At 32.0% G+C, this 72,089-nt stretch overlaps 1 protein-coding gene and 4 long non-coding RNA genes across 5 annotated transcripts; 2 read left to right on the forward strand and 3 right to left on the reverse strand.

The window, feature by feature from the left end:
- Positions 1–4,329: 4,329 nt before the first annotated feature.
- LOC139429663 (uncharacterized) lies at positions 4,330–9,933 on the reverse strand. Its single transcript, XR_011640217.1, has 3 exons — positions 9,853–9,933; positions 8,216–8,257; positions 4,330–5,703 (listed from the first exon to the last, which is right to left on the reverse strand). It is a non-coding gene; the product is annotated as an uncharacterized lncRNA (long non-coding RNA).
- Positions 9,934–29,904: 19,971 nt separating this feature from the next.
- Positions 29,905–35,422, reverse strand: LOC139429666 (uncharacterized). The gene is made up of 3 exons (XR_011640220.1): positions 35,342–35,422; positions 33,696–33,737; positions 29,905–31,278 (listed from the first exon to the last, which is right to left on the reverse strand). It is a non-coding gene; the product is annotated as an uncharacterized lncRNA (long non-coding RNA).
- Positions 35,423–51,268: 15,846 nt separating this feature from the next.
- LOC139429653 (uncharacterized) lies at positions 51,269–52,570 on the forward strand. Its single transcript, XR_011640208.1, has 2 exons — positions 51,269–52,209; positions 52,265–52,570. It is a non-coding gene; the product is annotated as an uncharacterized lncRNA (long non-coding RNA).
- A 2,459-nt stretch (positions 52,571–55,029) lies between these two features.
- Positions 55,030–66,869, reverse strand: LOC139429650 (3'-5' RNA helicase YTHDC2-like). The gene is made up of 10 exons (XM_071195604.1): positions 66,789–66,869; positions 64,280–65,591; positions 63,688–64,178; positions 63,456–63,629; positions 62,736–63,388; positions 56,936–57,083; positions 56,078–56,869; positions 55,865–56,016; positions 55,287–55,811; positions 55,030–55,164 (listed from the first exon to the last, which is right to left on the reverse strand). Exons 2-9 carry the CDS (start codon positions 65,397–65,399, stop codon positions 55,661–55,663), a joined length of 3,681 nt encoding a protein of 1,226 aa, XP_071051705.1. The 5' UTR covers positions 65,400–65,591; positions 66,789–66,869; the 3' UTR covers positions 55,030–55,164; positions 55,287–55,660.
- Positions 59,451–59,903, forward strand: LOC139429677 (uncharacterized). The gene is made up of 2 exons (XR_011640238.1): positions 59,451–59,611; positions 59,829–59,903. It is a non-coding gene; the product is annotated as an uncharacterized lncRNA (long non-coding RNA).
- Positions 66,870–72,089: the final 5,220 nt, after the last annotated feature.

Consider the following 72,089-nt stretch of genomic DNA (forward strand, 5'->3'; position numbering starts at 1 on the left):
ATCATAGACAAGGCACGACTCAGAAAAATTTTAAACGTGTAAGACTTAGGGAGCCTCTTATTAGGATTAGGTGTGCATTTAAACACAATTTCTTCGAATGTACGTTTAATTAACTTTTCATACGCCTAATGTAAAACTTACAACTACCATAAAACATAACATAATGTCGACTCTAACGGACACGGACACAAGGCATGCCGCGTAATAATTAATATACAAACTAAAAAAAATCAGCGTTTTAAAATCAAATTAAATTAATGCTACAACTCGGCCATCCTGACAATAGTTCGTCCTCGAACTACACACAAAAGTTTTTTTTTTTATGTTTATCCACGGAAGCAAATTATTTCCCACCGGTACACCCTCATATGGTCTATTCGAATTTTGAAATCCATCAATATCTACTATGACAAATCGAGTTTCAAAAGAAATTTTCTGGGAAAATTTCTTCGTTAGTAAAGGGAGGTATTATTACAGCTCAATTTTTTTTTTTACTTTAGGTAACTTGAGTTTTGTTCGGAATTTATGTTATTTGTTATCTTTTCTTTATGTTGGTGGGAAATTTGTATTGCATATAGGCGGTTATTGAAATATTTGTGTTTATTTGGAATTAATTTTATTAATTTTTGTTTAATTTGATTTTTTTAGCAACGATCTCGATTCAGCAACTCCCTAAATCCCTTTTATCCTTTCAGATGATTTTTCTTTTCCTTTTCTTGATTTTTCTTCGTTTTTCGTTCTTTTGTGCATGTGTATATTGAGCGAGCAGGTGTATTTTTTGGGCCCTTTAAATTTAATTTAAAAGCATTGTGGCTTACCTCTCGAGTCTCTTCTTGAGTAACCAGTTACGATACACTGTGGTGTAAGGTGATTGAGGCATTTTTGGGTTCATCACCACTGCATATCTTTTGAAATCGTGTTTTCACGTTTCAAGTCATCGGATTTTTAGTGTATTTACATTAAAATTCATCTCTCTGGTTTTAAACTTCGAACATCAGAGGTAAGCGTGTATTTTTCTAACTTTTGCTATTTCTTTTAACCTTTCATATAATCATTCTTTCTCTCTTTTCCAAACTTCTTTAAATAACTTACTCTTTAAAAAATATATATATACATACTAAACTAATTTCCCATTTAATCTAATTTAAATACTAAAACTGTTTTATCTTCTTTTCCTAATTTCTTTTTATTATTTTCATGCAGGTTTTAGTAAGAGCCAATTTTATTTGGTAATTTTTCTAAGAGCGAAATTTCGTTCAACCAAACGTTTCGTTCTGCCATCTTGGAAACATCCACTTCGGTGTGTTGCTTTCCTACAAGAAACATTAAGCATCAAATTCTAAAATAACATCATCCATACTTACCTTTCCCTCGCACCAGAGGTCGTTGCTGCGGAAAGTTAAGATACAAAATCATCGATACTAGAACCTAGAACATTACATCGGGGAAAAAGGTCAGGAATATTTTAAAAAAATATAATTATGTATGAAATGGGTGCCCATTATGTATGAAATATAGTATATATCTTTGTAGGTATCAACTTTATAAAAAAACATTTTATGCAAAACTTGTTTAATATTTTATTTGCCTTAATTAGACTCCATTCAATTGTTTTAAATTCAGAAAACAAATGAGTAACGAATAATACTTAAATTTTTTAAATGTCAATGTATTCTTTCTTTATGATGGCGTAAAATTGTAATAAAAATTAATCAATAACATTAATCTAAATATCCGAGATCGTCAAATAACTCGAATTATTACTGTAAATTAAATTTACATACAAAATAAAACAAATAAACGAAAAACTATTGTACATCTCCAATAATTCGAGGTACTGCGAGATACTTGACGATCTCGGATATCTAGATTAATGTTACTAGTTAAATTTTCTTAATAAACTAAAATTAATTAAATTTTTCGCGGGTTCTAATAATTTTGATGATTGTTTTTTTTTGGTTATTTCTTTTTTCGCTAACATTAATAGTTTAGAGTTCATTATTTGTTATTGTTTGTACGTTATTTTGAATTTTTGGAAATAAACAAAACTTTTCTATTTTGCCTGTATAGACATTGTTGGAAATAATTCACGAGCACACCCTGTATAATCTGAACGCGTGAAGATAAGTCCATAATATTTGCGGAGCACAAAGGATTACTGTAGACGAGTTTATTCAGGGAGTTTCGAGTTTTTCCGTCGCGGCATTGTTGTCTGAGCCACCCTTCCAAGTGGAACATTCCGTCGCTATGGAAACCGAAGTGGATGGAAAATTCCGGTCGTTTTTAGTGTGGTGTGAGGAACCACATTGTTATCGTACTCTGTGCGCAATGGATGGGCGATCGCGTTACTTAAGCGAGTTTGAGCGAGGAATGTTTGTGCTTATGCACATTGAGGGTGTATCGTTCTGTGAAATTGCGCGTCGTCTCGAGTGATCTCGAGTGATATTTTAATAATGTGAAATTGACAGTAACAACAATTCTTTGTTTAATGATATTACAGAATTTAATAACCATCGACTTTTCCCAAAATACGTGTAGCTCCCTGAATCTGATCTACTTTATCGCTTAGCCTACAGTTTTTAACAAAATTTACTTTTCACATCTTTTAAACCTTTTAAATTTTTAAATCTGGATCGTTTCGTACTGTGATATGATTCACAGTTTCAACACCGCACAGATAGCCTACATAACCTTAAATAAAACTCACGTTAGTCGTCTTTCTGCGCTTCACGCTATAACGCGTTTTTACTTTTTGAATTTTTTTAATTTGCGTTCTTTTTGTTGATGGTAATATTTTAAGTTTTATTGCGACATTTTGTTGTTTACAATCTTTTTATAATGAAAAATAGGTAATTGAAAGCCGCTTTACTGAATTCTAAATATAATTTTAAACTTTCCTTTCTTTTACAGTTCTCTTTAATTTTTCAACTCGCCCTTCTGGCTTTTAATCTTTTGTAACTTATTAAAACATTACGTTCTTACTCCCGAAGTCGCTTGGTGTTCTGATTATGTATTCTCCTTCTAGTTTGATTCTTCGTTATTGACGGTATCTAGTTTCAACATTGTCATTTGCAAAATGGTTTTTTCTATTATTGATTTTTCAGTCATGCCTGAGGAAGGTTTCATAGAAACCGAAACAGCTTGTGCACCGATTAGCTAAGTTTTTCAAATACACTATTTTTTATCATAAGACCTTTGGTATTTTTTAAACTTATCTCTCTACAATGAACGTGAAATCACAATTATCTAAACTAAAATGTCACTTTTATATTTACGCTTGTAAAACTAGCAAAAATTTATATTTATCTTGCATAATTCTTGTATTAATTCCTCAAAGTATATATTTACAGTATGTCCCAGGACAGATGTTACAAGAGGTAAATGACCTACATATTTTTGAATTTTACTTTAAGGATGTGGAATTAAGACCTGCTTGATGTGAACAGAATTTTAAGAATATTATCATTTTTTGAAAATCAAGTTGGCCTTGGCAGTGAAAAGAACTATTTTTAGTTCAGGTAAAGTAACTTTTTTGTTCATGATCATTCGAAATTTTATTAAGAAAAGTTGTTCAAAATGACAAATTATGGTTCTATGCAAAATTTCTCGACGTAAATTTTGTGTTCTAAAATTAACATAATGCAAGAGGAATTCAACTTTTAACTAGAACTGAGGGATAATACAATTTAAAGGAAAAATATAAAAAGGTTTCTTCGTAGTTTGAACTGGTCTGCAATTTAAAAAAATACAATAGTCTGACTAGTTTCGGCTTTTTGACAACTTCAGAAATTATTTTGAATTCAGAAAGAAGTTAAGATATATACATATTTTCTCATTTGACATTGTTGAGATCGTGAAGGTTGTTAATTACAATAAAATAATATTAAATAAATTACAATACAATTAATTTTCCAATATTTGCGACTACTTAAGTACATTTTTTCTAGGCGTACTAATGTTTGTGTTCCTTCACTCTGATCTAATCTAAAAGTATGGAGGTAGATCAGAGTGAAGATTAGATTTCTGAAATTTTTCATAGTGCCATTATTTCACATTCCAAACAACTTTTCATGATGAAATTTTGCCCTATCATGAACAGAAAGGATACTCTAACTGAACTAAAAATAGTTTCACTGTCAACGCCGACTTGATTTTCAAAATATGAAAATATTCTTGAAGTTCTCTTCACACCAAGCAGAGTTTAATCCCCAATCTTTCTAAATTTTTAGGTCATACCTCTTGTAACATCTATACTGGGACACACTTCATATTTAATAGGTATATTAAATTGTTAAAAATATAAAATGAAATCAATGAAATTCTGAAACATCAATGAAAAATATAGATATTTATTCTAGCCACATAATGTAATGCTCATTATTATTAATTACATCCGAAAAAATAACAAATTAAACCTATTCAAAAAACGAGTAAATAACGAGTAAATGCTGTTACTGAAGCATCAGTTGGAATGTTTGGAGTATTCACTTTATTCAAAAAACAAATAAGTAATTGTTTATTCAAACACATGAACTTAAAATTTGACAGAAAATTATTAAGAAGTACAATAAATATAAACATATTACGAAACGACGTAATTAATCAACAATAGCAAATAAAATAAGTACTCTAATAAAGTATATATTGCACTTACAATCTAATATATAAGTGAAACTAAATTATGTAAATCGCCAAGAATTGTAATAATACTGCAAATAATCGAAACATATTCATAAACAACTCATTCCAAACAACAATTATTAAATCTCTAAAAATTAAATCAAAATTAACCTTGACAAAACTATACGAACTACATTCATGCATTTACTAGAAATATTCAGTAAGAAATGTTGAATCACTTCGGAAATTCAAGAATATTGTTCTTCAGAACAATAATTAAGTTCATTACTTGTGATTGCTAGCTGATGCCAACGTGCCATTAGCCAACCTTCTAGGTTCTGGTAGTGTTTCATTGACGGATTTATACAGTGGACAATACTTTCTAGTATGAGCATTATAACCATCTGCATAACAATACGGATACTTCAACGCTCTCAAAACCGGACATGAAACTTTACCTGTGGAATCTTTCAACGAATGACTTTCATAAAATTCTCGCCCCTCTGAATTTCTTCGACAAAACGTACAAGTTCTTGTTGATATGGCTTTTGACCACCCGTTTACGGTAGAATTGTTTCCATTGAGAAAATTATCCCACTTATGATTATCTTCCTGTTTGGCGATAGGTTGTCTTAAAAATACCTCTTTCATTTTTGTCACGTAATAATCCATTGGTTGATTATTGCTAACTATGATCTCTTCTGATGAATATTTAAAAGGAATGTTATAGATGCTGGTGGTCTGGTGACAGAGCGAACAGGAAAATATATCAGGGTTTTTGTTGTTAATTAACAAATGACAACGTGATGGACATTTATCAGGAATTCCTTTGTAGCTATCAATCTTTTCAGTAGTTTGATGATTGGCAGAGAGTGGCTTTGAAGCTGTTACTGAAGCATCAGTTGGAATGTTTGGAGTATTCACTGTATAAAATACGGAAAATGTGTTAGTCATTTCTGTTTACATGAATACAAAAATAACGTAAAATAAATATAAATTCGATCTAAATAATCATAAAAGTATCTCACCTCCATCCCGTAGATTTTTCTTCAATATGCAGCCGGTGACATTCCCACCATTTATCTGTACAAAAAGGGAAAGATAAAAAATTATTTAAACTAAGATTAGAACTAAATCTAGAACTAACACTAGAAACTTTCGGGTTTTGCCGTGCGTCTTTTAATAAAAGGTTTGACGTTTCGGATGCCATGTCAAAAGCTCACTTCGAACCAGTTTCTGAAGAAGGTTGCAACATGGCATCCGAAACGTCAAACCTTTTATTAAAAGACGCACGGCAAAACCCGAAAGTTTCTAGTGTTAGTTCTAGTTTTAGTTCTAATCTTAGTTTAATTCACACCGGCCGTGAAAGCCTTCGTACTTATAAAAAATTATTATAATGCATATACCGTTTGAGGCATTTAAATTGACACTACCTGTAGCTCATAAATCGTCAATTTTATCGAATAAGGTTTCAGATAAAACTTTCATCATATGAAGGGGAAAATATTCTGTATGGTATTCAGTTTACATTTTAGAAGCGCTATATATGTCTTTCAATTGTTAAGTTGTAACGCCTAAATATCTAACTTTAACAAAATAAAATCTAGACAAAGAGAAAAGAAATATGTTTACACCTAAGGACACACGCGAGTCCTCGACCGGCCGGAATTCTGAGTTGCAATAATTTTATTGAAATAAAATAATACTCGCATAAAATATAATCAAAAAATAATACAGGTAAGGTATTGTAATAGATAATGTAATTCAAAGGATAATATACTAAAAACAGAATTTGTTGTCAATGGTTCGCAAAATAAAACAAGCAAAAAAATAAAATGTGGCAAAAAAATTGAAACTCGCCAACAAAAATGTACGAAGGATATAAAATGAATTTAATTTAATCAATGAATTGCTTTTAATCAAAAAAATAATTGAATGAAACACTACATGAAAATTCCTCAGTGAGAACAAGATTAGTGCACGATTCTCCGGCAGAAATAAAATGTTGATGTTATCTGACCTTATGTTCGTTGACTATTCCGATCTGATCTGAAGGAACTTATCTACACCAGCAACTTTTGGTGTTCTATAGGAAAATTTATTTTTATTGAACAATTTTTCTTAATTGATGCAGTTGTTTCCAGTCAGTAACGAAATAGTAATTCCTCTCGGACCAAAGTTGTCTCCAAAATATTGGTAACCGAAGAAGTAATGAAATGAGATTATTCCACAAAAGTAAATCGAGAATAATATAGCTCCTCACAATAAAACCTGGTTAAAAGAAAATTAAAGAAGAATAGTAAAGAAAATTAAGAAGCATTACTAAAGATTAAATTTTAGGACGGTTTTTTAATTTTTCTTTGTAGAATAGTTTTAGGATAGTAGTTTTGTAGTACTAGAAAGGATGTGTGAATAGATGAATGGGTTGAATGAATAGTAATTAAGCAAATGCTTTCCTCAGGTGGTCTAGGTTTTAAGCAAAGAAAAATTTGGGAATAAGAAAATACGTTGAAATCCGGATGTACCGATAAATTCGAGAAAAGAAAATCACTTTTCTCACAATTAATCACGAATAATGAATCCCAAAAATTTGGATTGAAAAAACTCACAAAACTGTGACTTCGCTTTTCTATACTTGAAAGAGAACGAGAAGGCTGTTGAACATACTTTTATACGAATGAGAAAAAATTACACCTGCGCAAAAATAAAGTCACAACACGGTCTCGAAATGAAAGGAAGAAATTCAAAGAATTAGGAATCTTTTAAGGGAAAAGAGAAGAAAGGAATATTGAGGATTACCAGGAGTATGCTGCTGTAAAAAAATCTTAATTAAAAAAAAACAATGTAAAATATATGCATCCCAAAATTATGCAACTCATAATTCACAACAAAGACAAGTCAACAACATAAAACAAAAAGAAACAAAGTCTTTCCGTAGCTACCTAATTCATTCGTCACGTTTCACTAATTAAGCTTGGAACGACATATGATTACTGAAACGATTTAAATAATTTTAGTTTATGAGAAACATCAGAGTTATCAATGATGCTCGAAATTTATGCGAAGATTTCCTACAGAAACATTCCGTCCCGTGCTTCATTTTATCGTATTGTGAAATAATTTAAAAAAAAATTTGTGAAAAATTTTTAATTTTTGCCTTGAAAAATTTTGCTCAAGATAAACGACGATGAGTGATAATAGTACAATCAACGTTTAAGCTGCTGTTCGTAATAATCCACATTTATTCTCTCGCTATTTCTCGAGGCTGTACGGTATCCCAACGTAGTGTCCTTTACATTTTATTTTTAATTGAAGCTTATTTGTTTTATTGTGTTTGTTATGGAGAATACCATAATGATTAAAAAAGGGTAAGTATCTATTTAAAAAATCTTACTTGACAAATGAAAGACAGATCGAGACGCTTCTGAAATGTAATGGGACAAATGGGAACTATGCAGAATATTTTCACCCTTTATATCATGAAAGTTTTACCTGAAACTTTTTACGATAAAATTGACAGTTTAAGAGATACAAGGTCGTCTCAATTTCAATGCCTCATCGATATAATATCGATAATTAGAATATACAGTATTACCATTATCAGGAAATAGTGAGTAAAATGATCTATGGTCACCTCCTAGAAATAACAAAAAAATATAGGCTATTATTATTATAGATAGTTAAAACGTTATTATGAATGTTAGTGTAAGTACATGAAGTTAATAAAAAAAAAGCAATGAAATTTGTTAAACATAAACGTTATTAACATCACAGAAATTTCATGCAATTACTATACTTTTCCGAAAAAATTAAACGACGATTCAAATGATTATTAAAATTAAAATATATTTTCTAACTTTTCAAGAATCGCCCGGTCGCTTAAAAATCGACGATTCTTTTTAATCGATAGGTACTGACCTAAAAATGACGTTAACAATAAAAAAAGTGTGTTCACTTTTGTGACGTCACAAGCAATGCTTTTTAAACATTTAACTTTTTTGTAAACATGCTTTTTCGTATTCAACCGGTCAACACCTAACCCACAAATTGTTTATTTTATAGCCACACACAAAATAAATCTAATAAATTTAAAAGTAAAGTTATTTTTACTTAACTTGTAGAGATTACAACATATATTTTCGGATGAAATACCCTAGTTTCTTAAGTTTTCGATGCATAGCACTACCTAGATAGACTGTATCAATAGACTGTCTGTCAAGTGATACAAAAACCTACAACGACTGAAATGTCTTTATTTACCGTCTGTCTACTGGCGTGGATCTAAATGTTAGCGGTTTTCTTTCAATGGACCCTTCAATCCGTAATTTACAACTCGACATTTAGCGAATTCGCACTAGTTTAAATGTTAATTAACATAACTGAACATCCAATTTCTATACAAAATTCTGAAGTAAATCCAATCTAACCTAATCCTGACCTAATCCAACCCGGAATTTACACCTACCACCTGCATCAAACCCAACCGGTACCCAACCCGACAATTCGGAAATTCACACCAGTTTAAATGTTAATTAAACTAACTCAAAATCTGATTTCGAATATAGTAAGTAAAAATTAAATCATTGTCTCAAATTTAATGAAAGAATTAACAACTTGTTAATATTAATTTAATAATATTTATAACGCATATTTTCGGATATAATACAACGACTAAAAGTCTTTATTTACCATACACCTGTTCGTGTGGACGGTTTTTTTTTTGTCAACAAAACCAACCTAACCTGAAATTTATAACCCAAGGTTATTTCACCCGAAAATATATTAATTTTTTCAAAATTTATGTGTAACGGTGTTGCTTTGAAAATATATGGTTAGCATGGTTGATGAAGTCACAAAACGTGACGTCACATCAAAACTTTAAAGTGATTTTTTTACTTTTCCGCACTTTTTCTTTGTTTTGCCTTCAATTAAAAAGAATCGATTTTTATGCGACCGAGCGATTCTTGAAAAATGCCCATATTTTTATTCAAAGATAAATACGTCTAATTGATACGAATGTTAACACAGAATGAATTGTATATAAAATAAATACATATTTGTTATCTTGGAAACAAATAAAAATATATAATTTTCATAAGCAATAGACCCTAATGATTGAATTGAATAGATTGAACTCGTTCATCAATGCCGGCAATATTGACAGTAACGTCACAATGAACAACTGAATTAAAAAATACTAAAATGAAGTATATAAAACCCAAAACTACTCACAAATTTTCGATATAAGAAGAGAATTTTTAATAAGTTGTAAACATCTCCGCGGGGTAAACTTAACCTAAACTTAACACAAACACTAAACATCGGTGAGGTGACTGAATTGGAAGGCCAAGCGTCTGCGGTTTATATAGGGGTAGGATTGACGATGTAATACAGGGGCGTGGCTTAGAAATTAACATTGTTCTTGGTATGCTAAAACGTACACTTTTATAGCAGCGAAAATACTAGAATAAATTGTTGAAAAACTTGAATAATGTTCGATTAAGTGTAAAATTAGGTTCTATCATTATTTTACATTGAAAGTTGTTAATTACAACTTTGATACGAGATTTTGTATTGAAGTATCGATACGGGTCGTGTTAACAGTTTCTACATCCGCCCAAGGTTCGTAAAGCGCATTGTACAATACGCTTTACGGACCTTGCATCCGCCATGCTGTCGCCAGACAAACCGGAAACCCGCCCTCAGAAACTTCGAGTTGTTCTCATAAAAGGAAATAAAACCTACCCATATTTTCTATAAACTGCAAGAAATTATCAAAGTATTAATTCTGCCTCTTAATGTAAAGAACTACACTTATTATCTTTCTATAAAATATTACTATGAAATTTTAATAGTTATATTTAATTTTAATATCTGCGATGAATAAATGTGTTTATTCAAAATTGTAATAAATTGTTGACATTGATTTGTTGACATTTGTTGCATTGTTTATTCTTACTTTTACTTTCGTTTTAAACTAGGAGGATTGAATACAAAACTTAGATTTAGAATAAGAAATATCATTAAAAAATATCACTGGATATTTTTGGCGGTAAATTTAAATTCACGTTATTATTACATAAAACGAAATGTTCTACTTATTATTAACATTTATTTAGCATTTCGTCTATTTTAAACATACAAGTTAGGAGTGCGGGAAGTTACCCCCAATTTTTTGATTTTTAAATTTTTTATTGTTGTCCTAGATTGTTCTAGAGATGTTCTACATTGTTCCAAAGCGGCAAATTGAAAAAATAAAACTCCACGAGAAAACCGAAGAAACAGGTTTTTTGACTAGCCCCCCATTTTTGGAAAAGTGAAATTTTCTTTGTTGTTCTGGGTTGTTCTAGTTGTTCTAGTTATTGTTCTAGAAAATCAAAATTGTGGGATACAGCATTACGAAGTTATAACTAAAAATAGGTTTGGCCGCTGAAATGTCTGGTTGATTGCTGTGACCATAGCTTTTCTATCAATTCCATATTACAAATATATACCTATTATAGCTAACGCAATCTGGAACAGCTATTATTTTCACTAGAACAACTCTCTAAAGGGCACTTTACTCTTTGAAAATTAAAGTTTTTCGAAGTTTTAATAAGAATTAAAAAACATAGAACAATCAGAAATAACTCAAACTTTGCCGATTCAAATTGTTCTAGATGTGTTTTGCGTTCAACACGAACATTAATTTTGCAAAATCACATATTTTTTGTTGCTCTAAATTGTTCTTGTTGTTCTAGGTACTTAAAATGTTTATTTAATCACTGCGGTTTTAGTTCTTTTGAAGTTTCATATAATAATACTTTTAAAATACTAAAAAAATATAGAATAATCTGACCATCATAATTATCTAAAAATCACAAGTTTCACCTTTCTCTTTAAACTTATAATAGTAAAACAAAAGATGCGATTTAAAGTGTATTTATTTTGTATAAACTAATAAATTAATAAATAAACTAAACTAAGAAATAAAACAATAACTATTCGATCAGTATTACTATATTAGTACAATAATTTATTTTAAAGTAAACTATAACTAAATAAACTAAATTATGTAAATAAACTAATATCATGGAATAATACGGTTACATCACTTTGCTCAATTATAAACATATATGCACATTTAAGCATTTATTTCAGTAGCTTTTTCAACTTGTACGGATTCTTTTCGTAAGTCTTTAAATAATTTCCAATTGGCATTGTTGGGCACAAATGCCAGGTAGTGTCCTACATCATTCAAAGTTTGAGTACCTTCGTAACTGATGATACCTGCGGGGATATAGAATTTGTTGTGGAGTTACAAATTGCGTACGTAATCACTCAATTTTGTTTTTTTGTTCTCTCCATTCGTTGTTTCTATAAACAGACCACATTTTTTTGCAATTGTTGCTTAGGGTTTGCATGTAGTTTTCTATTACTTGGTTTAGCTATGCATAGCCTAATATTGTTACGATGTCAATGTCGATTGGTAAAATTATGTTTTTATGGAAAGTAACGTTTAAACCATTATTGCAGTTTTTAGTGCTACAATAACTAAATTCTTCTTTAAATCGTTGTGTGCAAAGAAACGTAATATTTGACACAACATTCACTATTATCAGGCCAGCAATATTCTGGTTTCCAAAATAATTTATGCCTGTTAATAGTTCAGCTCTTTTTTTATATGTTGCTTTACTAGAACCGGTTTTTAAAAATAATTTTAGGAAACTAAAGCAATATGTGCAAACATTCTCAACATGATTTCTAAATGAATAGCTAGTATCATCAGCTACGAAGGTACTCACTCTTTGAGTGATGTAGGATACTACACGGCATTTGTGCCCAACAATTAGTTATTATTTAATGATTTAAGAAAAAAATCCATACAGGTTGAAGAAGCAACAGAAATAAATGCACAAATGTGCATATATGTGTGTAAATGAGTTCCGTGATATTAGTCCATTTAGATGATTTAATTTATTTACTTATACTTTACTTTAGAATAATTTTTTGTACAGTTTTTGTGAAAGAATAGGTATTGTTTTGTTAGTTTATTTATTAATTTATTACTTAGTTTTACAAAATAAAATACACTTTAAATCGCATCTTATGTTTTATTATTATAAGTTTAAATAGAAAGGTGATTTTTAGAAAATTAGATGGTCAGATTATTCCATATTTTTTAATTTTTTAAAACTATTATTATATTAACGGTTGGGTTCACTGATTCAACAAAACCTGTCCGATATCACAACAACTAATAAAATTTAAGGTTTTTCTAGTGAAAATAACAGCTGTTCTGAATTGTTTTAATTGTTGTAAGTAGTAATTTTTAATATGAAACTTTAAAAGAACTAAAACCGCAGTGATTAAATAAACATTTTAAGTACCTAGAACAACAAGAACAATTTAGAGTAACAAAAAATATGTGATTTTGCAAAATTAATGTCCGTGTTAAACGCAAAACACATCTAGAACAATTTGAATCGGCAAAGTTTGAATTATTTTAGATTGTTCTATGTTTTTTAATTCTTATTGTGTAATATAAAACCGCTGTCACAAGAATTACTGACTGAAACTTCCAAAAATTTTAATTTTTAAAGAGTAAAGTGCCTTTTAGAGAGTTGTTCTAGTGAAAATAATAGCTGTTCCAGATTGCGTTAGCTATAATAAGTATATATTTGTTATATGGAACTGATAATAGAAAAACTATGGTCACAGCAATCAACTAGACATTTGGGCGGCCAAACCTATTTTTAATTATAACTTCGTAATGCTGTATCCCCTAATTTTGATTTTCTAGAACAATAACTAGAACAACCCAGAACAACAAAGAAAATTTGATTTTTCCAAAGATGGGGGGCTAGTAAAAAAACCCGTTTTTTCGGTTTTCTCGCGGAGTTTCTATTTTTTCGATTTGCCGATTTGGTACAATGTAGAACAACTCTAGAACAATCTACAACAATAAAATATTTAAAAATCAAAAAATAGGGGGCTAACTTCCCACACTCACAAGTTAGCATGTATGGTTTTAATATATTTAATATAACACACATAACTTCATAATTACTAACATTCGCCATATTGAGTGCCAACATAATTCACTAAAAAAAACATTAACAAATAACTGTAAAAGATTCGATTTATGCCAACGAGAATTTCAAACAAAAGGGAAGCTTTGTGGTGCGAAATTTCAAAATCTACACCGCGTATGCAGGCTGTTTCTGTAAGTGTTTGGATATTTTTAATCACAAATACTACGTGACTAAAAGTTATGACGAATCATTTAAAAATTTCTGGTCTAAACCCATAAATGGCTAAGATATATATATGCCTTCGCAATTTTTAAACATTTTCTTAAATATTTTTGACATGGTTTGTCGTATTAAACTTATGTTCTCGTTGTCATTACATCACATTCTTTGTTCATATTTAACAAATAATAATCCTTAAATTAAAATAAATTACGTTAAGACTTACTACAACCAATGCACACCGATAAAAATCACGAACACTACTATCCGTGCTGAAAGTCAAGGCCTCTCACTTTAGACATCGATATCTTCGCAACCGCTTGATGAAAAAGATTGCGGTAAAGTTTGTTGTAATTACTAAACATTTCTACGTACCATTGAATGTGAATTTGAATTTTCGGCTCCGCGGTTTTCTTTTTATCGCGAAGTAAATGAAAAAAGTACCCGATTTTTGAGTGTGCCGCCAACTGTCCACTTTGCGATTTTTTCACTTGAAAATATATTAAACTAAGATTAGAACTAAAACTAGAACTAACACTAGAAACTTTCCGGTTTTGCCGTGCGTCTTTTAATAAAAGGTTTGACGTTTCGGATGCCATGTTGCAACCTTCTTCAGAAACTCGAAGTGACTTCGAACCAGTTTCTGAAGAAGGTTCACACCGGCCGTGAAAGCCTTCGTACTTATATGAAAATATATTGTATTGGTGAACGATTGAATATTGATGATATATATATCGATGAATTAAAAATTTAATTAAAAAAAAACAAAAAAAACAACTTAATAAATTATTTAATTATTAATACGAACTTAAATTTTATATCATTTGATGTTGTTAACTCGGACTGAATATCCTAAATCAAAATAAAATTTTCAAAATTCGAATTTTTAATGAACAACAAAAAAAATTAATCAAAGACTTATCTTAATTACAAGTAAATTGTTTCTCCTTCAAACAATGGTTTCTATATACGCCTCCTCTATCAACTTAAATCCTCGGTGATTCCACACTCTCACGCTAGATGTCCAAATCCAAATCGATTGTTTTAATTTATTCTTCCTTTTTGTATTCTGATTATCGTCTCAGTTAGTGTTTTAAATGTTCACGAATTTTTAATAAACAATTTTATACACTTGATTAAATTAGTTTTTTTTTTAATTGCTAGTTTTTTTTTAATATTCAAACTCACATTAGGTTATTTCTTCTTCTTCTTCACTATGATCGGGGTTATGTTTTTTTTTTTAGTATATTTTCATTGTCGAACGCGTTCACAACAAAAGGGTGCGTCTTCTTCTACGATTCAACTTTGATTGTTATTGTTATTTTTTCAAGTGTCGGTACTTCAATTTTCTATCAAATGCGTACCGACTATGCTACTGACAATCGTGGATTATTTCAAAAATAATATAAATTTTGGTTATACAAAGTACGTTAAAAGATAATTTATGTAAAATTTCGGAACGACATGCAATGTCGATCAAAATAGTTCAAATATGTTTTCTTTTTTCCAAAAATAATGATTATCAGATATTATTATCGATTTGTTGGTTAATTTCTTCAATTTCAGGAACAATATGGTTTTAAATGTCTTTATCATTATCGGTGAATTTTTAAAATAAGATTTTGGAATGGATATGGAAATTTTATTACTTTCTAGAAATATTACGGCATAGATTATTATTGATTAAGTGAAAGATCGCATTAATAAGTCTTTGTAAGAAGTTTTATCGATAATTTCATGAGCAATATCGATTCTCAACTGACAGGTGAAAACGTAGTCATATTTTTTCATTAAAAATGAAATCAGATACTATCAGATACTCGTATCAGCCTGAATTACTACAATATCAATAAAAAAATAAATAAAAAAGGAGAGATGTAACACCACGTTTCTAACTACAGTATAAATAAGAACATATTTCAATATGTTCTTTATAATTCAATATTATTTCATAACAAACATGACCACTATTTGGTGTAATTTATGTGAAAAATGATTCTGCTTTTGTAAGCCGTTGTGGAGTTAGTATTCATTATAAATAATATTTCCAACTCTAACAATGCCATAAACACGTATTGATTTTTAATGTTCTATTTCATTGACAAAATCGAAAAACATAATGAAAATAATAAACAAAATCATTAAACTAAAACTAAAACTAACACTAGCACTATCACTAGAACTAACACTAGACCTACAACTAGAAACTTTCGGGTTAACCCGTGCGTTTTTTGAAAAAAATGTTTGACGTTCGGATGCCACATGATAGTGCTAGTGTTAGTTCTAGTTTTAGTTTAATTAACACCGGCCGTGAATGCCTTCGTACTTATAAATAAAATCATACTAACCAAAATAACGTAAACTAGATCTTTTACAAAAAACTAATAATTTTTAATAGATAAGTACGCTACATGTAAACTGTAAATAATTCAAAATGACAATTTTAAAATAAGGTTGTCAAAACTGACAGGTGACTATGTATTTTCTGTTTAATAGTGACATTGTCACAAAAATTAATGACGTTGTCGTTTAAAGAAAATGTTGGTTGTAAACGATGAATACTAAAAGTAAGTTTTTGTTATTTCGCGAAATAATAAAGCTTTTTTTTCAATATTTTTATAATTTAGAAGGGCCCTTCTAACTGCAGAGAGAGGGATGAACGATGTTCTAACTTTAGAAACACAAATTTAGTATTTAACAAATTCTTATGTACGGTTCTTAAGGTTGATTGTTAAGGTTTAGAAGTAGAACGGAATGAAATTGGTACAGGCTTTAAATTTGAAAATGTATTGCGCAAACTAGATAGGAGAGGTTCTGTGTCAACAGAATGATGTGAATTTATAGAAAATTCTCCAGGAAGACAAAGTAGTTGCCTAACTCAGCGGGAGAACAACGCCGATTTTCTTTTAAAGAGAATCAGAATCCCAACAGGATTATTGGTGGTTCGTGATTCCACCTATCGACATTTCCTATGGCTGTTATGGCGGTTTTGAGAGTCCTGTGCTTGTAAAATTGTAAAAGGGTGTGATAGATTGTGGTATGCCGATTCTGGAAAGATATTCACGGAGAAGAGTGTTTGCTACTGAAGAAGATGAAATATCATTTATAGGATAAGCTTCAGGCCAAAGTGTGAAGCGGTCGATTACTGTGAGGACATAAGAACATCCTAAAGATACTAAAGGTCCTAATAAATCTATATGGATATGCTGAAATCGTCCTTTAGGAATGGATATTTTCTCAACAAGGGATTTGGTATGTTGATGGATCTTTGTTTTTTGCTACTGGAGACATCTCATTCTTGTCCAAAATTGTATGTCCTTTGACATATGAGGCCAAATGAAGCGAGATTTAACACTGTGTAATGTAGAACGAAAACCTGAATAAGTTAAAGAATGAAATTTATTAAAAATTACTCTTCTATATTTTTAAGGTATATATATTTTAGGGGATGTCAAAGTAATGTCGCACCAAAGTACTAAATTTAAGCCTGCAATTTTTGTTTCAGATAAAAATATAAGTTAGTTATAATTGCATTTGGAAGCTGATTGTTTGTTGATTAAATAAGGTAATTGTTGATCTTGGTCCTGAGCATTTTTAATCATCTGTAAGTTTGGGTATTGATCTTCAAGGCAATCGACATTGATTCGTGACAATGTGTCTGCCACAATGTTCGATTTACCTTGCTCCCATACCTATATTTGAAGCATTAGTAGTTAACGAAAGCGACGCATGAATAGATGGATGCGCAAGTGTTATCGTAAAAGTAAGAAGTTCTGGAGTGAATGATAGTTCATGTTTGTTTGAACATGAAGAGATTGATTTGTCTTTACTAGAATTTAGACCAGGTGTTAAATTATACAGTGGTGCTAATGAATGAACGAATGAATATATGATAAAAGTTTATCATACCTAAGAATCTTTGTAGCTCTTTTAAAGAAACAGTGCTGTACAGTTATTTAAATGCAAGTTGAAGTCTTGTATGTGAGGAAGAGGGTAACGATCAAGAACAGTTAAAATTTAGATGATGATAATCTCCACAGGGTCCCCAACCATTGGACTCTTTTTTAGGGACCATATGTTATGGAGAAGCTGTGGACGAAAATGATGAAAAATACCTAAAGATACGATAGTTTCCAATTTTTTTTTAGCAATATTAAATTTTTAATGATATGGTGATTTGTAGAATGCATCACTGGGGAAGAAAAATCTGGGGGAGAAATTAATTTTGAGTAGCATTTTAAAAGTTGTTTAAATTTCGTTTCAATAGAAAATAGTTTTGGTGAAGTTGAATTAGTTCGTTGGATTAAACGTATTGAACATAGATTGGTTTCCAAATCAATTAAAGGACGATTTTTAATATCTAATAAGATACCGTATTTATGTAAAAAATCGGCACAGATAATTGTTTTTTTAACATCGGCTATAATAAATATGAAAGGGTAATTTCTTCTAAGATTTAATGATCACGTTAATAATTTTTTGTCATTAGTATTTATCGAATTTCCCTTAGCAGCCGAAAGGAATTTAGTAGAATCCTGTTTGTGTTGTAGATACAACGTGTGAGGAAGTACTGAAATATCTGCGAAGACAAAGATTGGCGAATAAATGAAGTAGAACCTCTTGGTCGCTAAAGAGTTGTAGTAATTAAATAATTTTAACAGTTTTTAAAAATTAAAATGCAAAGGCAGACGTGTTGTCTGGTTGGTTGCTTATAATCGAATGATATTTACATCGAAATCAACAAAAATGGTAACAAAGGTAATTTATGATAATAAGGTAATTTGATAAAAGTTATAATTTCTATGTGTACGCTACAGTCGCTCTATATAGAATGCAAAACACCGGAGAATCACGTATGTACGATTTGTGTAGTCAAATATTCTCGACACATAAAACTTAAGCAGCACAATATTGTACCGGTCTTATGGTCTCGACGCAGAAGTACGAGCGCGTTAATTATAAACAGTCGAAAGAAATGTTCTAGTTGAAAAGAAATAAGTCATCTAATTGTAAAAAAATACAAATAATATAATTAAAAATAAACTACGTTTCTTCGTTAATAATGTAACGAAGTAACATTTTTTTTTTAATTCCGAAAAATTAATAACATCCGAATATACTTCCCACATTACCCCGACCTCCTACAGTTTCCGCCCGATTTAGAAAAATCCAAAAATTGATACCTTATCACCACCCACTTATGCAACTTTATTCGCATTTTCCTTAATTTCTTAATTTCCTTAATTTAACTTCAAATTTTCATATTAATTCATTTAAAACCGTTAAACCTTTTTCTGATAACGTTTCCTGACCGAATTTCAAATAAACAAAAGCAATTAGTGGAAATCGCCAAACGACGTAATTACCGAAAGCACATGGTTTCTGAAAATTGTTATTTAAAATAATTAAATAACACCGCAACGAAGTAAAATACGAAGAAGTATCAGTAATCAGTAATCAGGGTGTTACTGTAAACAAGGCCGACCGTCCCGTGTGAGTTTCAGCAGCCAGCGAGCTACCGTTCAGCTACCGTACAGCGACTATTTTTTTTATGATGCGGAATTAGAAATCGTAGAACAATCAAACCGATTTCAAACAATTACTAGTATCATGAAATAACCGTTGAATGATTCTAAAGACGATCCGATTATGATTAACATGATTATTAACCAAAATCATCCCGCATCTTAATTAATTAATTGACTTCATTCCTGATGGTCATCCATGGAAAATACTACCCGTATAGGATTGCCCCGGACACCGCCCAACTGCTGAAGCTACTTTGTGTTGAAGTGCGCGTTCATTAATACTGATTAATCGAAGTTAACGTGAAACACGCGGTCGGGAAAACGTTTATGTAGGTAAGTGCCGTAAACGCTAACCGATTTTGTTAATTATATTTTTGTAAATTTCCACATAAACAAGGGTATCTTTTGAATTATGTTATAAATTTTTCCGATAATTATTTTTAATTATCACTCCGCTATTCCTTAATCAATTTTATCCGCTCAAAAAAGGGATTTAGTTAATTTTGTACCCCGCATCCGATAGCGCCGTTAAAATTTTGCTATTGTGATTAATTAGCCCCGCTCATTATAATTTAGTTTTGATAACTTGTTTCAATACGATTCCCCCCTCGGAAAAATCCAGTTTTCACCCCGAACAAGTATAAGTAGCCGGTCAAAATTTCATTTTCAACCAGTCTTCAACTGTCAGAATCAGTCTTCAACTGTCTTGATCAGTCTTCGACCGTTCTGGATTAGTCTTCGACAGTCTTCAAGAGTCTTCAGCCGTCATCAACCGTCTTCAAGAAGTTCGCCAGACTTCACCGAAAAATCTCCGAGTTTTGGAAATAACCGAGTTTCATCGTAAGTTTCGTTTTGGTCTTACAATTGTGGGACTTTGATTTTATTTTCCGCAATACTTTCCCCGACCTGGTGTTGCTGCGAGTTTTCCGCAACACTCTTCCGACCTGGTACTGCTGCGAGTTTTCCGCAATACTTTCCCCGACCTGGTGTTGCTGCGAGTTTTCCGCAACATCTTTCCGACCTGGTGCTACCGCGAGTTTTCCGTAGCACTTCATCCAGACCAATTATTCCCTTATGAATAATTATTTCAATCACGTCCGAAGTACGAGTGCCACAAGATTGCACTAGGCCAGACATTTACCGATTATATATTTAAATAAAGATTTTTTTTACCTTCCTCCGTAAACTCCTATGTTGATTTTTTTTATTATTAATAAATTTTGATTTTATTTCTTAATTTATGAACCGCATGTTTTTATTTTTTTGACCCTCTCTAAAACACCCTGAATCTCCGACTGTAACCCCCAAAAGCTACTTGGAGGCGAAAGAGTTCCTTAACTCTGTAAACATAAGGTAGCGCCCGAGACCGTTAACATCCCGAACATAAAAAATAGGGCACCAAGACCCCTTTCCTAGGACCGAAGCAGGAAAGGACGTCGCAATAAGTAAAGAGTGTGACTGATTCACATAGATGTAATACTAAATAATATAATTCTCGTTGAACTAAAATTAGAACTAAAACTAGAACTAACACTAGAAACTTTCGCATTTTGCCGGGCGTCTTTTAAGAAAAACGATAATTTTAGTTCAATTAACACCGGCCGTGAAAGCCTTCGTGCTTATAATATAATTCTCCCTTTAAAAAAGTGTAACGCAATTGCTCTAGTGGAGTATCAGACCACCCCAACTGTTGCTTTTCTCAAAAATGGTTAAAAATAAAAAATGTCTGATTTATGAATGACAATAATGTAGTAGAAGAATATCTAAAACCAAATAATTGAAAAAAATTGGTTTAAAAGATATGAAGCAAAAACTGGTGTCTGGGTATCTAAACACCCCAGTATAGTACTTGAGTGTTAAATGTGACACCATCAGTGTTTAACTACGGTTCAGCATCGAGTTACTCAAATGCCGGACCGGTGCTTAGACATTTGAACGCGGCGACGGTTTGATCTTGCATCCAAACTTCTAACTTCGCTCGTTACGTTATCTTTGTCAAGAATTCGATCACGCTTTCTTCCGATTTTCCAGATAACACTGGCAAACCAGTTAACGAAATTTTAGACACAGTTTTTGGTGCTTCTGATTTACGTTATCTTAAACAAACTTTAATTGAGTTAAGTAGAGAAATTTACGATTCCTGACAGTAATGTATTAATGCCGGTTCTGGCGCAGGAACAAGCGCATGGGCAGTTCCAACCCTGTGACGTCACACTGCAATGTATTCAGTATGAGCGACTTGTCGGATGAGTTGTTGGCTCGATAACTCGTGTAATACCATATACTGGATGTATCTGAATGATAATATGATATACATATGATATGATATATATATATATATATATGATATATATATGATAATATGATATACATATATATGATATACTTTGATATATGAACCATGGGCGACTTTGGCTCCCCTAAGGAGCTACACACCTCCAAAAATGGCTGAAAATTTTGGTTTAATTTTTTTTTCTCAAAAACCCTAAACGATAGGTAAACGAAATTTGGGGAATATGTTTAACTCATAATAGGGCACGTTTTGACCCTCTTTGTACTTTCAACCCACCCTTCTAAACTACTAAACGTAGCCACCCCCTTTATATTTTTACACTACCCGATTAACTTACTACCCGATTTTCGATATTTTCTTTTGGTTTATTTTTATATTTACATTTATTTTTTTTGTTTACCATTTATTTTTTTAATAAATTTATTTCTTTGGTATATGATTTTGCCGATTTCTTGTTTTGTGTTATATGTTGGTGTCGTCGAACCTTTTCCTTTCCAACCCTCTTGGCAGTTAGAGCGATCTGCAACTGAAACTGCGTGGCGCCTTATAAATTCAGACCCACCCCATCTTCACTGGGAAGCCGAGGTGTTGCAGATCTGCGCACTTATTTTTAAGGGTTCGATTGTGTTGTCGTTTCTTTTTGTAGAGAAGTCGTCACACTATGGGTACTACTTTCAAAATATTTGGCAGCAATATGTTTTAGAACATTCTCACACGATGGTGATATCATATTTTCAATGATTTTTAATATGAATGAATTGTTTTACATTCGATGTTATTTTTGCCCAAATAACGAAGTAGATGTTTATTACAAAAAAAGTTTAATTGTTTCTTTCGTGTCTACCGCTACTTGATATTTGGACAACAATAACATTGAGTGATAATTAACTTTAACTATAATGATAATTTATAGTTAAAGAAAACCATCTACAATAATTGCATTTTAAAGCTGTATAAAATACGAGCGAAACACTTCAAACACTTTAAAATTTACGATTCGTGCAAGCGCTTTCGCGACATTGGGCCATGACAAAGACAGACAAATACATCATTCCGTCTGCCTTTGATGCAAACGCTCTCCTCTCATTGCTTAAATATTGAGTCAGCGATATAGGAGATAGTATATACAAGGTACATGAATATATTTATCAACCTTGAGTATATATATATGTGTAACATCATCCATCGGAGAAATCCTGAAGAGTACGTCATACAAGGGTGAGTTGTTGGTTGCATAACTCGTGTAACGCCATCTAGCGGAGAAATTCGGTGGTGTAAAAATAGAAATAACAATTATATGATAACACATTTATCATTTAATTGTTAAGTAAAACATAAATATTCTAATATAACTACTGTTTACAAATTTATATCCATACAGAGAAACATCGGATTACATATCAGATTTCTTGAAAAAACAAATTTCTAGAAATAACAGGTGTTATTGCTACATAAAATGCGAATAAAGCGGTTTCTATTATTAAATCACCGAGGTTAAGTGAACTTTACTTAACTTACTTGCACCTCACAATAAATTTAACTGTTTTAAGTTTTTTAACATTACATTTATTTAATATAGTTAATCTATATGAAATTAAACAATAATTATTTACTTAAAATTGTATTAACATTACTTAACACGTTATGCTATAATGACCCCAAGCTAATGTATTAATTCCGTTATCACAAATATATCGCTTGGAGTCATTTCGTGAAAGAACCAATTTATTTTGTAATACAGTAAATATTCTGCGGTTAAAACTTCTAAATAATGTTTGTTGTTTAAATAATACCAATTTCGAATTTAGACAATCTAAATAATTTTGAAAAGAGATGTGATGTTTAACAACGGCCTTCTTAACTCCTTTGAATTTTTTGGTAATCCGCCCATCAGCGACCCTTCTAGCCTTTGACCTCAAACCAACAAATTCGACCATTACGTTTCCACAATTCTCATCTTTCATTTTAATTTAATTAATTTTAGTTTGTATTTTATTGTTTTGCTATTGTTTTGGTTTGATTTTAATACATTTAATTTATTATTTAAATTTAACTAGATTTCTTTTATTCTTATAAATTTCATTTAACTTTGCTCCCTAAATTCAAGCCGGCGTGACAAGTTCTGCTTGTCGCATACGCCTTTAGCACGCCCACACAACATAGTAGAGCCGCTCCTTACAAATTGGTGTCAGAAGTGGGACATTATAGTTTTTGTATAATTTTCGAACCTTTAATTTCGTACCAATCAGAATAATTACTAACCGTTATTATCATGGCAGAGGCCGCCATACAAGCTATGACCGTTACCCCCGTGTCACTCGGGATGATCGCAGCAACGGTAGAAGCGTTGTCGGGACAAAGGAACGTGAAATTATATTTTGAACGAATAGAGCAAAGAACCACGTTAGATAGGTGGACAGAACAAGAAACATTGAATATCGTAAAATATCGACTTTCCGGAGAGGCGTATCGATATAACAAAAGTGATACAACATTGAAAATAATGGTAATGTTTACTGAATTCAAAGAAAAATTTATCCAAAGATTCAAGCCGCGAAGAATTCCAGGTGAAGCATACAACAAATTGAATCGCACTTTCCGGGTACCTAATGAGACTGTGTCCGAATTCTAGACTAGAATAAAATTGGTAGCTAATAAAATTTTGGAGGATAACCAAAGTAGGGCGACAGATGCCGAGTTGCCAGGTATTAAAAAGAAAATTAACGAAAGCGTCCTTAATCAATTTAGGATGGGGTTGCGAAGAGAGATTTCTCAAATCATCGGAATTATATTAATGCGAGAAGAAAGTCTGACTTTGGAGAAGGCGGCGGAAATTGCGACTCTAGAAGAGAGTCATCAATTCGCCTTGAGGCGTCGATTCAAATCGGTTCGGGTGATGGAATCTTCGATTACATGTTTCAAATGTGGAGAAATTGGTCACATATCAAGAAATTGTAGAAATCAACAAAGACAAAAAACAACGCAGTTTAAAGGAAATCAGAAATTTAATTCTATAAACCTCATAAGTAATAGATTAACCGAAGGGAATTCGCCAAGACAGTCGTTTAGCTGTTATAATTGTGGACAAGAAGATCACTTTAGTCGAAATTGCACTCTTCCCAGAAATCATAGACAAGGCACGACTCAGAAAAATTTTAAACGTGTAAGACTTAGAGAGCCTCTTATTAGGATTAGGTGTGCATTTAAACACAATTTCTTCGAATGTACGTTTAATTAACTTTTCATACGCCTAATGTAAAACTTACAACTACCATAAAACATAACATAATGTCGACTCTAACGGACACGGACACAAGGCATGCCGCGTAATAATTAATATACAAACTAATAAAAATCAGCGTTTTAAAATCAAATTAAATTAATGCTACAACTCGGCCATCCTGACAATAGTTCGTCCTCGAACTACACAAAAAAGTTTTTTTTTTATGTTTATCCACGGAAGCAAATTATTTCCCACCGGTACACCCTCATATGGTCTATTCGAATTTTGAAATCCATCAATATCTACTATGACAAATCGAGTTTCAAAAGAAATTTTCTGGGAAAATTTCTTCGTTAGTAAAGGGAGGTATTATTACAGCTCAATTTTTTTTTTTACTTTAGGTAACTTGAGTTTTGTTCGGAATTTATGTTATTTGTTATCTTTTCTTTATGTTGGTGGGAAATTTGTATTGCATATAGGCGGTTATTGAAATATTTGTGTTTATTTGGAATTAATTTTATTAATTTTTGTTTAATTTGATTTTTTTAGCAACGATCTCGATTCAGCAACTCCCTAAATCCCTTTTATCCTTTCAGATGATTTTTCTTTTCCTTTTCTTGATTTTTCTTCGTTTTTCGTTCTTTTGTGCATGTGTATATTGAGCGAGCAGGTGTATTTTTTGGGCCCTTTAAATTTAATTTAAAAGCATTGTGGCTTACCTCTCGAGTCTCTTCTTGAGTAACCAGTTACGATACACTGTGGTGTAAGGTGATTGAGGCATTTTTGGGTTCATCACCACTGCATATCTTTTGAAATCGTGTTTTCACGTTTCAAGTCATCGGATTTTTAGTGTATTTACATTAAAATTCATCTTTCTGGTTTTAAACTTCGAACATCAGAGGTAAGCGTGTATTTTTCTAACTTTTGCTATTTCTTTTAACCTTTCATGTAATCATTCTTTCTCTCTTTTCCAAACTACTTTAATTAACTTACTCTTTAAAAAATATATATATACATACTAAACTAATTTCCCCTTTAATCTAATTTAAATACTAAAACTGTTTTATCTTCTTTTCCTAATTTCTTTTTATTATTTTCATGCAGGTTTTAGTAAGAGCCAATTTTATTTGGTAATTTTTCTAAGAGCGAAATTTCGTTCAACCAAACCACAGTATATATAACAGACAGTACTCTCACTCAGTGGCGGCACGTTTGATGTGGCGAATTGATTTTCAATGACCTCGAAGCCATTATTCTGGCATAAAACACAACAGGTCCGCATTAAAAATATTTAAAACGTCGAAAATATTAAATTAAAAAAGTTATTCGCAATTAAATTTCTGAACTGATAAAAACATTAGTTATTGAGTTATATATTATATAAGTAATAACGTCATTATTTATAATATTTGATATTTTATTTTAATCTTTACACTTGTCGTTACGGCTCTGCACAAAAACAAACCTCACAGACACACTGGCGATTAGCAAGATTTAAACCAGCGTAATGGCCGCTCGCCTGCGTAATGAGGGCTGCGCATATCTTCCCGCCAAACCGAGTGAGAGTACTGTCTGTTATTTATACTGTGACCAAACGTTTCGTTCTGCCATCTTGGAAACATCCACTTCGGTGTGTTGCTTTCCTACAAGAAACATTAAGCATCAAATTCTAAAATAACATCATCCATACTTACCTTTCCCTCGCACCAGAGGTCGTTGCTGCGGAAAGTTAAGATACAAAATCATCGATACTATAGTCGAGCCGTTGAATTTGTGCAGTGATAAATCACCGTGAGGTTTCTCACATCGACGGTCGCCCTGTCCGGATTCGTCAAGGTAAGTGACCACACCCCTCCAGGGGGTAGCGCACTGAGCGCGTTACTGGGGACAAAAAAATAGTAAAAGCCGCCGACGCACTGTGAACGGTATTCATAACTTCTTATCTGACTGTAAAGGAAGGTTTATTCTCGTATAGTGTAGCTGCGCCTTATAGACCCTGGCAGGAGTAGGCGGTTACATAACGAAGGAACCGACTACCCCTTTTTTTGTAAGTACCTGTCACGGTGATTTACCACTGCACAAATTCGACGGCTCGACTATAGAAGCTAGAACATTACATCGGGGAAAAAGGTCAGGAATATTTTTAAAAAATATAATTATGTATGAAATGGGTGCCCATTATGTATGAAATATAGTATATATCTTTGTAGGTATCAACTTTATAAAAAAACATTTTATGCAAAACTTGTTTAATATTTTATTTGCCTTAATTAGACTCCATTCAATTGTTTTAAATTCAGAAAACAAATGAGTAACGAATAATACTTAAATTTTTTAAATGTCAATGTATTGTTTCTTTATGATGGCGTAAAATTGTAATAAAAATTAATCAATAACATTAATCTAAATATCCGAGATCGTCAAATAACTCGAATTATTACTGTAAATTAAATTTACATACAAAATAAAACAAATAAACGAAAAACTATTGTACATCTCCAATAATTCGAGGTACTGCGAGATACTTGACGATCTCGGATATCTAGATTAATGTTATTAGTTAAATTCTCTTAATAAACTAAAATTAATTAAATTTTTCGCGGGTTCTAATAATTTTGATGATTGTTTTTTTTTGGTTATTTCTTTTTTTCGCTAACATTAATAGTTTAGAGTTCATTATTTGTTATTGTTTGTACGTTATTTTGAATTTTTGGAAATAAACAAAACTTTTCTATTTTGCCTGTATAGACATTGTTGGAAATAATTCACGAGCACACCCTGTATAATCTGAACGCGTGAAGATAAGTCCATAATATTTGCGGAGCACAAAGGATTACTGTAGACGAGTTTATTCAGGGAGTTTCGACTTTTTCCGTCGCGGCATTGTTGTCTGAGCCACCCTTCCAAGTGGAACATTCCGTCGCTATGGAAACCGAAGTGGATGGAAAATTCCGGTCGTTTTTAGTGTGGTGTGAGGAACCACATTGTTATCGTACTCTGTGCGCAATGGATGGGCGATCGCGTTACTTAAGCGAGTTTGAGCGAGGAATGTTTGTGCTTATGCACATTGAGGGTGTATCGTTCTGTGAAATTGCGCGTCGTCTCGAGTGATCTCGAGTGATATTTTAATAATGTGAAATTGACAGTAACAACAATTCTTTGTTTAATGATATTACAGAATTTAATGACCATCGACTTTTCCCAAAATACGTGTAGCTGACTGAATCTGATCTACTTTATCGCTTAGCCTACAGTTTTTAACAAAATTTACTTTTCACATCTTTTAAACCTTTTAAATTTTTAAATCTGGATCGTTTCGTACTGTGATATGATTCACAGTTTCAACACCGCACAGATAGCCTACATAACCTTAAATAAAACTCACGTTAGTCGTCTTACTGCGCTTCACGCTATAACGCGTTTTTACTTTTTGAATTTTTTTAATTTGCGTTCTTTTTGTTGATGGTAATATTTTAAGTTTTATTGCGACATTTTGTTGTTTACAATCTTTTTATAATGAAAAATAGGTAATTGAAAGCCGCTTTACTGAATTCTAAATATAATTTTAAACTTTCCTTTCTTTTACAGTTCTCTTTAATTTTTCAACTCGCCCTTCTGGCTTTTAATCTTTTGTAACTTATTAAAACATTACGTTCTTACTCCCGAAGTCGCTTGGTGTTCTGATTATGTATTCTCCTTCTAGTTTGATTCTTCGTTATTGACGGTATCTAGTTTAAACATTGTCATTTGCAAAATGGTTTTTTCTATTATTGATTTTTCAGTCATGCCTGAGGAAGGTTTCATAGAAACCGAAACAGCTTGTGCACCGATTAGCTAAGTTTTTCAAATACACTATTTTTTATCATAAGACCTTTGGTATTTTTTAAACTTATCTCTCTACAATGAACGTGAAATCACAATTATCTAAACTAAAATGTCACTTTTATATTTACGCTTGTAAAACTAGCAAAAATTTATATTTATCTTTCATAATTCTTGTATTAATTCCTCAAAGTATATATTTACAGTATGTCCCAGGACAGATGTTACAAGAGGTAAATGACCTACATATTTTTGAATTTTACTTTAAGGATGTGGAATTAAGCCCTGCTTGATGTGAACAGAATTTTAAGAATATTATCATTTTTTGAAAATCAAGTTGGCCTTGGCAGTGAAAAGAACTATTTTTAGTTCAGGTAAAGTAACTTTTTTGTTCATGATCATTCGAAATTTTATTAAGAAAAGTTGTTCAAAATGACAAATTATGGTTCTATGCAAAATTTCTCGACGTAAATTTTGTGTTCTAAAATTAACATAATGCAAGAGGAATTCAACTTTTAACTAGAACTGAGGGATAATACAATTTAAAGGAAAAATATAAAAAGGTTTCTTCGTAGTTTGAACTGGTCTGCAATTTAAAAAAATACAATAGTCTGACTAGTTTCGGCTTTTTGACAACTTCAGAAATTATTTTGAATTCAGAAAGAAGTTAAGATATATACATATTTTCTCATTTGACATTGTTGAGATCGTGAAGGTTGTTAATTACAATAAAATAATATTAAATAAATTACAATACAATTAATTTTCCAATATTTGCGACTACTTAAGTACATTTTTTCTAGGCGTACTAATGTTTGTGTTCCTTCACTCTGATCTAATCTAAAAGTATGGAGGTAGATCAGAGTGAAGATTAGATTTCTGAAATTTTTCATAGTGCCATTATTTCACATTCCAAACAACTTTTCATGATGAAATTTTGCCCTATCATGAACAGAAAGGATACTCTAACTGAACTAAAAATAGTTTCACTGTCAACGCCGACTTGATTTTCAAAATATGAAAATATTCTTGAAGTTCTCTTCACACCAAGCAGAGTTTAATCCCCAATCTTTCTAAATTTTTAGGTCATACCTCTTGTAACATCTATACTGGGACACACTTCATATTTAATAGGTATATTAAATTGTTAAAAATATAAAATGAAATCAATGAAATTCTGAAACATCAATGAAAAATATAGATATTTATTCTAGCCACATAATGTAATGCTCATTATTATTAATTACATCCGAAAAAATAACAAATTAAACCTATTCAAAAAACGAGTAAATAACGAGTAAATGCTGTTACTGAAGCATCAGTTGGAATGTTTGGAGTATTCACTTTATTCAAAAAACAAATAAGTAATTGTTTATTCAAACACATGAACTTAAAATTTGACAGAAAATTATTAAGAAGTACAATAAATATAAACATATTACGAAACGACGTAATTAATCAACAATAGCAAATAAAATAAGTACTCTAATAAAGTATATATTGCACTTACAATCTAATATATAAGTGAAACTAAATTATGTAAATCGCCAAGAATTGTAATAATACTGCAAATAATCGAAACATATTCATAAACAACTTATTCCAAACAACAATTATTAAATCTCTAAAAATTAAATCAAAATTAACCTTGACAAAACTATACGAACTACATTCATGCATTTACTAGAAATATTCAGTAAGAAATGTTGAATCACTTCGGAAATTCAAGAATATTGTTCTTCAGAACAATAATTAAGTTCATTACTTGTGATTGCTAGCTGATGCCAACGTGCCATTAGCCAACCTTCTAGGTTCTGGTAGTGTTTCATTGACGGATTTATACAGTGGACAATACTTTCTAGTATGAGCATTATAACCATCTGCATAACAATACGGATACTTCAACGCTCTCAAAACCGGACATGAAACTTTACCTGTGGAATCTTTCAACGAATGACTTTCATAAAATTCTCGCCCCTCTGAATTTCTTCGACAAAACGTACAAGTTCTTGTTGATATGGCTTTTGACCACCCGTTTACGGTAGAATTGTTTCCATTGAGAAAATTATCCCACTTATGATTATCTTCCTGTTTGGCGATAGGTTGTCTTAAAAATGCCTCTTTCATTTTTGTCACGTAATAATCCATTGGTTGATTATTGCTAACTATGATCTCTTCTGATGAATATTTAAAAGGAATGTTATAGATGCTGGTGGTCTGGTGACAGAGCGAACAGGAAAATATATCAGGGTTTTTGTCGTTAATTAACAAATGACAACGTGATGGACATTTATCAGGAATTCCTTTGTAGCTATCAATCTTTTCAGTAGTTTGATGATTGGCAGAGAGTGGCTTTGAAGCTGTTACTGAAGCATCAGTTGGAATGTTTGGAGTATTCACTGTATAAAATACGGAAAATGTGTTAGTCATTTCTGTTTACATGAATACAAAAATAACGTAAAATAAATATAAATTCGATCTAAATAATCATAAAAGTATCTCACCTCCATCCCGTAGATTTTTCTTCAATATGCAGCCGGTGACATTCCCACCATTTATCTGTACAAAAAGGGAAAGATAAAAAATTATTTAAACTAAGATTAGAACTAAATCTAGAACTAACACTAGAAACTTTCGGGTTTTGCCGTGCGTCTTTTAATAAAAGGTTTGACGTTTCGGATGCCATGTCAAAAGCTCACTTCGAACCAGTTTCTGAAGAAGGTTGCAACATGGCATCCGAAACGTCAAACCTTTTATTAAAAGACGCACGGCAAAACCCGAAAGTTTCTAGTGTTAGTTCTAGTTTTAGTTCTAACCTTAGTTTAATTCACACCGGCCGTGAAAGCCTTCGTACTTATAAAAAATTATTATAATGCATATACCGTTTGAGGCATTTAAATTGACACTACCTATAGCTCATAAATCGTCAATTTTATCGAATAAGGTTTCAGATAAAACTTTCATCATATGAAGGGGAAAATATTCTGTATGGTATTCAGTTTACATTTTAGAAGCGCTATATATGTCTTTCAATTGTTAAGTTGTAACGCCTAAATATCTAACTTTAACAAAATAAAATCTAGACAAAGAGAAAAGAAATATGTTTACACCTAAGGACACACGCGAGTCCTCGACCGGCCGGAATTCTGAGTTGCAATAATTTTATTGAAATAAAATAATACTCGCATAAAATATAATCAAAAAATAATACAGGTAAGGTATTGTAATAGATAATGTAATTCAAAGGATAATATACTAAAAACAGAATTTGTTGTCAATGGTTCGCAAAATAAAACAAGCAAAAAAATAAAATGTGGCAAAAAAATTGAAACTCGCCAACAAAAATGTACGAAGGATATAAAATGAATTTAATTTAATCAATGAATTGCTTTTAATCAAAAAAATAATTGAATGAAACACTACATGAAAATTCCTCAGTGAGAACAAGATTAGTGCACGATTCTCCGGCAGAAATAAAATGTTGATGTTATCTGACCTTATGTTCGTTGACTATTCCGATCTGATCTGAAGGAACTTATCTACACCAGCAACTTTTGGTGTTCTATAGGAAAATTTATTTTTATTGAACAATTTTTCTTAATTGATGCAGTTGTTTCCAGTCAGTAACGAAATAGTAATTCCTCTCGGACCAAAGTTGTCTCCAAAATATTGGTAACCGAAGAAGTAATGAAATGAGATTATTCCACAAAAGTAAATCGAGAATAATATAGCTCCTCACAATAAAACCTGGTTAAAAGAAAATTAAAGAAGAATAGTAAAGAAAATTAAGAAGCATTACTAAAGATTAAATTTTAGGACGGTTTTTTAATTTTTCTTTGTAGAATAGTTTTAGGATAGTAGTTTTGTAGTACTAGAAAGGATGTGTGAATAGATGAATGGGTTGAATGAATAGTAATTAAGCAAATGCTTTCCTCAGGTGGTCTAGGTTTTAAGCAAAGAAAAATTTGGGAATAAGAAAATACGTTGAAATCCGGATGTACCGATAAATTCGAGAAAAGAAAATCACTTTTCTCACAATTAATCACGAATAATGAATCCCAAAAATTTGGATTGAAAAAACTCACAAAACTGTGACTTCGCTTTTCTATACTTGAAAGAGAACGAGAAGGCTTTTGAACATACTTTTATACGAATGAGAAAAAATTACACCTGCGCAAAAATAAAGTCACAACACGGTCTCGAAATGAAAGGAAGAAATTCAAAGAATTAGGAATCTTTTAAGGGAAAAGAGAAGAAAGGAATATTGAGGATTACCAGGAGTATGCTGCTGTAAAAAAATCTTAATTAAAAAAAACAATGTAAAATATATGCATCCCAAAATTATGCAACTCATAATTCACAACAAAGACAAGTCAACAACATAAAACAAAAAGAAACAAAGTCTTTCCGTAGCTACCTAATTCATTCGTCACGTTTCACTAATTAAGCTTGGAAGGACATATGATTACTGAAACGATTTAAATAATTTTAGTTTATGAGAAACATCAGAGTTATCAATGATGCTCGAAATTTATGCGAAGATTTCCTACAGAAACATTCCGTCCCGTGCTTCATTTTATCGTATTGTGAAATAATTTAAAAAAAAATTTGTGAAAAATTATTAATTTTTGCCTTGAAAAATTTTGCTCAAGATAAACGACGATGAGTGATAATAGTACAATCAACGTTTAAGCTGCTTATTTGTTTTATTGTGTTTGTTATGGAGAATACCATAATGATTAAAAAAGGGTAAGTATCTATTTAAAAAATCTTACTTGACAAATGAAAGACAGATCGAGACGCTTCTGAAATGTAATGGGACAAATGGGAACTATGCAGAATATTTTCACCCTTTATATCATGAAAGTTTTACCTGAAACTTTTTACGATAAAATTGACAGTTTAAGAGATACAAGGTCGTCTCAATTTCAATGCCTCATCGATATAATATCGATAATTAGAATATACAGTATTACCATTATCAGGAAATAGTGAGTAAAATGATCTATGGTCACCTCCTAGAAATAACAAAAAAATATAGGCTATTATTATTATAGATAGTTAAAACGTTATTATGAATGTTAGTGTAAGTACATGAAGTTAATAAAAAAAAAGCAATGAAGTTTGTTAAACATAAACGTTATTAACATCACAGAAATTTCATGCAATTACATGCAATTACTATACTTTTCCGAAAAAATTAAACGACGATTCAAATGAGTATTAAAATTAAAATATATTTTCTAACTTTTCAAGAATCGCCCGGTCGCTTAAAAATCGACGATTCTTTTTAATCGATAGGTACTGACCTAAAAATGACGTTAACAATAAAAAAAGTGTGTTCACTTTTGTGACGTCACAAGCAATGCTTTTTAAACATTTAACTTTTTTGTAAACATGCTTTTTCGTATTCAACCGGTCAACACCTAACCCACAAATTGTTTATTTTATAGCCACGCACAAAATAAATCTAATAAACTTAAAAGTAAAGTTATTTTTACTTAACTTGTAGAGATTACAACATATATTTTCGGATGAAATACCCTAGTTTCTTAAGTTTTCGATGCATAGCACTACCTAGATAGACTGTATCAATAGACTGTCTGTCAAGTGATACAAAAACCTACAACGACTGAAATGTCTTTATTTACCGTCTGTCTACTGGCGTGGATCTAAATGTTAGCGGTTTTCTTTCAATGGACCCTTCAATCCGTAATTTACAACTCGACATTTAGCGAATTCGCACTAGTTTAAATGTTAATTAACATAACTGAACATCCAATTTCTATACAAAATTCTGAAGTAAATCCAATCTAACCTAATCCTGACCTAATCCAACCCGGAATTTACACCTACCACCTGCATCAAACCCAACCGGTACCCAACCCGACAATTCGGAAATTCACACCAGTTTAAATGTTAATTAAACTAACTCAAAATCTGATTTCGAATATAGTAAGTAAAAATTAAATCATTGTCTCAAATTTAATGAAAGAATTAACAACTTGTTAATATTAATTTAATAATATTTATAACGCATATTTTCGGATATAATACAACGACTAAAAGTCTTTATTTACCATACACCTGTTCGTGTGGACGGTTTTTTTTTGTCAACAAAACCAACCTAACCTGAAATTTATAACCCAAGGTTATTTCACCCGAAAATATATTAATTTTTTCAAAATTTATGTGTAACGGTGTTGCTTTGAAAATATATGGTTAGCATGGTTGATGAAGTCACAAAACGTGACGTCACATCAAAACTTTAAAGTGATTTTTTTACTTTTCCGCACTTTTTCTTTGTTTTGCCTTCAATTAAAAAGAATCGATTTTTATGCGACCGAGCGATTCTTGAAAAATGCCCATATTTTTATTCAAAGATAAATACGTCTAATTGATACGAATGTTAACACAGAATGAATTGTATATAAAATAAATACATATTTGTTATCTTGGAAACAAATAAAAATATATAATTTTCATAAGCAATAGACCCTAATGATTGAATTGAATAGATTGAACTCGTTCATCAATGCCGGCAATATTGACAGTAACGTCACAATGAACAACTGAATTAAAAAATACTAAAATGAAGTATATAAAACCCAAAACTACTCACAAATTTTCGATATAAGAAGAGAATTTTTAATAAGTTGTAAACATCTCCGCGGGGTAAACTTAACCTAAACTTAACACAAACACTAAACATCGGTGAGGTGACTGAATTGGAAGGCAAAGCGTCTGCGGTTTATATAGGGGTAGGATTGACGATGTAATACAGGGGCGTGGCTTAGAAATTAACATTGTTCTTTGTATGCTAAAACGTACACTTTTATAGCAGCGAAAATACTAGAATAAATTGTTGAAAAACTTGAATAATGTTCGATTAAGTGTAAAATTAGGTTCTATCATTATTTTACATTGAAAGTTGTTAATTACAACTTTGATACGAGATTTTGTATTGAAGTATCGATACGGGTCGTGTTAACAGTTTCTACATCCGCCCAAGGTTCGTAAAGCGCATTGTACAATACGCTTTACGGACCTTGCATCCGCCATGCTGTCGCCAGACAAACCGGAAACCCGCCCTCAGAAACTTCGAGTTGTTCTCATAAAAGGAAATAAAACCTACCCATATTTTCTATAAACTGCAAGAAATTATCAAAGTATTAATTCTGCCTCTTAATGTAAAGAACTACACTTATTATCTTTCTATAAAATATTACTATGAAATTTTAATAGTTATATTTAATTTTAATATCTGCGATGAATAAATGTGTTTATTCAAAATTGTAATAAATTGTTGACATTGATTTGTTGCATTGTTTATTCTTACTTTTACTTTCGTTTTAAACTAGGAGGATTGAATACAAAACTTAGATTTAGAATAAGAAATATCATTAAAAAATATCACTGGATATTTTTGGCGGTAAATTTAAATTCACGTTATTATTACATAAAACGAAATGTTCTACTTATTATTAACATTTATTTAGCATTTCGTCTATTTTAAACATACAAGTTAGGAGTGCGGGAAGTTACCCCCAATTTTTTGATTTTTAAATTTTTTATTGTTGTCCTAGATTGTTCTAGAGATGTTCTACATTGTTCCAAAGCGGCAAATTGAAAAAATAAAACTCCACGAGAAAACCGAAAAAACAGGTTTTTTGACTAGCCCCCCATTTTTGGAAAAGTGATATTTTCTTTGTTGTTCTGGGTTGTTCTAGTTGTTCTAGTTATTGTTCTAGAAAATCAAAATTGTGGGATACAGCATTACGAAGTTATAACTAAAAATAGGTTTGGCCGCTGAAATGTCTGGTTGATTGCTGTGACCATAGCTTTTCTATCAATTCCATATTACAAATATATACCTATTATAGCTAACGCAATCTGGAACAGCTATTATTTTCACTAGAACAACTCTCTAAAGGGCACTTTACTCTTTGAAAATTAAAGTTTTTCGAAGTTTTAATAAGAATTAAAAAACATAGAACAATCAGAAATAACTCAAACTTTGCCGATTCAAATTGTTCTAGATGTGTTTTGCGTTCAACACGAACATTAATTTTGCAAAATCACATATTTTTTGTTGCTCTAAATTGTTCTTGTTGTACTAGGTACTTAAAATGTTTATTTAATCACTGCGGTTTTAGTTCTTTTGAAGTTTCATGTAATAATAGTTTTAAAATACTAAAAAAATATAGAATAATCTGACCATCATAATTATCTAAAAATCACAAGTTTCACCTTTCTCTTTAAACTTATAATAGTAAAACAAAAGATGCGATTTAAAGTGTATTTATTTTGTATAAACTAATAAATTAATAAATAAACTAAACTAAGAAATAAAACAATAACTATTCGATCAGTATTACTATATTAGTACAATAATTTATTTTAAGGTAAACTATAACTAAATAAACTAAATTATGTAAATAAACTAATATCATGGAATAATACGGTTACATCACTTTGCTCAATTATAAACATATATGCACATTTAAGCATTTATTTCAGTAGCTTTTTCAACTTGTACGGATTCTTTTCGTAAGTCTTTAAATAATTTCCAATTGGCATTGTTGGGCACAAATGCCAGGTAGTGTCCTACATCATTCAAAGTTTGAGTACCTTCGTAACTGATGATACCTGCGGGGATATAGAATTTGTTGTGGAGTTACAAATTGCGTACGTAATCACTCAATTTTGTTTTATTGTTCTCTCCATTTGTTGTTTCTATAAACAGACCACATTTTTTTGCAATTGTTGCTTAGGGTTTGCATGTAGTTTTCTATTACTTGGTTTAGCTATGCATAGCCTAATATTGTTACGATGTCAATGTCGATTGGTAAAATTATGTTTTTATGGAAAGTAACGTTTAAACCATTATTGCAGTTTTTAGTGCTACAATAACTAAATTCTTCTTTAAATCGTTGTGTGCAAAGAAACGTAATATTTGACACAACATTCACTATTATCAGGCCAGCAATATTCTGGTTTCCAAAATAATTTATGCCTGTTAATAGTTCAGCTCTTTTTTTATATGTTGCTTTACTAGAACCGGTTTTTAAAAATAATTTTAGGAAACTAAAGCAATATGTGCAAACATTCTCAACATGATTTCTAAATGAATAGCTAGTATCATCAGCTACGAAGGTACTCACTCTTTGAGTGATGTAGGATACTACACGGCATTTGTGCCCAACAATTAGTTATTATTTAATGATTTAAGAAAAAAATCCATACAGGTTGAAGAAGCAACAGAAATAAATGCACAAATGTGCATATATGTGTGTAAATGAGTTCCGTGATATTAGTCCATTTAGATGATTTAATTTATTTACTTATACTTTACTTTAGAATAATTTTTTGTACAGTTTTTGTGAAAGAATAGGTATTGTTTTGTTAGTTTATTTATTAATTTATTACTTAGTTTTACAAAATAAAATACACTTTAAATCGCATCTTATGTTTTATTATTATAAGTTTAAATAGAAAGGTGATTTTTAGAAAATTAGATGGTCAGATTATTCCATATTTTTTAATTTTTTAAAACTATTATTATATTAACGGTTGGGTTCACTGATTCAACAAAACCTGTCCGATATCACAACAACTAATAAAATTTAAGGTTTTTCTAGTGAAAATAACAGCTGTTCTGAATTGTTTTAATTGTTGTAAGTAGTAATTTTTAATATGAAACTTTAAAAGAACTAAAACCGCAGTGATTAAATAAACATTTTAAGTACCTAGAACAACAAGAACAATTTAGAGTAACAAAAAATATGTGATTTTGCAAAATTAATGTCCGTGTTAAACGCAAAACACATCTAGAACAATTTGAATCGGCAAAGTTTGAATTATTTTAGATTGTTCTATGTTTTTTAATTCTTATTGTGTAATATAAAACCGCTGTCACAAGAATTACTGACTGAAACTTCCAAAAATTTTAATTTTCAAAGAGTAAAGTGCCCTTTAGAGAGTTGTTCTAGTGAAAATAATAGCTGTTCCAGATTGCGTTAGCTATAATAAGTATATATTTGTTATATGGAACTGATAATAGAAAAACTATGGTCACAGCAATCAACTAGACATTTGGGCGGCCAAACCTATTTTTAATTATAACTTCGTAATGCTGTATCCCCTAATTTTGATTTTCTAGAACAATAACTAGAACAACCCAGAACAACAAAGAAAATTTGATTTTTCCAAAGATGGAGGGCTAGTAAAAAAACCCGTTTTTTCGGTTTTCTCGCGGAGTTTTTATTTTTTCGATTTGCCGATTTGGTACAATGTAGAACAACTCTAGAACAATCTACAACAATAAAATATTTAAAAATCAAAAAATAGGGGGCTAACTTCCCGCACTCACAAGTTAGCATGTATGGTTTAAATATATTTAATATAACACACATAACTTCATAATTACTAACATTCGCCATATTGAGTGCCAACATAATTCACTAAAAAAAACATTAACAAATAACTGTAAAAGATTCGATTTATGCCAACGAGAATTTCAAACAAAAGGGAAGCTTTGTGGTGCGAAATTTCAAAAGCTACACCGCGTATGCAGGCTGTTTCTGTAAGTGTTTGGATATTTTTAATCACAAATACTACGTGACTAAAAATTATGACGAATCATTTAAAAATTTCTGGTCTAAACCCATAAATGGCTAAGATATATATATGCCTTCGCAATTTTTAAACATTTTCTTAAATATTTTTGACATGGTTTATCGTATTAAACTTATGTTCTCGTTGTCATTACATCACATTCTTTGTTCATATTTAACAAATAATAATCCTTAAATTAAAATAAATTACGTTAAGACTTACTACAACCAATGCACACCGATAAAAATCACGAACACTACTATCCGTGCTGAAAGTCAAGGCCTCTCACTTTAGACATCGATATCTTCGCAACCGCTTGATGAAAAAGATTGCGGTAAAGTTTGTTGTAATTACTAAACATTTCTACGTACCATTGAATGTGAATTTGAATTTTCGGCTCCGCGGTTTTCTTTTTATCGCGAAGTAAATGAAAAAAGTACCCGATTTTTGAGTGTGCCGCCAACTGTCCACTTTGCGATTTTTTCACTTGAAAATATATTAAACTAAGATTAGAACTAAAACTAGAACTAACACTAGAAACTTTCCGGTTTTGCCGTGCGTCTTTTAATAAAAGGTTTGACGTTTCGGATGCCATGTTGCAACCTTCTTCAGAAACTCGAAGTGACTTCGAACCAGTTTCTGAAGAAGGTTCACACCGGCCGTGAAAGCCTTCGTACTTATATGAAAATATATTGTATTGGTGAACGATTGAATATTGATGATATATATATCGATGAATTAAAAACTTAATTAAAAAAAAACAAAAAAAACAACTTAATAAATTATTTAATTATTAATACGAACTTAAATTTTATATCATTTGATGTTGTTAACTCGGACTGAATATCCTAAATCAAAATAAAATTTTCAAAATTCGAATTTTTAATGAACAACAAAAAAAATTAATCAAAGACTTATCTTAATTACAAGTAAATTGTTTCTCCTTCAAACAATGGTTTCTATATACGCCTCCTCTATCAACTTAAATCCTCGGTGATTCCACACTCTCACGCTAGATGTCCAAATCCAAATCGATTGTTTTAATTTATTCTTCCTTTTTGTATTCTGATTATCGTCTCAGTTAGTGTTTTAAATGTTCACGAATTTTTAATAAACAATTTTATACACTTGATTAAATTAGTTTTTTTTTTAATTGCTAGTTTTTTTTTAATATTCAAACTCACATTAGGTTATTTCTTCTTCTTCTTCACTATGATCGGGGTTATGTTTTTTTTTTTAGTATATTTTCATTGTCGAACGCGTTCACAACAAAAGGGTGCGTCTTCTTCTACGATTCAACTTTGATTGTTATTGTTATTTTTTCAAGTGTCGGTACTTCAATTTTCTATCAAATGCGTAGCGACTATGCTACTGACAATCGTGGATTATTTCAAAAATAATATAAATTTTGGTTATACAAAGTACGTTAAAAGATAATTTATGTAAAATTTCGGAACGACATGCAATGTCGATCAAAATAGTTCAAATATGTTTTCTTTTTTCCAGAAATAATGATTATCAGATATTATTATCGATTTGTTGGTTAATTTCTTCAATTTCAGGAACAATATGGTTTTAAATGTCTTTATCATTATCGGTGAATTTTTAAAATAAGATTTTGGAATGGATATGGAAATTTTATTACTTTCTAGAAATATTACGGCATAGATTATTATTGATTAAGTGAAAGATCGCATTAATAAGTCTTTGTAAGAAGTTTTATCGATAATTTCATGAGCAATATCGATTCTCAACTGACAGGTGAAAACGTAGTCATATTTTTTCATTAAAAATGAAATCAGATACTATCAGATACTCGTATCAGCCTGAATTACTACAATATCAATAAAAAAATAAATAAAAAAGGAGAGATGTAACACCACGTTTCTAACTACAGTATAAATAAGAACATATTTCAATATGTTCTTTATAATTCAATATTATTTCATAACAAACATGACCACTATTTGGTGTAATTTATGTGAAAAATGATTCTGCTTTTGTAAGCCGTTGTGGAGTTAGTATTCATTATAAATAATATTTCCAACTCTAACAATGCCATAAACACGTATTGATTTTTAATGTTCTATTTCATTGACAAAATCGAAAAACATAATGAAAATAATAAACAAAATCATTAAACTAACACTAGCACTATCACTAGAACTAACACTAGACCTACAACTAGAAACTTTCGGGTTAACCCGTGCGTTTTTTGAAAAAAATGTTTGACGTTCGGATGCCACATGATAGTGCTAGTGTTAGTTCTAGTTTTAGTTTAATTAACACCGGCCGTGAATGCCTTCGTACTTATAAATAAAATCATACTAACCAAAATATCGTAAACTAGATCTTTTACAAAAAACTAATAATTTTTAATAGATAAGTACGCTACATGTAAACTGTAAATAATTCAAAATGACAATTTTAAAATAAGGTTGTCAAAACTGACAGGTGACTATGTATTTTCTGTTTAATAGTGACATTGTCACAAAAATTAATGACGTTGTCGTTTAAAGAAAATGTTGGTTGTAAACGATGAATACTAAAAGTACGTTTTTGTTATTTCGCGAAATAATAAAGCTTTTTTTTCAATATTTTTATAATTTAGAAGGGCCCTTCTAACTGCAGAGAGAGGGATGGACGATGTTCTAACTTTAGAAACACAAATTTAGTATTTAACAAATTCTTATGTACGGTTCTTAAGGTTGATTATTAAGGTTTAGAAGTAGAACGGAATGAAATTGGTACAGGCTTTAAATTTGAAAATGTATTGCGCAAACTAGATAGGAGAGGTTCTGTGTCAACAGAATGATGTGAATTTATAGAAAATTCTCCAGGAAGACAAAGTGGTTGCCTAACTCAGCGGGAGAACAACGCCGATCTTCTTTTAAAGAGAATCAGAGTCCCAACAGGATTATTGGTGGTTCGTGATTCCACCTATCGACATTTCCTATGGCTGTTATGGCGGTTTTGAGAGTCCTGTGCTTGTAAAATTGTAAAAGGGTGTGATAGATTGTGGTATGCCGATTCTGGAAAGATATTCACGGAGAAGAGTGTTTGCTACTGAAGAAGATGAAATATCATTTATAGGATAAGCTTCAGGCCAAAGTGTGAAGCGGTCGATTACTGTGAGGACATAAGAACATCCTAAAGATACTAAAGGTCCTAATAAATCTATATGGATATGCTGAAATCGTCCTTTAGGAATGGATATTTTCTCAACAAGGGATTTGGTATGTTGATGGATCTTTGTTTTCTGCTACTGGAGACATCTCATTCTTGTCCAAAATTGTATGTCCTTTGACATATGAGGCCAAATGAAGCGAGATTTAACACTGTGTAATGTAGAACGAAAACCTGAATAAGTTAAAGAATGAAATTTATTAAAAATTACTCTTCTATATTTTTAAGGTATATATATTTTAGGGGATGTCAAAGTAATGTCGCACCAAAGTACTAAATTTTAGCCTGCAATTTTTGTTTCAGATAAAAATATAAGTTAGTTATAATTGCATTTGGAAGCTGATTGTTTGTTGATTAAATAAGGTAATTGTTGATCTTGGTCCTGAGCATTTTTAATCATCTGTAAGTTTGGGTATTGATCTTCAAGGCAATCGACATTGATTCGTGACAATGTGTCTGCCACAATGTTCGATTTACCTTGCTCCCATACCTATATTTGAAGCATTAGTAGTTAACGAAAGCGACGCATGAATAGATGGATGCGCAAGTGTTATCGTAAAAGTAAGAAGTTCTTGAGTGAATGATAGTTCATGTTTGTTTGAACATGAAGAGATTGATTTGTCTTTACTAGAATTTAGACCAGGTGTTAAATTATACAGTGGTGCTAATGAATGAACGAATGAATATATGATAAAAGTTTATCATACCTAAGAATCTTTGTAGCTCTTTTAAAGAAACAGTGCTGTACAGTTATTTAAATGCAAGTTGAAGTCTTGTATGTGAGGAAGAGGGTAACGATCAAGAACAGTTAAAATTTAGATGATGATAATCTCCACAGGGTCCCCAACCATTGGACTCTTTTTTAGGGACCATATGTTATGGAGAAGCTGTGGACGAAAATGATGAAAAATACCTAAAGATACGATAGTTTCAAATTTTTTTTTAGCAATATTAAATTTTTAATGATATGGTGATTTGTAGAATGCATCACTGGGGAAGAAAAATCTGGGGGAGAAATTAATTTTGAGTAGCATTTTAAAAGTTGTTTAAATTTCGTTTCAATAGAAAATAGTTTTGGTGAAGTTGAATTAGTTCGTTGGATTAAACGTATTGAACATAGATTGGTTTCCAAATCAATTAAAGGACGATTTTTAATATCTAATAAGATACCGTATTTATGTAAAAAATCGGCACAGATAATTGTTTTTTTAACATCGGCTATAATAAATATGAAAGGGTAATTTCTTCTAAGATTTAATGATCACGTTAATAATTTTTTGTCATTAGTATTTATCGAATTTCCCTTAGCAGCCGAAAGGAATTTAGTAGAATCCTGTTTGTGTTGTAGATACAACGTGTGAGGAAGTACTGAAATATATGCGAAGACAAAGATTGGCGAATAAATGAGGTAGAACCTCTTGGTCGCTAAAGAGTTGTAGTAATTAAATAATTTTAACTGTTTTTAAAAATTAAAATGCAAAGGCAGACGTGTTGTCTGGTTGGTTGCTTATAATCGAATGATATTTACATCGAAATCAACAAAAATGGTAACAAAGGTAATTTATGATAATAAGGTAATTTGATAAAAGTTATAATTTCTATGTGTACGCTACAGTCGCTCTATACAGAATGCAAAACACCGGAGAATCACGTAAGTACGATTTGTGTAGTCAAATATTCTCGACACATAAAACTTAAGCAGCACAATATTGTACCGGTCTTATGGTCTCGACGCAGAAGTACGAGCGCGTTAATTATAAACAGTCGAAAGAAATGTTCTAGTTGAAAAGAAATAAGTCATCTAATTGTAAAAAAATACAAATAATATAATTAAAAATAAACTACGTTTCTTCGTTAATAATGTAACGAAGTAACATTTTTTTTTTAATTCCGAAAAATTAATAACATCCGAATATACTTCCCACATTACCCCGACCTCCTACAGTTTCCGCCCGATTTAGAAAAATCCAAAAATTGATACCTTATCACCACCCACTTATGCAACTTTATTCGCATTTTCCTTAATTTCTTAATTTCCTTAATTAAACTTCAAATTTTCATATTAATTCATTTAAAACCGTTAAACCTTTTTCTGAAAACGTTTCCTGACCGAATTTCAAATAAACAAAAGCAATTAGTGGAAATCGCCAAACGACGTAATTACCGAAAGCACATGGTTTCTGAAAATTGTTATTTAAAATAATTAAATAACACCGCAACGAAGTAAAATACGAAGAAGTATCAGTAATCAGTAATCAGGGTGTTACTGTAAACAAGGCCGACCGTCCCGTGTGAGTTTCAGCAGCCAGCGAGCTACCGTTCAGCTACCGTACAGCGACTATTTTTTTTATGATGCGGAATTAGAAATCGTAGAACAATCAAACCGATTTCAAACAATTACTAGTATCATGAAATAACCGTTGAATGATTCTAAAGACGATCCGATTATGATTAACATGATTATTAACCAAAATCATCCCGCATCTTAATTAATTAATTTACTTCATTCCTGATGGTCATCCATGGAAAATACTACACGTATAGGATTGCCCCGGACACCGCCCAACTGCTGAAGCTACTTTGTGTTGAAGTGCGCGTTCATTAATACTGATTAATCGAAGTTAACGTGAAACACGCGGTCGGGAAAACGTTTATGTAGGTAAGTGCCGTAAACGCTAACCGATTTTGTTAATTATATTTTTGTAAATTTCCACATAAACAAGGGTATCTTTTGAATTATGTTATAAATTTTTCCGATAATTATTTTTAATTAATTATCACTCCGCTATTCCTTAATCAATTTTATCCGCTCAAAAAAGGGATTTAGTAAATTTTGTACCCCGCATCCGATAGCGCCGTTAAAATTTTGCTATTGTGATTAATTAGCCCCGCTCATTATAATTTAGTTTTGATAACTTGTTTCAATACGATCCCCCCCTCGGAAAAATCCAGTTTTCACCCCGAACAAGTATAAGTAGCCGGTCAAAATTTCATTTTCAACCAGTCTTCAACTGTCAGAATCAGTCTTCAACTGTCTTGATCAGTCTTCGACCGTTCTGGATTAGTCTTCGACAGTCTTCAAGAGTCTTCAGCCGTCATCAACCGTCTTCAAGAAGTTCGCCAGACTTCACCGAAAAATCTCCGAGTTTTGGAAATAACCGAGTTTCATCGTAAGTTTCGTTTTGGTCTTACAATTGTGGGACTTTGATTTTATTTTCCGCAATACTTTCCCCGACCTGGTGTTGCTGCGAGTTTTCCGCAACACTCTTCCGACCTGGTACTGCTGCGAGTTTTCCGCAATACTTTCCCCGACCTGGTGTTGCTGCGAGTTTTCCGTAGCACTTCATCCAGACCAATTATTCCCTTATGAATAATTATTTCAATCACGTCCGAAGTACGAGTGCCACAAGATTGCACTAGGCCAGACATTTACCGATTATATATTTAAATAAAGATTTTTTTTACCTTCCTCCGTAAACTCCTATGTTGATTTTTTTTATTATTAATAAATTTTGATTTTATTTCTTAATTTATGAACCGCATGTTTTTATTTTTTTGACCCTCTCTAAAACACCCTGAATCTCCGACTGTAACCCCCAAAAGCTACTTGGAGGCGAAAGAGTTCCTTAACTCTGTAAACATAAGGTGGCGCCCGAGACCGTTAACATCCCGAACATAAAAAAAAGGGCACCAAGACCCCTTTCCTAGGACCGAAGCAGGAAAGGACGTCGCAATAAGTAAAGAGTGTGTCTGATTCACATAGATATAATACTAAATAATATAATTCTCGTTGAACTAAAATTAGAACTAAAACTAGAACTAACACTAGAATCTTTCGCAGTTTGCCGGGCGTCTTTTAAGAAAAACGCTAATTTTAGTTCAATTAACACCGGCCGTGAAAGCCTTCGTACTTATAATATAATTCTCCCTTTAAAAAAGTGTAACGCAACTGCTCTAGTGGAGTATCAGACCATCCCAACTGTTTTATATTTTTACATATTTGGATTTGTCTGTTTTGAAGCTTTATAAATAACTTTACTTTTTGCAATTTGATTCTTCCGTTCTCGAGTTATTCGATTTTTTCTAGAAAAATCTGATCCAGCGGTTATTTGTTAAAAAAATCATAGAACACTCAATTTTTGAGATATCAATTTAGGATTCAGAACATGTTTAAACAATATGATGGAGTATGTTTTGGTGCCGAGAACAGCTGTCTAGATCGTTTGGTCACATTACTATGGCACGTTAACTTTTCGAAACTTGGAAGTACCATAACTTCATTTTTTTAAATGGCACCCCCCATATTTTATTACTTAGTCGTCTTCGGTGTCTCTTTTTACATCTTTTATATCCGATATGTCCTATACCTAACATTTATAGTTTGGAAGATAATTAGAGTTTTTTGAAAAATGCACACACATCGATATTTAACCTAGTGTGTCATGAATACCGTCATGTAGTGAATGACCGGATGAAGTGGAAGTTTGAAAATTTGTAGACTTGTGATGTTTGATGCCAGCTTTTTAACTAAAGTATATTCAGGTTCCGGGTACTTGTGGTTACACCGGAAGAGGTGACAATTTTCATATTTCAAATGGAACACCCTGAGTTTTATTACATTTTTCAATCAAAAATGTCAACTACAACGTTACTTTTTATAATTTATAAATCATCTAGTTTACCGCCGGAAAAAAAATTTGGTGTTGTGGAATGTTGTTGTGGTTATGTATTATCAGAGGATCAGTAAGGAAAGAGTAAACAGTTTGACATTTGCTAAAGCTATGGTTTATTTCTGTTGGAGTGTAATTGGAGTGTAATCAGAGGATCAGTAAGGAAAGAGTAAACAGTTTGACATTTGCTAAAGCTATGGTTTATTTCTGTTGGAGTGTAATTGGAGTGTAATCAGAGGATCAGTAAGGAAAGAGTAAACAGTTTGACATTTGCTAAAGCTATGGTTTATTTCTGTTGAGAGTGTAACCAAATAATGCCATATACGTGTCGGCTGCAACCTACAAATGGCCTAAAAAAATTGAACAAAAATTTCAAAAATGTAATGAAATACAGGTGTTTCATTTGAAATATGAAAGTTGTCACATTTTCCGGTGTAACCGCAAGTACCCGGAACCTGAAAATATTTGACTAAAAAGCTGGCATCAAACATCAGAAGTCTGTAAATTTTCAAAAGGCCACTTCATATGGTTATACACTAGGTCACACTAGCTATTCATGGCACACTAGGTTAAATATCGATATGATATGTGTGCATTTTTCAAAAAACCCTAATTATCTTCCAAACTATAAATGTTAGGTATAGAGCATATGGGATATAAAAGATGTAAAATGAGACACCCAAGACGACTAAGTAATAAAATATGGGGGGTGCCATTTAAAAAAATGAAGTTATGAAATTTCCAAATTTCGAAAAGTTATCGTGCCGAAGTAAAGTAACCAAACGTTCTAGACGGACGTACTCGGCACCAAAACATACTCCATCATGTTGCTTACGCATGTTCTGAATCCTAAATTGATATCCCAAAAATCGAGTGTTCTCTGATTTTTTTAACAAATGTCTGCTGGAGCAGATTTTTCTAGAAAAATTCGAATAACTCGAGAACGGCCGAATGAAATTGCAAAAAGTAAAGTTATTCATAAACCTTGAAAATAGACAAATCCAAATATGTAAAAATATATAGGGTGTTCCATTTAAAAAAATAAAGTAGGTGTCGACTTCCGGTATAACCGGAATTGCTAGAAATCTGAAAATATTTTAGTCGAAGAGAACGCAATTAATAATACTTAAATCTGAATTTTCAAATTTTTGTTTTAGCTAGAACCCTGTAAAGTTCTAATGAACGATCGTCGTGGATGACCCTGTATATGTCCGTCCATAGGGAAGGTCAATGCGGAAAAAGGAGCAAAAAAAACATGTACAATATTAAACAGACTTGATCAAAAAAGAATATTACATTACAGATAGAAACAGAACGATAAAAAGAGGAGAAACGAAGACATAAAGAGATACTAAACTCAAATGTTTTGTTTACGGAAAAACGTGTCAAAATAAGATCAACTTGAAGTGTTAGGAACCTAAACATAGTTTCCATAAGAAATACGTTCCAAAATCTCATCGAATTCTTATTCCTGATATGAATACTTATCTATGCCATAATTGTTACAGCGAAGAGCCCAGAAAATGAACTTTATAAGAACTCCTATGATGAAAACTTATTAAATACAGACAAATTTTAACAACTTGAAACTGGCCAGGATAAGAACATTAATAATGATCCTTGCAAAATCAGTAAGACAAGAAACAACAGCAAGGTGTCAAAATATAACTTGAAGGATTGGATGAAGATGAAAAAATTTATCCTAAATAAGCGCATTGTGTGTATAATCAAGTTTCAACAGTAATGTATTACAATTAACATATGTCCAATAACTGTAACATTACCGCCCAATGACTATTTGTACTTTTTTGCAATAAATAATTAAAAATGTAATTCGTGTATTATCTACGAAATCAGATAAGTAACTACAAAAAATCCCTTAACTGTCCAATAACTGTATGGTTTACTCTAATCAATAATTATTTCATTCTGATTCAGATTATTTCACTCACATATACAATGTATACAGGGTGTTTTAAAACAACGTTTAAATATTTATAGGGGTATAGGGGTTCAAATTTTTTGGGACATTACATTTTTTCTTTTAAACTATAACTACTACAGATTTGATACCTGGCAAATCGATACAGTATAAAACTGTCTCTTTTTGAGAATAGTATGATGTTTCCATTGCTTCCGGTTAGACCGGAAGTGAAAATAAATACCACTATTTTTCAGAAAATTCAAAAATTTTATTTAACAATTAGTCAGATAGCTTAATTCTAAACAACATTAATTCGAAAAAAGGAATTGTACTCCTTAAGGTTTCCGAAAAAGAAAACATTTTAAAAAATAAATTATTAGAAAAATTGAATTGACACAACGTAATACTAACATTAATCAAAACGAAGCTTTTTACTGAAGATGTTCAAAATGTCGACCTGCAACATCAATACAGTTTCTCATTCTACGTTCAAAGGAAGCCCGAACTCTTTCAAATAGCCCGTAGTTTTCACGAATTGTTTGGCAACCCTGTTAGCCGGCGATTGGAAAATGTTTCAGCATAGAAACGATGTGCTCTCAAACTATTTGCATTGACACGGCCGTACATAAACACCATATCGCTCATTTCAGCATTTGAATACAAAACCATTGCAAACGATTTCACTTCACATTTCGCAAAATCAAATGACTGGAGTTTGGTTATTTCGTAATTTCAACAAAACGTCAAATTAATGTATCTTAGCAGATTGTACGTAAGGCAAAGCCTACTCCTTGTAATGGCCAAATTTTGGTAACTAATGGCATAACGTTTTGTAATGGAATAACTTATACTAACTGGAAGCAATGGAAACATCATACTACTCTCAAAAAGAGACAGTTTCATACTGTATCGATTTCCCAAGTATCAAATCTGTAGTAGTTACAGTTTAAAAGAAAAAACCTAGCGTCCCAAAAAATTTGAACATCCTGTAACGCGAAAACGGTTGATTTTCGGACCCATCTTGGTTAACACTTTTCGACTTGTTTTCTACTGTAGCACTACCCCTATAAATATTTAAACGTTGTTTTAAAACACCCTGTATAAAGAGAAAATATTGTAACTGTGATATACACTTAACCGCAAAATTAACGCACCACTCTGACTTTTAGTTTTATTTCGAGAAATATTATACAGGGTGTCAGATAAAAAACGCCCCAAGCTGTAACTCTGTCATTTACATTTCGATTTTCATGAGCGAGGTATCAAATTAAATGGTTTGATTCATGCTGCAAATAAACTTTTTCCAACGCCATCTTCAATTTCAAACGATTATCAACTTTTGATTTTTAAATTGCTAGGTATGTTTTTCTTCACGTTATTGGATAGAGGTTTTTTTCTGAATCCATTAACGTACAATACATCAACATTAATTGTAATTGCGGCTTTACGCAATAAAACATCTTTAATCCTAGTTACAAAAACTTTAAATGTTAAATACTTATAACTACCAGGCAGACTATTAAAAAATTTTATTCCATAATATTTATAGGCGTTCCTAGATCTGGTCAGTCTCAACGCATCATGTCGGATGTCACCCCCCCTCCTAGTTTTGTAATTGTGAAAATCACCATTTTTTTTTAGTTGACAATGAAGTAACATTGTATATTTCAAACATTCAAAGATTTTTAAATTGCTAAACGAAGAGCGACAGTCTTCAGTATAGTTTAATTTGGCTATATTTCTATTGACTCAATTACGCCTTTTGTATAGGATTTGTCAGTCTTCTTTATTTAATTTTGAAATCATAGCAGCTTTTCATGAGGGGCTTGTTTTTTAAGTAAATAAGCCTCACTTCTAAAATAAAAGTAGGCATTGCATTTTAATTGTTTTACCAATTGATAAGATAACTGTCATTCGTGCAATACATAATGGAGCGTGCTAGACGAAATTTAAATCGTGATGAATGTGTAACTTGGCGTGGCTCATACAACGGTCGGTAGGGTTTTGCAGAGATTTGTAGAGACCAACAATTATGCTAGACGACGTGACCAAGGCAGGCCATGAACTATAAATGCGGTGGAGGATCAATTTTTGATGCTTCGTTTTGCCTTGTAAGTTCTGATCGTCGTAACAGAAGGCCAGTGACAGAATGTACAGAAGGCCAAATGAAAGATATTCCACATGTAACATTCGAGAAACCACATTATACGTGTTAAAGCACATATATTTTACATGATTTTGTTTATTTTTAGTTTTCGTTTATTTCCTACAATTCATTTAAGTCAAACTTATTGTTATTATCGAAATAATTCTGTTTATGTATTCTATTTTTAATATGTTTTACAAAATGTATGATAATTTTGACTTTAATTATAATAAATCGAAATATATAAACGGTGCGTTAATTTTGCGGTTAAGTGTATTTAAACGTACCTGTATATGGAAGTCGTCTGTATCAGTTGAGTGTAGACCACTCCACTTAATTAAATGAAATAATTAGTGATTCATGTTTATCACTTACATCTATTTAAGAAAAAGATGAGTAAAATGACATACTTTGGTTGCAATGTAATCCATTTTTGCCTCCTTTTTGTACTTCTGTTGCTCCATTAATTTTACATAACTAATCACAGAAAATCAAAAAGAAATTTATGAATTAAAATATGAACATTTTACTTACTCGATTTAGAAAATGTGTTATTTTACACATCTCCTTTTTTACGTTGATTATTTAAATAAATCAGTGCCATTATGTTTTGTTTTAGACATTAAAAGTAATCTTTTTTACATTTTGCGGAATTTACATCGCCTATTTACTATTGTTACTACTAAGAGCTTATAGTGAATTAAGATCAATGCCATTTTTCGATATGAGATTAAAATTTTTGACACTACTAATGTTGGTGGTTTTATCGATAAGCTTAACAATAACAGTTTTAAGATTTGGAATCGGAGTTTTGGAAGATAACTTCGTCGCCCAATTGTCCACCCATTACAACAGTTCTGTTCAATTCATGTCTTTTTACGGTTTATTAAATTTCTACGTTTACGCCATGACCTATGTTTATTCTCCAAATACTAAAACCATTCAAGGTAAACATTAAAAATCTCATTTTGTAATCGATTGATTTAAAAAAAATCGTTTTAGAATCAATTATAACTAAAGATAACCCAACCTTTTCGATGATTAATGATTCCGACGAAGATGTTATTTATGGTTCCGAAGATGAAAGTAGAAGGCCGTTGAATAGGGCAAGAAATGACGATGACAGTGATTGAATTAAAATAAGAAATGGTGCCAAGAAGGGGGCTTTTTGGTGAAGTTCTTTTTCTACTTTCGCTATTTTAGATAATATGTAGTGTTTTAAGTAAGTCGAAATGAACTGTAAACAATTATCATAATAAATAAGTGTTATTGTAATTTAAATTGGCGAAATAAACAAACGTAATTGTTTTTATGCTTTTTTTTAATGGAAGACTACAACAATCAATAGAAGATAATTAACTGTAATAATGGAAAATTTGCTCTTTTAATGCCTAACTGACTTAGAAGTTGGAAGTAAAAGACTCTAAACAAGAAAATTTGTCCCACATAAAATGCAACATGTCTGAATGTTTCTAGTTCTAATGTTAGTTCTAGTGACAGTGGTAGGTAGCGCTAGTTAACATGAGATATCACTATGTTGCATATTTTTATTGAAATAAAACTAGAACTCACAGTAGACCTAGAACTAGAATCATCCGGGTTTAGCCGTCTTGAGAGACATGCGGCTAAATCCGAATGTTTCTAGTTCTAGGTCTAGTGTTAGCTTTAGTATTGTACTAGCACTATCACTAGAACTAACACAAGACCTAGAACTAGAATCATTCGGGTTTAGCCGTCTTGAGAGACGTGCGGCTAAACCCAAATGTTTCTAGTTCTAAGTCTAGTGTTAGTTCTAGCATTACACTATCACTGGAACTAACACAAGACATAGAACTAGAATCATTCGGGTTTAGCCGTCTTGAGAGACGTGCGGCTAAACCCGAATGTTTCTAGTTTTCGATCTAGTTTTAGTTCTAGTATTGCACTATCACTATCACTAGAACTAACACAAGACCTGGAGCTAGAATCGTTCGGGTTTAGCAGTCTTGAGAAACGTGCGACTAAACCCGAATGTTTCTAGTTCTAAGTTTAATGTTAGTTCTAGCATTCCACTATCACTAAAACTAACAAAAGACCTAGAACTAGAATCATTCGGGTTTAGCCGTCTTGACAGACGTGCGACTAAATCCGAATGTTTCTAGTTCTCGGTCTAGTGTTAGTTCTAGTATTGCACTAGCACTATCGCTAGAACTAGCACAAGACCTAGAACTAGAATCGTTCGGGTTTAGCCGTCTTGAGAGACGTGCGATTAAACCAGAATGTTGCTAGTTCTCGGTCTAGTGTTAGTTTTAGTTTTACACTAGTACTGTCACTAGAACTCACACACAAGACCTAGAACTAAAATCATTCGGGTTTAGCTGTCTTGAGAGACGTGCGGCTAAACCCGATACTTTCTAGTTCTAGGTCTAATGTTAGTTCTAGTTTTACACTATCATTAGAACTAATACAAGACCTAGAACTAGAATCATTCGGGTTTAGCCGTCTTGAGAGACGTGCGGCTAAATCCGAATGTTTTTAGTTCTGGGTGAAGTGTTAGTTCTAGTATTGCACTAGCATTATCACTAGAACTAACACAAGATCTGGAACTAGAATTATTCGGGTTTAGCCGTCTTGAGAGACGTGCGACTAAACCCGAATGTTTCTAGTTCTAAGTCTAGTGTTAGTTCTAGCATTCCACTATCACTAAAACTAACACAAGACCTATAACTAGAATCATTCGGGCATAGCCGTCTTAAGAGACGAGCGGCTAAATCCGAATGTTCCTAGTTCTCGGTCTAGTGTTAGTTCTAGTATTGCACTAGCACTATCACTAGAACTAACACAAGATCTGGAACTAGAATTATTCGGGTTTAGCCGTCTTGAGAGACGTGCGACTAAACCCGAATGTTTCTAGTTCTAAGTCTAGTGTTAGTTCTAGCATTCCACTATCACTAAAACTAACACAAGACCTATAACTAGAATCATTCGGGCATAGCCGTCTTAAGAGACGAGCGGCTAAATCCGAGTGTTCCTAGTTCTCGGTCTAGTGTTTGTTCTAGTATTGCACTAGCACTATCACTAGAACTAACACAAGACCTGGAACTAGAATCATTCGGGTTTAGCCGTCTTGAGAGACGTGCGGCTAAATCCGAATGTTTCTAGTTCTCGGTCTAGTGTTAGTTCTAGTATTGCACTAGCACTATTACTAGAACTAACACAAGACCTAGAATCATTCGGGTTTAGCCGTCTTGAAAGACGTGCGGCTAAACCCGAATGTTTCTAGTTCTAGTATTTCACTATCACTAGAACTAACACAAGACCTAGAACTAGAATCATTCGGGTTTAGCCGTCTTGAGAGACGTGCGGCTCACCTTTTTCCAAGTAAAACTTTTCTTATGCAAAACTACCCAATGGCACAGTGCAAGCATATAGTAGCTTCGTAACTATGGTTACTGCATTCATATATTGCGCGTTATATGAAATTCCCAGTAGGGAATTGCAAAAATTACTGACTCAGAAAATGGTTGTTATAGTTATAGACATTATGTAACTGACGTCTGCTAACAGAAAGTGATTTAATATGAAGTTAAGTGCTTCAAATTGTTTCAAGTATGTTTCAAAGTTTTCACACACTAAAAGGTAATTGAGGAGATTAATTACTGTAATATTTGATATCTTGTGTACCTGTAAACACTTATAAAGGAAATTTTATTAAATATGATAAATTTTTTTAAGTAAGAAATTAGTTTTTATCAGAAAGTATTTTTTAATCAATAAATAAACCCTAATAAAACATAAAAGTCATTTTTTAATAGTTAATTCAACAAACAACAAAAATTACCACTGATGATTATTTCTTCTTCCTCTCCATCCACCTCTCCAACGTGGTTTCTTATAACCTCCACTCCTTCTTTCAGGAAACTCTGAAAAAATCACCCAAAAAAGAAAACATATTAGTTAAGCAACTGGAGTTTTAAGAAAACTTAATACTTACAAGAAAGTAATAACATTAATTAACGTTAATACTAAATTAATTCTAACTTACCTGTAACTTCTTAATAAATAAATTAATCTTCTTATTTCATAATCGGATGTGGATAATGGTGCGGAGATGATGTGGCATGATCAGGATTTAACACATTAATAAACACATTTACAATACGACATAAACTACATGCACAAAAAAAAATGCAAAAAAATTAAGTTAAAAATAATTAAACCGTAACAATTATTAAGCTAACATAGAAAAGGATAATTTATTAAAATGTTTTTTGTTAAAGGAACTGTACGAACATCGTAGATAAATAATTTTAAAAGAAATGCGATCAAAATGAGAAAATTCTAAAAGAAGTGTTTGGAAAAAAGAATATTGTTCGGATAAGATGAGGTAATAAAAAAGATTTACTTTAAAAATTATTCTTAAATATCAAGACCCCTAAACAAAATTGGACGTGCGAAAACGTTAGGTTGATCGTTACGTTCCATCATCAACGTGGCTATTTTTATGCCAATCTCCCTACTAATTTGATACCCATCCACGAAGTAATTGATCCCATTTGGAAAAAATCCCCTAAAATTATTTAAACAATAAAAAATTATCAATATATTTAATAGGAAACTCACCTGATTTGATCGTATGTAACTCCTTGTGTACTTAACCAATTAATTTTGGCAGGTGTGTTATATTGACCGTCATTAGTAGACATTAATTGGGCTAAAGCTTGAAATTCCGAAGTTCCTAGAACGTTGTATAGAAGAAAAGTCTTTTGATTTTCCTAGGTTACAAAAAAAAAAAAAAATTAATTAATAAATGAAATCAAATTTAATTATATATACCAAGAAGCTCCTAAAAACCTTCCGCTCAGTTTGCGGGGCGAAATTCCAAATTCCTTGCGATAAACTAATCATGATATTGCTCAATTCCAATGGACGGATAACATAAAATATCGACGACGGACCAAAACGATATACTGGTCCTATAGTCGCTGTCATATCAATCAACACATTCGTTGGAATACCAAAACGGCGATGATCACTAAAAACACCATCTTGAGATGTGCTTGGAACGTTTGCTCCATTCCCGCTGGTATGACTCAATTCAGGCTGTTTTGAATGTGGTCCGCAACCTTGTCGTTTAGAAGAACCAGTTTTCAAACAAGGTTGGTATTGTTTCGAACTACCACTTTGATGATCATGATTATCATCAGCATCATTTGGAATTCCATTAAAATTTCTTTTAAGAACCTGCTGATTCCTTTCAACATTATCACCGAAATTAGGTTCCATATTTGGATCGAAGTCGTTCGATGATTCGCCGTTTGTGTTAAAATGCAAATATCCATTGCTTCCTGGTGGGAGTCGTGGCCTTTTTCCAAATTCAAACGGTTGAACAAGATTAAAATAAGACTCTTCGATTACAAGAACATAATTAAAAAGTCCGAGAAGATCCGTTTCGAATTTTGTAGTTTTAGCAGATGGTTGCGTGACGTGACGTTGAATCATGTCGTTTAAAGCAAGTCGAAATTTCCACACTACATCGCCACCCAAGTTCACATTTAAAGAATCATCGATTTCCATTATTGACGATTCCGGATCAAATCGCAAAGTTGAACCAGCGGTTAAAACAATCTAATTTTTAAATAGAAAAAGTTGTTTTAGTTCTATTTGGGTGTCTAATACCAATAATTAGCTTACAGTTAATGGAGTAACAGCAGTAACTCCTTTTAAATTGCACAAATTCCCAAGTTTTGACATTTCATCAAAAACAAACCATAATCCTGATGAGTATTCCATGGTTCCTCGAAGACACGAAGTCGAATGCATTAAAACCCTCTTTTCATTTCTATCAAATAATAATTTATTAAATTATTTAATTTATTATTTAATAGGCTCACTTTCATATGAAATGTACCACCCACTAAAATTTGAACTACAACTTTGAAACTTCGGTAAAATAATGCCTTATTATCAACTAAAAAACGATGAAAGTTTCCGCCGAAAAAACTCAACTTTCAATATTTTCTTCCTAGTACTGTAAGTTAATTTGATTGTCAAACTGCCAAGTAGACGCCTTGCAATGCTCCCAATGCGACGTCGGTCGTCGATTTTGGTATCAAAGAGGTGGGTCTCTTACTCCGAAATTGGGAGAAGGATGAATCGGGACCACACTACAGTTGCTCAGATATGGATTTTATGATCAGAAGAAGGTATTCAGAGGCGCCGTCTTGCTGGAAGACCCGCCCGAAGAAACAACGAACGTGAAGACCGACTCCTTAGGCGGATGGCTACCAGGGATCGATTTTAAACAACAAGGTCAATTGCTGTGGATTGGACGAGAGCTTTGAAGGGACACTTGTCGATTTCAACTGTTTACAGAAGAATTTCTTCCTTTGGGCTTCATTCATACCGTCCTTACCATCGGCTTCCATTAACACCTCCCTATAAAGCAGCCAGACTTGCATGGTGTCAAAAACGGCAAGGGTGGGTTCATCAATTGGAATGACATCATCTTCAGTGATGAATCAAGGTTTTGTTTATGGATGAATGATAGTAGTAGAAGGATGCGACATCGAGGGGAAAAACGGCATTTGGAGTTCGTTCAAAGACGCCACACAGCCTTAACACCTGGGGTTATAGTTTGGGGGCTGATATGTGCTGGACGTGGGTGTTTGCCCACTACACCGTATATATACTATGAGCGTAACCGTATCGACACATGCAAAAAAATATTCTTTGTATGAATTATCATGAGACAATGTCCACTGGACCGTTCCGGCACCGACTAACGCCGTACCGTGCCATGCCCGACCCGACAGCAATTCCCAGGGAGGAATATTTTGCAGGTGCCGAAACGTTCGGTGCACGGCACGCACCGATGTGCATAGGCTGCCCAACCGCGTGGTTACGCAAACATCTGTTTTACTATTCCTTTCGCGCTAGAACACTGCAGCAGGTTCAGCAGGTTGTTAAATATGGTGGACGAAAAACTAATGAAATGTGTTCGTAAATACGAATTTTTATATAACTTTCAACATCCAAAATTGATATGGATACTCAAAGGAAAGAGAGAGCCTGGAAGGAAATTTGAAATGATGACATTCGAAAGTACTGAAAAATTTTCTTCATCATCAATTAAGTGTCTAAATAATGTCCAGTATTCTCCCTCAGCTTTTCGTTCTTTTAGAGCATCGTGAATCCAATACCGTCGTCGCTGTTTTTGCGTTACTTTAGCAAGACTGAGGACGCCATATATGGCAAGTGAGACTACTGATTTACTTTATACTGTGACTAAACGAGATCCGAACGGGGCATCTACAGTTTGCATACACGGGCATAATACGCGTGGCATACGGGCATATATATGACGCGTTCCTGTTATGGTCCTAGTATGGAACGGTGTAGTGGGCAAAGACCTTTACATGTCGTTACATCGACAACGTTCTGGAACCGGTGTTAGTACCTTTCATGAAGACGTTGCAGAATGCCACACAACAGGATAATGCAAGACCCCATACTGCTGTAGTTAAAAAGAAGGTTCCTGGAACAGGTTGGATTACAGATTTTGCCCTGGCCTGTAAGGTCATCGGAATTGTCGCCAATTGAACATGTCTGGGATATGATGGGTTGGCGACTAAGACAAGTACCCAGGCCTCCTGAGAATCTGGATGACCTTCGACACAATCTAGAGTTTGCATGGAACGAGATACCCCAGGAGAACATCGACCACTTAAGAGCGGAAATTCTTTTTATGGAAATCTTTTTTCCATAAAAAGTTGCCTGAACATCTTAAGAATGTGATAGGAAAATTTTAAGGCGAAATTCTAAGTACTTCCGTTAAAATAGCGTTTTTCCCTACTACTATACATATGAACCACGGGACTCACGCGTGATTAAAGTAACTCACGCATGATCACGTGATCAAAAAAATCGATTATTTTTATAGCAATATCTTGTTTAACCTCTTGATTCTATGAAGTTTTAATTTCAAATGATTTAAATTGTAAAAGTTATAAACCTTTAACAAGTACGTTATAGATAACAATCTACAAGTCTTCCCGGTTTTTATAACTCCGTCTCTTTACTTCTGTGGGAATAAAACGGGATTATCACTAAGAGCCACATTAAGGAACACACCTTTATTGCAAATTGTAGAGAAATAATAGGTTTAAAATAATTTTAGTTTCAACGAATTTAAATTCGATCGAAAAAATACGAAAAAAAGGAAAAGTTATAAATGGACGGATAACGACTTGGAGCGTAATAATATAATTTTTAATGGCCAAGTAGATGAAAATGATAACGATATAAGTGCTTTGGAGTTATTTTCACTTTTCTTTGATGATGAAATACTGGATCTAATAGTAATCGAAAGTAATGGTTATGCAAATCAGAAGAATCACCACTTAAGAATAGAGAAAACAGAAATAAAAGCATTTATACGTGTACTATTACTCAGTGGATACATGCAAGTACCAAGAAGGAGAATGTACTGGGAGTATGAAAGAGACAAAATGTCAAAATGTGTTGGTGTCTAAAGCAATAAGTCGAAATAATTTTGAATATATTATGTCCCATTTTCATCTTGCAGATACTACTAAAATAGAAGCAAGAGACAAATTCGCAAAGGTGAGGCCTTTATTCCAACATCTGAATAAAAATTTTTTAGAAAATAGTATATGCATTGCATTGATGAAGCCATGGTACCATACTTTGAAGTTGAGAGACACAGGCACCATTCGTGAAAACAGTATACCAGCTAATCCTCTGATGGATTCTAAAAAAATTAAGAAAGAGCCAAGGGGATGCTACGATTATAAAAATGTTGATGTCCAAAATATAATTGTTGTAAAATGGCATGACAATAGTATTGTCACTTTATGTTTAAATTCAGCAGGGGTGAATCCAATTCATTCTGCAAAAAGATTTTCTCGAAAAGAAAAGAAAATTATTCGGGTAACATTTAGTCAATTTATACAACGCCAATATGGGAGGTGTCGACAGATATGATCAAAATTTGAGCCTTTATCGTATATACCGTATTTTCTCGAATCTTATCCGCACTCGAATCTAATCCGCACCCCGATTTTAAAAATGCATAGTGGTAAAAAAATTTAGTTTGCGAATGTAATCCGCATCTTTCTTTGAGCAATTCGACAACACCAAAACGATGCGATGCTTGTTGTTAACCATAAATATAATTTTTTCCGTTGACTGACGCTGATGCACCTAAAGAAACCTTGCTTACGACGAGTTTTTATTAGACTAGACTTTAAATTTACCAAGCCAGAAAAAATTGGAAAATAAATATAATTTTAAAAATAAATAGTAATGCCTAGCACGAATTCCGTTCATATACTGCCCTAGTAGTAGCTCGAACGTGGTGTGTGCTTAATTAATAATTATACATATAATAGGGTAATTATAAAAAAATGTAGCAAAAATCTAAAAGGTTCTTCTATACAGCAAAGTTTAAAGAGATGTTATTAAGTTAGCGTTAAGGAAATCGAAAAGCTGGTACAATTTTTGCTGATAACGAGAGTAACGTTGCAGCTGTTGCGGAAAGACCAGGTAGCTATTGGAGACTGTGAGGCATCGTGCAAAAAATTTACCGGGCCAAAGAAGAGACGATTTCATGAAATTGACGAGGCAGTTTTCTAGTTCTCTCAAGAAAAACGAAAAGAGGGACTAAAGAATTTTTAATACTAGCTCCCAAAAGCGCCTAATGATTTTCAAGAAAATTTCAATTTGTCTCAAACTGTAAATGTCAACAAAATGGTAGTATATCTGGATATGCCACCCAACTACACACTGGAAAGAAGAGGTGTGTGGGAAATTTCTTTATAAACGAATGGTTGCGAAAAATTGCGCATCACATTGATGCTAGCAGTAACAAGTGATAGGGAAAAATTGCTGACATTACTACTATTGAGAAAAAAACCATTCTGAAATCTGAAAGACTTCCCGAATGAGGTCCTAGTTAGGGCACAACAAAAAGGATGGATAATTGAAAAGCTGATGATGGAATGATTAAGACAAGTATGGAGTCGTAGACCAGGAAGATTATTAAATAAGGATATTAATTAATCATAGATGATTGCCCTTGGTTTAGACTTCTTGTCACAATAATAATACCTGGTGGAATAACATCCATACTACAACCTGTGTATGTATATGTATATTAACAAACTCGAGAATTAACAAAACCGGGAGCAATTAAAGGAGCTTCTGAACTTGTTCAGTGAGTGTAGGCGACATGGAAAACGATCCCTGAAAACAATATTATAACATCATTTAAGAAGTTTTGTATAATCCGAAGATGACGTAATATGGGAAGAAAATGATACATAAAAATGTAAATATCGTTCTAAAACCCTTAATAAAGTGTTATTGTTATAATGTGATTTTATTTTACTATTTTCCAAATTGCAACTATACGACTGCGAATCTAATCCGCACCCGATTGTAATCCGCATTTGATTTTAGAGCACATAAAATTTGTAAAAAAGGTGCGGATTACATTCGAGAAAATACGGTATGTCAGAGAGAAAAAACAGTATTTTCCTCTTATAGCGCATTGTATTGACATGTCAGTCCACAACGCCTGGCAACTACATAGGAGAAGTGATGGAACACTTGATCAGCTAAAATTTAGAAGAAGAATTGCCACCACACTGCTATTGCAGAATAAAAAACAAACGACTTCAAGAGGACATATGTCACATAATGAAGATGTATATTCGTTTTGATCACAGGGACCACTACGTCATACCTCAAGATAAGCAGAACTATACTATATATAATACGGCTTGAATTTTGTATTTTTCAAAATACATTTTTAATTTGTTTTACAAAATTTGTTTATTTATAGCTTAAACACTAACCTCTCAGAACATCTACTCATAAACAACCACCAAATTTGTATGGGCATATCTGGGTTAAGAGGTTTTACTGTATATCAATATTTTCTTAAAAAGTTTTAACATTATATTAAAACACCTGTATTTTTTAAATGCTTATTTTTTTTTTAACTTTTTTTTGGTTCACATAGAAGATGTTGGGAACAATTTAAAAGCATTCGCAAGTAATTCTAACCACTCTAGCGAATACTAGAATGTTTGAAACGGAACCGCTCACTCCGTAAGTTCCCCTATCTGATCACTATTTGCCGTTCGCCTATAAAAGTTTTAGAATATGTGAATACATATTTTTATAAAACAAAGCATCACTAAATAGTAGTGGGTATCAAACTTATTTTATCGCGTCTAAATGTACTTCCCCCTTAATTGAGAGCATGGGTAGAGTTAATGCATGCATAGCCATGCGTGGAGATGCAACCTACTACTAGCTTTTTCTTGAAAAATGTTAATTTTTGTTTTTTTCAACTAAACTTTCATCGTTTCTTAGTTGATAAAAAAGCATTATTTTACCGAAATTTCAAAATTGTAGCCTAATTCTTAATGGGTGATGTATTTCATGTGAAAGTGAGTGTATATACCTTGAAACCACTTTATTGTGATGCGAAAACACAACATTCGGATATAACCCCGCACATAGCGCTGCTTTAACAATTGGCCAACTTCTATTAAATTGTACTAAATTCCTAATGCCACTGGAAACCGGCACCAAACCAGACTGCCTTAACAAGCTAACCAAATGGCATCTCGTCGCCGAAATCATATCCATACAACTCGGACTAACGTAATATTCGCGATAAAACTTCCTTTCCGTCTTAGTTAATTTCGCTTCCTGCCATTTTTGGTACACCATTAACAGGGCCATATGATCGCTGAACGTCCCGCAAGTTAACGATTTCTTTCGTTTCAGAGCTTCGACTTTTTCGGAACCTTTCGTTGGTAAAACGAAAGGATCTTTATGGGTCAAAGTAGCAACGACGGTTAAAACGGGATCGAGACATTTAAAAATTACCGAATAGATTAGCATTTTACCCAAATGGGGTTCGATACAGAGACGAAGTAAATGAGAACCAAGAACGGTTAGGCTTTCGTTAGAATCGAGAGCTCCAAGCGAAACTAAATCGTTTATCGCATTCACTATAACGTGACTGTTTGGGGCTTCGAGGGCTTTTGAAAGAAAATCGGCTATTTTCATCCCGTGTGGGGCGAGTTGTTTGGTTTGGAGGCAAAGTTCCTTAAAATGTCAAAAAAATTAGATTAAGGAAAATCGGTTTGATTAAAAATTATAAAAAAAGGCTTACATGTAAAGGTACCGTGAGTATTTCCGGTATGGTATTTATTAAAAGCGACTCATAACGCGTCCTAGAAAATATATGATAACATTTTCCTGGAGCGCATCTTCCAGCTCTCCCGGCTCTTTGTTTTAAAGAAGCAATACTAATCCATGTAGTTTCCAAAGTAGATGTTCCATTCAACTTAAACCCCAAAAGAAAATAAATCAAGAAAAACTTATTTAATCAAAATTTTTCTCACCGAATCGTACGATTTCTGTTTAACCTTCCCAGTATCAATAACATGGGCAATATCATCAATGGTAATACTCGTTTCAGCAACATTCGTTGATAAAATCACTTTGCGTTGTTGCGATCGCTTGAAAACGTCGTGTTGCGCATTAACCATCATGCTTCCGTGTAATACGCAAATTTTGAGAAACTTTCCAACAGGAGATGCAGATAAAGCTTCAAGTTGAAGCATGATATCTTCGTAACCCGGAAGGAATACGAGAACCCCCATATTGTTTTTAATCTCAGTTTGATGGATATGTGTGATGATCGCAACGATTAAATCGTGGTCGATTATGTCTTCAAGAATCGTTTGATTGTACAGACTTAAAACGTCATTGTGAACTTGTCTCTTCATGTATTCGAAATATCGAATCAGGGTTACTACGCCGTTATGGCAGTTTTGTTCAGCCATATCGATTGCTGTGCAATTTTGTTGTGATTTTAATGATACATCAGCACCTAAACAATTTTTTTTTTAATATTCTTGTATATATAATTAATAATCAGTCTTTCTCACGGAAGTGAGAGTATAAATAAATGATATAAAAATAATTTTTTACCTAAATTTAGTAATTTTTCAACAAATTCAATATGACCATTAGCCGCAGCTGCCATCAAAAGCGTGTATCCTGCACCACTGTGCTGATGATTAACAGAAACTTCTTCGGATAAAATAAGATGTAAGACTTGAATGAAATTTTCTTCGTTAGGAATTGAAATGTAATGCAATAAAGCTTCATCCATTTCTCTTAATACATCTTGATCGACTACTACAACTTCATTAATTTTATTACTTTCGGCTATTTCATTGTTTTGTTTGCTATTTTTTTTCTGAATCAATTTCATCTGTTCAGACTCATAATTTAATTCAAGTAATATATTTTCGAGGAAGTAATGTTGTATGGGATATGTTCTTCCTTTGACTTCAACTTTAGCGACGTTCCCAAAGTAATTCTCGAATAATTCCACGTCCAACGTAGCCGACATTAATATTAAACGCAAATTCGGGAATTGTTTTATACATTCTCGAAGACTGATCAAAACGAAATCGGTAAATTTATCTCTTTCGTGGATTTCGTCGATTATTATGTAAGATACATTCTTCAAAACGGCGAATCCGCTCATTAATGTACGCAATAAAACGCCGGTTGTACAATAAATTAGTGAAGTTGTGGGTCCTAAGCAACAATCTAATTTTATTTGGTAACCACAAGTTTCGCCAACTCGTTCCCCTCTTTCAATTGAAACCCTTTCAGCTACAGCAACGGTGGAAATTCTCCTTGGTTGCGTGCAAATAATTCTACAAGGTTTATTAAGTGAATTTGAGTATTCCAAGAGGTATTGAGGAATCTGGGTGGTTTTTCCCGAACCGGTTTCTCCGGAAATAATCGTAACGGAATTCCTTTCAATCGTTTCCAAAATAAAATTTCTCATTTCAAAAACGGGAAGATTACTTCTAAAATCAGCAAATTCATACGAACTCGGGCCATTGACAAAAGGGGGATCCCCAAAGCATAAATTACCCTCGCTTCCATTCGTAATAACAACCTGATGAAGGTCGTTAAACGTAGCAGTGGGCCCGTTACAGTTATTCATCACGAAATGCTTCAATTTACTCTTAGCGTCGTTACCAATTTTAAATTCAAATGTACCTTGATTTGAAGTTACGTTTTTAAACATTGTTAAGGTTCGATTCGGCTCTTTTCCTTTCGATTTTGATTTCAAACCCAAACGGCGGCACTTTTCGTGGATGTATTTCCGCTCAACGTTATTCAAATTCGGTTTGAATGTAAACTCGGTGACTCCGGGATCTGCACAGAAATCTCTGAAAATTATGTCGATTCCAATGCGAAAATCCTCGGTGTGCTCGTTCTGCAAGGACTGTCTGTTTATTTTATAGCCACGCACAAAATAAATCTAATAAACATAAAAGTAAAGTTATTTTTACTTAACTTGTAGAGATTACAACATATATTTTCGGATGAAATACCCTAGTTTCTTAAGTTTTCGATGCATAGCACTACCTAGATAGACTGTATCAATAGACTGTCTGTCAAGTGATACAAAAACCTACAACGACTGAAATGTCTTTATTTACCGTCTGTCTACTGGCGTGGATCTAAATGTTAGCGGTTTTCTTTCAATGGACCCTTCAATCCGTAATTTACAACTCGACATTTAGCGAATTCGCACTAGTTTAAATGTTAATTAACATAACTGAACATCCAATTTCTATACAAAATTCTGAAGTAAATCCAATCTAACCTAATCCAGACCTAATCCAACCCGGAATTTACACCTACCACCTGCATCAAACCCAACCGGTACCCAACCCGACAATTCGGAAATTCACACCAGTTTAAATGTTAATTAAACTAACTCAAAATCTGATTTCGAATATAGTAAGTAAAAATTAAATCATTGTCTCAAATTTAATGAAAGAATTAACAACTTGTTAATATTAATTTAATAATATTTATAACGCATATTTTCGGATATAATACAACGACTAAAAGTCTTTATTTACCATACACCTGTTCGTGTGGACGGTTTTTTTTTGTCAACAAAACCAACCTAACCTGAAATTTATAACCCAAGGTTATTTCACCCGAAAATATATTAATTTTTTCAAAATTTATGTGTAACGGTGTTGCTTTGAAAATATATGGTTAGCATGGTTGATGAAGTCACAAAACGTGACGTCACATCAAAACTTTAAAGTGATTTTTTTACTTTTCCGCACTTTTTCTTTGTTTTGCCTTCAATTAAAAAGAATCGATTTTTATGCGACCGAGCGATTCTTGAAAAATGCCCATATTTTTATTCAAAGATAAATACGTCTAATTGATACGAATGTTAACACAGAATGAATAGTATATAAAATAAATACATATTTGTTATCTTGAAAACAAATAAAAATATATAATTTTCATAAGCAATAGACCCTAATGATTGAATTGAATAGATTGAACTCGTTCATCAATGCCGGCAATATTGACAGTAACGTCACAATGAACAACTGAATTAAAAAATACTAAAATGAAGTATATAAAACCCAAAACTACTCACAAATTTTCGATATAAGAAGAGAATTTTTAATAAGTTGTAAACATCTCCGCGGGGTAAACTTAACCTAAACTTAACACAAACACTAAACATCGGTGAGGTGACTGAATTGGAAGGCCAAGCGTCTGCGGTTTATATAGGGGTAGGATTGACGATGTAATACAGGGGCGTGGCTTAGAAATTAACATTGTTCTTGGTATGCTAAAACGTACACTTTTATAGCAGCGAAAATACTAGAATAAATTGTTGAAAAACTTGAATAATGTTCGATTAAGTGTAAAATTAGGTTCTATCATTATTTTACATTGAAAGTTGTTAATTACAACTTTGATACGAGATTTTGTATTGAAGTATCGATACGGGTCGTGTTAACAGTTTCTACATCCGCCCAAGGTTCGTAAAGCGCATTGTACAATACGCTTTACGGACCTTGCATCCGCCATGCTGTCGCCAGACAAACCGGAAACCCGCCCTCAGAAACTTCGAGTTGTTCTCATAAAAGGAAATAAAACCTACCCATATTTTCTATAAACTGCAAGAAATTATCAAAGTATTAATTCTGCCTCTTAATGTAAAGAACTACACTTATTATCTTTCTATAAAATATTACTATGAAATTTTAATAGTTATATTTAATTTTAATATCTGCGATGAATAAATGTGTTTATTCAAAATTGTAATAAATTGTTGACATTGATTTGTTGACATTTGTTGCATTGTTTATTCTTACTTTTACTTTCGTTTTAAACTAGGAGGATTGAATACAAAACTTAGATTTAGAATAAGAAATATCATTAAAAAATATCACTGGATATTTTTGGCGGTAAATTTAAATTCACGTTATTATTACATAAAACGAAATGTTCTACTTATTATTAACATTTATTTAGCATTTCGTCTATTTTAAACATACAAGTTAGGAGTGCGGGAAGTTACCCCCAATTTTTTGATTTTTAAATTTTTTATTGTTGTCCTAGATTGTTCTAGAGATGTTCTACATTGTTCCAAAGCGGCAAATTGAAAAAATAAAACTCCACGAGAAAACCGAAGAAACAGGTTTTTTGACTAGCCCCCCATTTTTGGAAAAGTGAAATTTTCTTTGTTGTTCTGGGTTGTTCTAGTTGTTCTAGTTATTGTTCTAGAAAATCAAAATTGTGGGATACAGCATTACGAAGTTATAACTAAAAATAGGTTTGGCCGCTGAAATGTCTGGTTGATTGCTGTGACCATAGCTTTTCTATCAATTCCATATTACAAATATATACCTATTATAGCTAACGCAATCTGGAACAGCTATTATTTTCACTAGAACAACTCTCTAAAGGGCACTTTACTCTTTGAAAATTAAAGTTTTTCGAAGTTTTAATAAGAATTAAAAAACATAGAACAATCAGAAATAACTCAAACTTTGCCGATTCAAATTGTTCTAGATGTGTTTTGCGTTCAACACGAACATTAATTTTGCAAAATCACATATTTTTTGTTGCTCTAAATTGTTCTTGTTGTTCTAGGTACTTAAAATGTTTATTTAATCACTGCGGTTTTAGTTCTTTTGAAGTTTCATATAATAATACTTTTAAAATACTAAAAAAATATAGAATAATCTGACCATCATAATTATCTAAAAATCACAAGTTTCACCTTTCTCTTTAAACTTATAATAGTAAAACAAAAGATGCGATTTAAAGTGTATTTATTTTGTATAAACTAATAAATTAATAAATAAACTAAACTAAGAAATAAAACAATAACTATTCGATCAGTATTACTATATTAGTACAATAATTTATTTTAAAGTAAACTATAACTAAATAAACTAAATTATGTAAATAAACTAATATCATGGAATAATACGGTTACATCACTTTGCTCAATTATAAACATATATGCACATTTAAGCATTTATTTCAGTAGCTTTTTCAACTTGTACGGATTCTTTTCGTAAGTCTTTAAATAATTTCCAATTGGCATTGTTGGGCACAAATGCCAGGTAGTGTCCTACATCATTCAAAGTTTGAGTACCTTCGTAACTGATGATACCTGCGGGGATATAGAATTTGTTGTGGAGTTACAAATTGCGTACGTAATCACTCAATTTTGTTTTATTGTTCTCTCCATTCGTTGTTTCTATAAACAGACCACATTTTTTGCAATTGTTGCTTAGGGTTTGCATGTAGTTTTCTATTACTTGGTTTAGCTATACATAGCCTAATGTTGTTACGATGTCAATGTCGATTGGTAAAATTATGTTTTTATGGAAAGTAACGTTTAAAGCATTATTGCAGTTTTTAGTGCTACAATAACTAAATTCTTCTTTAAATCGTTGTGTGCAAAGAAACGTAATATTTGACACAACATTCACTATTATCAGGCCAGCAATATTCTGGTTTCCAAAATAATTTATGCCTGTTAATAGTTCAGCTCTTTTTTTATATGTTGCTTTACTAGAACCGGTTTTTAAAAATAATTTTAGGAAACTAAAGCAATATGTGCAAACATTCTCAACATGATTTCTAAATGAATAGCTAGTATCATCAGCTACGAAGGTACTCACTCTTTGAGTGATGTAGGATACTACACGGCATTTGTGCCCAACAATTAGTTATTATTTAATGATTTAAGAAAAAAATCCATACAGGTTGAAGAAGCAACAGAAATAAATGCACAAATGTGCATATATGTGTGTAAATGAGTTCCGTGATATTAGTCCATTTAGATGATTTAATTTATTTACTTATACTTTACTTTAGAATAATTTTTTGTACAGTTTTTGTGAAAGAATAGGTATTGTTTTGTTAGTTTATTTATTAATTTATTACTTAGTTTTACAAAATAAAATACACTTTAAATCGCATCTTATGTTTTATTATTATAAGTTTAAATAGAAAGGTGATTTTTAGAAAATTAGATGGTCAGATTATTCCATATTTTTTAATTTTTTAAAACTATTATTATATTAACGGTTGGGTTCACTGATTCAACAAAACCTGTCCGATATCACAACAACTAATAAAATTTAAGGTTTTTCTAGTGAAAATAACAGCTGTTCTGAATTGTTTTAATTGTTGTAAGTAGTAATTTTTAATATGAAACTTTAAAAGAACTAAAACCGCAGTGATTAAATAAACATTTTAAGTACCTAGAACAACAAGAACAATTTAGAGTAACAAAAAATATGTGATTTTGCAAAATTAATGTCCGTGTTAAACGCAAAACACATCTAGAACAATTTGAATCGGCAAAGTTTGAATTATTTTAGATTGCTCTATGTTTTTTAATTCTTATTGTGTAATATATAACCGCTGTCACAAGAATTACTGACTGAAACTTCCAAAAATTTTAATTTTCAAAGAGTAAAGTGCCCTTTAGAGAGTTGTTCTAGTGAAAATAATAGCTGTTCCAGATTGCGTTAGCTATAATAAGTATATATTTGTTATATGGAACTGATAATAGAAAAACTATGGTCACAGCAATCAACTAGACATTTGGGCGGCCAAACCTATTTTTAATTATAACTTCGTAATGCTGTATCCCCTAATTTTGATTTTCTAGAACAATAACTAGAACAACCCAGAACAACAAAGAAAATTTGATTTTTCCAAAGATGGGGGGCTAGTAAAAAAACCCGTTTTTTCGGTTTTCTCGCGGAGTTTTTATTTTTTCGATTTGCCGATTTGGTACAATGTAGAACAACTCTAGAACAATCTACAACAATAAAATATTTAAAAATCAAAAAATAGGGGGCTAACTTCCCGCACTCACAAGTTAGCATGTATGGTTTAAATATATTTAATATAACACACATAACTTCATAATTACTAACATTCGCCATATTGAGTGCCAACATAATTCACTAAAAAAAAACATTAACAAATAACTGTAAAAGATTCGATTTATGCCAACGAGAATTTCAAACAAAAGGGAAGCTTTGTGGTGCGAAATTTCAAAATCTACACCGCGTATGCAGGCTGTTTCTGTAAGTGTTTGGATATTTTTAATCACAAATACTACGTGACTAAAAGTTATGACGAATCATTTAAAAATTTCTGGTCTAAACCCATAAATGGCTAAGATATATATATGCCTTCGCAATTTTTAAACATTTTCTTAAATATTTTTGACATGGTTTGTCGTATTAAACTTATGTTCTCGTTGTCATTACATCACATTCTTTGTTCATATTTAACAAATAATAATCCTTAAATTAAAATAAATTACGTTAAGACTTACTACAACCAATGCACACCGATAAAAATCACGAACACTACTATCCGTGCTGAAAGTCAAGGCCTCTCACTTTAGACATCGATATCTTCGCAACCGCTTGATGAAAAAGATTGCGGTAAAGTTTGTTGTAATTACTAAACATTTCTACGTACCATTGAATGTGAATTTGAATTTTCGGCTCCGCGGTTTTCTTTTTATCGCGAAGTAAATGAAAAAAGTACCCGATTTTTGAGTGTGCCGCCAACTGTCCACTTTGCGATTTTTTCACTTGAAAATATATTAAACTAAGATTAGAACTAAAACTAGAACTAACACTAGAAACTTTCCGGTTTTGCCGTGCGTCTTTTAATAAAAGGTTTGACGTTTCGGATGCCATGTTGCAACCTTCTTCAGAAACTCGAAGTGACTTCGAACCAGTTTCTGAAGAAGGTTCACACCGGCCGTGAAAGCCTTCGTACTTATATGAAAATATATTGTATTGGTGAACGATTGAATATTGATGATATATATATCGATGAATTAAAAATTTAATTAAAAAAAAACAAAAAAAACAACTTAATAAATTATTTAATTATTAATACGAACTTAAATTTTATATCATTTGATGTTGTTAACTCGGACTGAATATCCTAAATCAAAATAAAATTTTCAAAATTCGAATTTTTAATGAACAACAAAAAAAATTAATCAAAGACTTATCTTAATTACAAGTAAATTGTTTCTCCTTCAAACAATGGTTTCTATATACGCCTCCTCTATCAACTTAAATCCTCGGTGATTCCACACTCTCACGCTAGATGTCCAAATCCAAATCGATTGTTTTAATTTATTCTTCCTTTTTGTATTCTGATTATCGTCTCAGTTAGTGTTTTAAATGTTCACGAATTTTTAATAAACAATTTTATACACTTGATTAAATTAGTTTTTTTTTTAATTGCTAGTTTTTTTTTAATATTCAAACTCACATTAGGTTATTTCTTCTTCTTCTTCACTATGATCGGGGTTATGTTTTTTTTTTTAGTATATTTTCATTGTCGAACGCGTTCACAACAAAAGGGTGCGTCTTCTTCTACGATT

Source organism: Onthophagus taurus, chromosome 4, assembly GCF_036711975.1.
Source record: "Onthophagus taurus isolate NC chromosome 4, IU_Otau_3.0, whole genome shotgun sequence".
NCBI classification, from domain to species: Eukaryota; Metazoa; Arthropoda; class Insecta; order Coleoptera; family Scarabaeidae; genus Onthophagus; species Onthophagus taurus.

Bases quoted from the DNA above. Each gene is read 5' to 3' on its own strand.
- LOC139429650 (XM_071195604.1), bottom strand. From the start codon at position 65,399: ATGTTTAAAAACGTAACTTCAAATCAAGGTACATTTGAATTTAAAATT. The intron at 64,179-64,279 runs GTAAAAAATTAT...AAAATTGTTTAG, and splicing joins TGAAAAATTACTAAATTTAG to GTGCTGATGTATCATTAAAA. The intron at 63,389-63,455 runs GTAAGCCTTTTT...TGACATTTTAAG, and splicing joins TACTCACGGTACCTTTACAT to GAACTTTGCCTCCAAACCAA.